Source organism: Eleginops maclovinus, chromosome 8 (assembly GCF_036324505.1).
Source record: "Eleginops maclovinus isolate JMC-PN-2008 ecotype Puerto Natales chromosome 8, JC_Emac_rtc_rv5, whole genome shotgun sequence".
Classification (NCBI taxonomy): domain Eukaryota; kingdom Metazoa; phylum Chordata; class Actinopteri; order Perciformes; family Eleginopidae; genus Eleginops; species Eleginops maclovinus.
In genome coordinates, this window is record NC_086356.1 from 16,490,762 (window position 1) to 16,557,635 (window position 66,874).

At 38.5% G+C, this 66,874-nt stretch overlaps 1 protein-coding gene and 1 pseudogene across 1 annotated transcript; both read left to right on the plus strand.

Moving 5' to 3' along the window:
* The first annotated feature begins 23,483 nt into the window (after positions 1-23,483).
* On the plus strand, positions 23,484-27,738 carry LOC134868071 (zinc finger protein 703-like). The gene is made up of 2 exons (XM_063888949.1): positions 23,484-24,048; positions 24,818-27,738. The coding sequence occupies exons 1-2, from the start codon at positions 23,818-23,820 to the stop codon at positions 26,315-26,317; spliced, it is 1,731 nt and encodes a 576-aa protein (XP_063745019.1). The 5' UTR covers positions 23,484-23,817; the 3' UTR covers positions 26,318-27,738.
* A 10,759-nt stretch (positions 27,739-38,497) lies between these two features.
* Positions 38,498-57,232, plus strand: LOC134868755 (uncharacterized; annotated as a pseudogene).
* The last annotated feature ends 9,642 nt before the right edge of the window (positions 57,233-66,874 follow it).

The following is a 66,874-nucleotide window of genomic DNA, read 5'->3' on the forward strand; positions in this document are numbered from 1 at the left end:
GACCAGTTTCCCTAACACAAACCATGGGCTTGCTTTGTTTCCCTCTGCCAGATGGGGCAGCTGCTCGGGCTGCAGCTGAGCTTCTCCTCTGGGTGAAAAGTTCATCCCCAGAACTGCATGTGGTAACCTGAAGTTCATTACTGAAATACACCCATCTTAGAGTTTAATCAAATCATCTTTACACTATTGTAATTTATAAGAGGGAATTAGTCAACTGGAATCTGAATTAATGAGCTCAGAACCCTTTATTTACCAAGTCAAATCAACTTAGCATGTAAATCCAGATGAGGGTGATTAATGATAAACAGTTACAAAGCTGTGTGTTACCAAAAGAGCAGCTGAAGTCTGTTTCAGATTGGATTTTAATCAAACAAATTGATGATCCTACAATTCAAAATAAATCTATATGTTGTTATGCTGAGCGTCAAAGGGGAAGACCGTTACTAATTAATGTCTGTACAGTTAATATGAAATAACTGCTGCTTAGCTTAGCATCAAAACTGAAATGGAAATATTAGAAAACAGTCAGCATAGCTCAGTCTGAGAAATAAGAAAAACACCAAAAGCCGTTGCGTTGTGTCTGAGCTACAATGATGATTAGTCCTTTGTATTACTCAAACAACAGAAAACAAATCTCTTTTGCTCATACAAGATTTGAGCTTTTCCACCTTGATTGGCATAGATTATGAATATTTTCTCCCCAAAAGGACATTTACAAAGAGATGAATTTATAAACACCCTCAATGGTTCTCCGTTCAAACCCCAATGAAACATTTTACTAGAGGACTCAAAGTTATACACTTACAGAAACGTGGAACATGTGGCAGGAAGTGGAGCAGCTCCGCGTTGGACCCCAGCTGTTGGCATCAACTTTAAAATTCAAATCAAACCATGAGTGGCGCTGACAGAACAGTGTTGACCCTCCATTTTTCTACCTACCTTTACAGCGTTTTTATGACATCATTTTCTTCTCTGACATTTCCGTAACACTTGGCATTGAAAGCGTGCATGAGTTGAACATGTTGTGAGCAGATAATGGAGGCTCATGGGGAGCAGTCAGTCAGCTCAGACAGCCATCACATTGTGTCTGAAGCACTTAATGTCATGTGAGGACTATTATTGTTCTGCAGTCATTCTGATGGCCGCTGCTGCTCAGCCTGTCGCCGATCATTCATCACCAGCATTAATACTTTGTAGGCTGCATTACTGTATCACAGGTTAGCTGTGTTTCTCATTTTTGTAATACTGGCCTACTGGAGGATAAACATGAATAACATGAGGATAGCTTTATCAATAGCTAAGTGTAATGTATTGTTATTTTCTTTTGTATATATATATACACCAGTTTTATAGTTATTTTTAGTATTTGCTCTAAAATCAACTACCATTTATTTTTATTTTGAATTGTCTATGACCATTTTTGTACACTTTTTCTTTTTTAAATATGAAATAAAAGTTGGTAACAAATAATGTAAAATTAAACACTTTGAGATATAAAAACTCAACCACATATACATACACTTATCCATCTATATGTCAATGTTTTTTCATATTTAAACTTTTATAATTATATATTTATATGTATTTATACTCTATTTTATACACTATACCTACATTTTCTTCCACAGTCTTGTTATAAAGAGTCATTCATCATAAGTTTGTTTGTATAAACAGAATGTTTTTGCTCCAGTTGTCAGTGAAATGTAAAGGATAGAAGTATATAGTACAATCAATTGGATCATCAAGCAACATTTAAAAAAATACTTCAACTTTAGTAAAAGTTACTTTTGTAGAGAAGTGTAAAGCAGAATAAAATTTCCATATTTACCCTTTTTATATATATGTATACACACACACACACACACACACACACACACACACACACACACACACACACACACACACACACACACACACACACACACACACACAGTACATACCTACACATAAAACATACATATTCTTTTCAGTCTCGTATTTAATCTGCCTTTACTTAATCAAACATATTGTTTTTAAAATCATAATTACGTAACTCCAGTTGTCAGGTAAAGGTATTAGAAGTAAAAAGGCCTCAAAATTGTTCTTCACTTTTGTAAAAGTTGCTTTCCAGAGAGTAGAGATGAAGTTTAATGTAGAATAAAACGAATATACTCTAGTAAAATAGAATAAAAATGCCTAAAATGTAACTTAACTTAAGTAAAGGTCGCTTTCCACAGAGTAGAGAAGAAGCATTAAATGGATCCACTGAAGTAAAATGGCTTTAAAATGTGTACTTCACGTTAGTACAAGTTTATTTCCACTACATTAGGCAGGTGTGCCTATAAATGTGTGTGGCTAGTTTGGGACTGTGTGTGTGTTCGCCTCTCCTGTGTGGGCAGTGATGCTTCGGCCTCCTGTCGCTGAACAACACTTCACAGAGCTGCTTCAAAGAGAAACCGAGGAGCAGAGAGGGAGAAGCGAGGGAGGGGAGGCATCAAAGGCCCATTCTTCCCACTGTTTCCACATGCTGCAACATCCCAGTGGTAACAGCTGACAAGCCCCTCCATAAACAATCTGCTCAGATCCTGCCAGCAGGATGCACCCATTCAAAAGCGTTTTACTCCCTGGGCTTTGTTTATTGAAGTGCTGCCTGGACAGCAGGGCAGCAGGACGGGGACACGGTCAAAATAGAGAGAGCACAGGAATTAGGAAGGTAATTGTTTAGCTGTACGGGCCACCACCTCACTGTTTTGATTGACTCTGAACGCTCTCATGGTGTTGTTTTCGGCTGTAGCAGGCAGCTATCAGAGAGAGAAAAGCACCCTCTGCTCAGCACCAAACAGCAAACAAAGTTGAGACAAAGCTATGCCTTTCAAAAAAAAAATCTAAATCACGATATATGTTCAGGGTTCTCAAATCAGACTCAGAGAGGATAAGTTCTCTTTCCCTTTGCTAGGAGACAAACATCTATTTTTCCCTCCGAAGTATCACGTTTTATGTCACGCCCAGCTCAAAAGTAGGGTTAAAAAACAGTTCAAATGTTGCTTTAGTTACTTTTTTCTCTTGCTGTTGCCTATTCAAACTCTCAAACCAGAGTTGGGAGTTGTTGGAACAGTTTGATGAGTTTTATTTTGTGTCTGTTGAGTTTGAATGAAGTTTGTTTTGCATCCCTCAGCGAGGTCAAATCACTGTTTCTGTGAATGTAGTCTGGTGACTTTGAGAAGAGCAACTTTATTTTATGTTTTGTTTGGTAATGTATTATAATAGTTGTCTATATCCACTTCAAAGTGCATCACATAGCGTCTTGCTAGAAAAAGGACAGCTGTGCAGAGTAATTTGCAGATTGTAACTTTTTTCAGTGAAAAGAAAATGTTAGTGGGTGTTTATGTTCTTTATCAGTGGGAACGGGGCTTTTGAGATTAGAGTTGTTGGACAAAGTAGAGCATTCAACAGCTGAAGGGACAGATTTTTCCTTTAGGAGTTGGTAGAGACAGATACACTGCTCCAAATGAAGTCAAATGTTGCATAGTGTGCAAATAAGCTTCTTTTGCCTAACACATTTGTTGTATTAAACTTTAAAGATGATAATATTTCACTTTTGTGTCCCTTAAGGGCCAGAAAAAATCTGTTAAATAAGATTTACATTTCAGATATGTGTGCTTCCTCATCCCTCACCACCATTTGTGTCCTCCTCCACTATCCAAACTAACTTACAAACACAGAGTCTTCCCTGTCGTTACCTCCTCTTTAATCTTTCCCCTTTGCAAGCAACACCGCTGAAAGACCTGAGAGATTTGGGGGTAAATATTTGCTGTCAGCCGCACCGATAATCTCCAGAGACACGTACAATGTTTTCTTGTCAAAAAGACCAAAGAGAGCGGGTAGACGTCATTCCAGATGTCTCTCCGATGAGTGTAAACAGCATGAACGCCTGCGCTTCATTTCACCCCATGAGTGAAAGGTGTGACTCGACTTCCTCTCTCGCATCAAAGGTGTTATTCAAAATGTGCTTTCCAGTTATGAGCAATACCTCTACTCTGTGTGTGTCAACAGGTTTTGTGTTATTAGGTTTATTTGCATTTCTTCACATCCTGCTATTCCCTTGTGTATCATCTTTTGTCAGGGCTTGCCTCGTGTCTTGGTTTGGTCTCAGAATGAGTGACGCAAGAGGACAGAGTCAGAAGTACATTTACTCTTACTGTGCTTCAGTACACATTCAAGGTACCTCTGCTTTACTTGAATATTTCCTTCATGCATTTATAAACTTGCACTTGACTACATTTCAGAGGCAGATATCTCTTTAGCATTAGTTACCTTCATGTTAAAATGAACCTCTCCTTTTATGTCTCGGAAGACGTATCTAAAATTAGTGTTTTTTAATTTGAATGTTTGTGATTAACTTATAAAGTGTTTTTTTTTTGTATTAGTTGCAAAAAATGTCCTCCTTAAGCTTGAAAATATTTGAAAACTCTTTTAGATCATCTGGAACCTGCAGTGTCACCATGCTGAAAATAGGGCTTTTATTTTGTAAAGTCTTCATTTACTCTGACTTTTGATCCTTAAAGGGGTTTATGCTATGTTTTCTCTTCAATGTTGATGAGGTTTTTTAAATGGTCTGCAGAGTCTAAAATGCCCCTCACCCTGCCAGAACAGCTTCCATTGGACTCCTTTCTTTACTCCTTGAACGAAGTGACATCACTTTGTAACGCTTATGCGTCTATTGGCTAGCGTTCTAACATATTGTACAAGACACACTAAGGGGTGGGACATATCTTAAGTGGTTGACCAATCACAACAGAGCCGGCCAGCTAACCAATCAGAGCACACTGGGCTCTGGTTTCAGACAGAGGGTGAAAAGAGGTGCTGCAGCACAGGCAGTATGAGAACAATAAAGAGCTTTTTGAACATTAAAGCATAGAGACATGTCCCAGGAGAGGGACTCAATACTAATATGAACCTGAGAATGAGCAGAATAGGGCCCCTTTAAGTAGATTCTATTGATACATACTGAACTTTTACCTAACTATGGTTTTGAATGCTGGACTTCTGCTTCTAATAGAGTGTCTTCAAAGTGTGGTTAGTATGGTTTGATTAGGAGTCAGCTCACAAACCGGGAAGAATAACATAAGAAACAAACTCATTCTTTCGCTCGTTAAATCCAAAATGGAGTCTTTAATCACTAGTCCGGCTCTGCTGATGCTTTGTGTTTGTGTCCCTGTCTCACTTCAAAGATCAAACGGCGAACATGACAGACTGCGCTGCATTCCTCTCAGGTGATGACAGCGATAATCCACAGGCAGTCTGGATTCAGCCGAGTGTGGATGATAAGGTTTGAGTGACACACTGACACACACGCTGGCACACATTACCTGAAACCCTCCCATCCGCCTCAGGCCCTCTGCTGGAAAAAATGTGGGTCATGGGTGAGTCACACACACACACACACACACACACACACACACACACACACACACACACACACACACACACACACACACACACACACACACACATACACACACACAGCTCTAATCCTCCTGTTAGACTTTGAGACAACATGATGGACGGATAGAGGGAGGATGGGGGGGAAGAAGCGTTCAATGTTAAGTGGCAGGGTGACAGCAAAATGACAGTCCTTAGGCAACACACACACACACACACACACACACACACACACACACACACACACACACACACACACACACACACACACACACACACACACACACACACACACACACACACAGCAATGGCAATACAATGATCACACAATCCTGACAGCACTTTACACTCTTACTGGCAGCAGATTCAGAGAAAATAAAAACACACCAGTGATTTTCAGTTGTTTCTTATATAAAATAAATAAATGGGTAGGGTTACACAGTACCTAAGAGTTTATTAAGTTAAAAGAAGTTATGTAACCTTATTTGTACTATACATGGTAAATAAAAGTTATAACATGTTAAGTCCATATTATGAGACAAAAAGTCAAGTTTTTGACATATGTCAAAACCATGTCATAATAAATCACAATAAAGAGACTGTAAGTAAAAGCTTACTGAATCAGAATTAAGAGATACTTAGAAATAGAGAATATGAAGATCTAGTAATTTAGACGTTTTGTTATCAGTTTGACTTTGTATCTCTTAATTTTGGCTTTAGCCTCCTTAATGTGATTTTCATTTTTTAAAATATTTTTATAATTACAGCTAAGTTACACATCATTTTAAATAAAAAAAATGTTTTCGAAATGATTTTACTTATAAGAAAAGGCATCTCTTTAACCTCATAACTTTTCTCCTATTGTTTTTTTCTCTTTACTGGCAGAAATGGGCTTCCATATACACCTCTAAATGCAAACAAAGCACTATTATGAATAGAACTGTCAACCTCACCCTAGGAACGATGAAAGCTTTCCAGTAAAGCACCAGTGCAGCTCCCATTACGCTGTGTTCTCTCCACATGGGCTGATGGTGCCAGTGGCAACACCCGTCCCTCATTTGTCACTCTGTCGGAAAGATGGCTGCTGTAGGACACTGGCACTGGTGGGGAAATATATAAAAAGGCTAGAAATATGGATGGAACAGTCTGGAACAATTGGTGCCTCTGTATGCGGGACAAACACAGAAGTGGCTTTCATTTCATCCACAGCTCATAAATCTAACAGGGTTTAGATTCCCAAGATTAAAGGTCAAATCAGGGATGCATGGTGGGTAGTTACATATTTTGAGGTCAACATTAAGTTTCCAACGTGTTTATAAAAGCCTTTTTGAACATGAAACAAGTAGGGGCATGTATTTCTCCTTCATGCTGACAGCTTAATGTTTCAATTTTCCGTAATAAAATTATTGTCAGGACAGAAAAAAATGTGGAACAGTTTGAATAGTCAAATAGAACACACACATACACACACACATAATACAGCGCTCTCTTATTGTATCCCTCCTCCCCCTCCTCCCATCATCGCTTTCCTTCCTGCCAAATCATTTCCACCAAATCCATTTTGATACGACATCACAGCGCCCCGCAAAGTGAAGATAATCCTTGACATTTTTATCATGCACCCCCCTTTTATTTAGTCTGCGCTCTCTCTGCTTGCCTGTCTTGTTTGCTGATAAAATCTGCCAGCCGATGCAAGCCTTGGCGGATCACACATCAAAAAGGGTCCGTTTTCCCCCCCGAGGGTGACGAAGTGTCAAAATAATATTCCTCTGTGTGTGCTCTGGGTGGCAGCCTAATTTAAAAACTTCATTTGATGATTGCAGTCATTTACATGTTGTTCTAGGCTGGCTGTATTATCTGGACCCCCTCCTGTTCTGTTTCACTACATGACAAAAACTATAATAAAAAGAAAAGAAAGATAATGAATAATAAAAGTTTGTGTCAACTTGCAGTAAGTGGTCAGAGTAGATATTCAGCACAAGAGTACTGCTTATTATGTGGTACGCGCCAGGGCTGTCCTCTTTCGCCGCTGTTGTTCAATATAGCCATTGAACCTCACGCTATCTGGCTCAGAAGCCATGATAGGTTTGAGGGCGTCACGCGTCACGGCATGGTTCATAAACTGTCTCTATAGGCTGATGACCTTCTTCTTATGATCTCGAACCCCTTATCCCCCCCCCCCATACTGTAGATTTTAGATCAATGTGGCCGTGTATCAGGTTACAAACTAAACATTCAAGGGAGCAAAGTATTTTTTGGAAATAAAATGGCAAAGGCACTTCCCCAATCCATGTTCCCCTTTAAAAGGGTTGTGGAGGGGTTCACATACCTGGGGGTGTTTGTTGTAAGCTCTTTTAAAGACCTGTTCCCTAAAAACTTTCATCCACTACTAGATAAATGCAAAGTTGTTATGTCTAGGTGGGCCTCCCTTCCCCTGTTTCCTGCGGGTCCCGTCAACCTTATAAAGATGGTCATCCTGCCAACGTTTCTTTACCTTTTCCAACACATCCCAGTGTGCATCAATAAATCTTTTTTCACTCATCTAGATAAGCAGTTCATCTGGAACAACAAGCCTGCGCGTATTAGAAGGTTGTGTCTCCAACTCCCTAAATCAGAAGGAGGCCTGGCGCTCCCCAACTTTCGCCACTATTTCTGGGCCTCTAACATTAACAAACTCCTCTATTGGACTAACTGTAAACTTTCAGGCCCCTGCCCACCTTGGGTACATATCGAGTTGTCAACTTCTGCTTCTTTACACTCTATAATCTGCTCTCAGCTCCCTGTAGCGATCCATAAAAATTTGAGTAACCCAATCGTTACTAGCACCATAAGCATTTGGCTTCAATTCAGGAAACAGCACGGGTTACATAGAGCTTCGGTTCATGCCCCAATTTCAAACAATCACCTATTCTCCCCATCGTGTACTGACCCGGCCTTCCGTGTTTGGTCGAACAGTGGTCTCGCGACGCTTGATGACCTTTACGAGGATGGAGTCTTTTCATCCTTTGAGTGCCTGTCAGTCAAATTCAACCTGCCCAACAGTCATCTCTTCCGTTTTTTACAAGTCAGGCACTTCGTCCAAAAGTAATCAATCCCCAGCTGATTTGTCCAGCTTTCCCGAAGCTGGACAAATTTTGGTCTGACATATTTGGAACCATTGAACAGGCCTTTAACACAAAGATAGACCCTAATCCTATAACTGCATTGTTCGGCCTCCCCGCATCTGAGAATATGCCCACCACTATATGCCTTGTCATTGCGTTCACCACTCTACTAGCTAGACGCTGTATTCTCTTCAAATGGATATATGCTTCCCCACCAACACATAATCAGTGGATACGGGATGTCTTACAATGCCTTCAGATGGAGAAGTTAAGATTCTCATTAAAAGGATCTCTGAAATCCTTCCGTACTACCTGGGATCCACTATTAGGCCTTATCAAAGAACTCCCTTTCACTCCCAACGCTGAGTCGCAGGTAGCTCTCTGAAAGGGAAAGAATAAAATAAAAGTGACATTCATACTAGTGCTCTTCCACCATGACCCTTTGTTTTTTGCCCCAGACTACTCCACTATATTTCCTTTTCCCTCTCACCAAAACCTTTTTTTTTTTTTTTCTCACCAGGACGACAATGTCTACTATTATTTTCTTCTGTTATACCGGATTCTTACAGACTGATTTTGCCTAACTTGACTTTATTCTTTTTATTTATTTATTTTTAATTTCTATTTTAATTTGTATTCTTTAGACTTATGATTTCATCTGACTTATTCGGTTATTTTATTATCTGTGGCCTAACCATACCTGGGGGTGGGGGGTTGGGGGGTTAAAAATTAAAAAAAGCATAACACCTTTTTATTTTATTTTTAAGGAGGTCCTTTGAAATGATGCACTCCTTTTTTAAATTATTTGTATTCCCCATTGTCTTAATTTCTAATTAGTATACACCTGTACTGTTTTGTATTGACTACTACTGTTCTTACTGCTTGTCATTGTCTGGATTATGACTTGTTTGCAATAAAAAGATTAGTTAAAAAAAAGAAGAAAAAAAAGAGTACAGCTTATTAACTAACTATAGAAGCCTATTACTGCAAGAAAAGAAAGCAAGAAATACAAATATTAAAGAATGGTAAAAGAAAGATAATGGTTATAAAGCATCTGTTAATTTATCAGTCAATAAACGACAGGAATTGATAAACCATTATACAAACAATTACTCATTTGTCAATGTCTACCCAATTTCTTAGGTACTAAATTAATTCATGTTTAAATGCACAAACGAAAGAAGGATTAAAAAAAGTTAGACATTAATAGAACAATGTCTATATGTTTATAAATAGATTGGGTTAAAAATGGGTGTAAAAGAACATAAATCTCCATGACTATCTGTCATTCTTAGGTTTTTCAGCATTAAATTACAAGTTATTTTTTTAATTTACATGACACACTAACTTCAACGGTATATTGTATTAAAAAATAAATAAAATGCAAATCATCAATTCTTTGACTAGCTAAAGATGTCAACATTTTAGTTTCCTTTTGCATAATTTTGACTTTGACCACATGGGTTTTATATTTTTAGCATGCATCAACTGTTTACTTATTTTCCCAGGTGGATATTGGCTTCCATAATTAACATACAAGACGTATTACGGGTGGACTCATTGATATACAATTCCTGCCTTGGCTCCATGTTGTCTTTATAATGTTGTTGAGCATGCTAATCTGTGAAGAACCTTGAACTAGGAAATATGCAAAAAGATTTATACAACAATACTTCTCGTTTGGCTTTAATAAAAAGATATGCAAGTGCCCAGATAGACTTTAACAGCCTGTGACAAGGAGTCCAGTGAAAGATGAACATAGAGAAGAAAGAAGTTGAAGATATGACGCCAAAAACCCACTCTCAGCCTCAGTTATGACTTGATTAATCTCATCTGTCCATGTTGATACAGAAAAAGGCCCTTTATCAGGGACTATGTTAGAGTTTTCGCCTGTTGAGCCACTGTTTTCCGACGTTCGGGGCTTTCCTGCAATAACGCAGAAATCTTTCCCAACTGGATTAGGTGGAATGAACAGCCCTGGCCAGGCATCGGTTTTGATTTTAACAGCAGCAAGCACAAACACTATAAATTTACACTCACAAGAGAGAGTTTTTTAATGGCCACTCGACTTTGCAAAGGCAATAACTCTCTCCGTCTTTCTCTCTCTCTGAAAATGCCTCCCACTGTTTGCTGAGGTAGCCAAGGCAGCTGGCAGTGCTCAGTGCTCGGCCTGACATGTTGCTTTGAAATACCAATCACTGAGTTTATACAACAGGGAGGGCTTGTAAATGTGTCGAGTGGGGAAATATACAATGCCATACTTTCTTACAAGAAGTAGAGTTATGGTCTCAGCAGTGTGTATACCTTACAGGTGATATAAAATATGCCGAGTCTTATCCTGAAACCCATTTATCATGAATGACAGCGGAGGAAAGTGCTTTTAGTTTTGTTATTCTCGTGACAATCTGCGGTAACCTCTCACCGACACTACACACATTTTTACACAAATGCACATGGATACATGAGACACGGAAAGCTGAGGCTGGATGTGGCCACGCTGTTAGTAATTTACAGCACCATTTGGCAGGGAAGGAGGTGAAAACTTTTTACCCACAAAATAACACCTTAGTTTAAGTGTTTTTACCACATGTGGCAGGCTTCTCATTTCTAAGAAGCAACCTTTGATTTTTTTTTTCAGCTAATATGGAGCTAAGAGTTTTTTCAGCTGTACCTAGCTATAAGGCTAGGGTTATTGCATCTCAGGCTGACAGTTTTAAAATGAGAACCCCATTAAAGACACTTAAAAATGCACTTAATGCTACCTGATAAATTGGGCTAACACTAGATGCTAATGTTCCTTTAAACTCTGATTTAGCATCACGGCTTCCACAAGGTGGATTTATCAGTCCAGTTTGTAATGTAACCTAACTTCAAAAAATAGTGTCATGTAAAGCTAGTGATGCTAAATGGCCAAACGGGATTGAAGATAGCCGTATGTTAATGTTCGTATGTCTATTGATGCAGTAAATTAATAGAAATAACAGGAAAAACTCACATTAATTTGATTCAGAAGTGTTAGCACCTACATGCTAGTCTTGTAGTGACATATTTTAAATGGTCGAATTCAGCTTTCTGTTACATATTTGGAATGAAACCAGTAAAAAAGTGTATTGCTGATTAAACTCTTTTACCCAGCTAGTGTATCTGCGTCCTCGGCTAACTCTACTATAACTATGAAAGAGGCTGCTGCAGGCTCAGTTTTAATGTCACACTGAAGATACTGGTATTATGAGAAATAAGAAAACGTAGGTGTTTATTGGTACCATGTCATGCTAGATTTTCAGTAAGGAGGCTAACTAAAGCTCATAAGTCAGAATACAATTTGGAGCAATTTCCAGAACAGAAGTGCTTACCATCCAAATGACAAAAAACATATTCCCTTGAAATAAATATAAATGTTTTTTAAATCAAATCCCAGCATCATTTTTTCTCTGGTGTTCCTCATTATTGTAGTGTAATTTTAATAAATGTTGGGGTGGTTGAACATGTTTAAGTCTTGCACCAAATCTGTATAGCAAAGTTATTAACCCAAAAACCTACAATACAAAATTGAGCATGGGAATGGATATCATATACTTCCATAATAACGATCTAACCTCTAAACACTTGACACTCCTTAACATACATTTAAATAGGCGCCCCACCAAAAGGCAATATTTATTACAGATTTATGACTAGAAAAATGTCAATCTTCCCAGCGTTCAGATGACACATAGTACTTCTATATTGCATAAATGGTTGACCTTTTATCTCTCCCTAAAGATCCCCTTTCCTTCCTTAAAGAAAGCTTAAATAGGTCTATTGCAGTGAGTGGTGTCATGGGGAGAGCTTTAAAGAAAGAGCTAAATTGATGTTATAGTGATAATATTAGATTTATTTATGTTATTTACTCGCTGAAAAACACATTAAAGTGTGATCTTTTTCCCAGATGTTTCTCTGCACAGCAGTTATCAATGCCTCTGAGTCAACATCCTATACGGATATGAGTTACAGAGAGCAAGTGGGAGTAAAATAGCAGGAGGTGACCAGTGGAAAAACAGTAATCTTTGCTTTAAGGATATAAGACGTAAATCTGTATTTATGATTCTGTGGAAAATCATGTCATTATCTCACTGCCTAAAGTTCGTTGTTCGTTTGGAGCTGGAGGGGAAACTGTCCTACTTCAGCAGAAATCTGAGGTCAGCACAGGAAATATTTCACGGCGTGTCAGACCACTCGGCACACGGTGAATAATGTTCAACATGACACCGTAATGCTTGTTCAGGTGAAAAACGGTTCCCTCTGCAACTTTCTGGGGCAGCGGTAATAATATTCCGTTGGAGGGCGGGAGTTGGAGGGCGGCGTGTGTGAAATATGGCGCTACTTCACATTCATGTATTCATCCTGGAGCGATAAATTAGACCCCAGACATTTCAATCTAACTTCCTAAATAGAGCACTTTGTCATCACAAACTAAAGGAGAGGCATGTTGGGTGATCAACAGAATAATTCATGACTTTCTGAGCATTAGACACAAGGTGATCTTCAGAAATAGCCGTAAAACATACAGTAAATAATCACCGTGTGCAACAATAAGAGAAAATACTGCTTTAATTTGAAATAATTCCTCATCTCCTCCAACTCTTTTAAACAATGCAGCTGAGCAGAAACTGCATCCTTTATCTTGATCTCTGCAGCCGAATATCATGCATTATATAAATTAGGCTGGTGCAGCCGGGTGACGATCGTTTGTTTGAAGTGACATGGCTGATGGGCGTTGATTTACGTTCACAATAATGGCCTTTTAATTGAGCTCTTCCGTCCTTTGTAACATCAAAGCCTGACAAGCGGTTTGACAACGGCCCTTTTTCCTTCCCCTTGTCTGACTGACAAGCACAAAATGGCTGCCCTCATCCCTGTCAGCTTCCTTCAACTGTCATGACTGCACAGGAGATTGGAACGGGACACCTTTGGCCTGAGGTACATATCCTATTTCTGACAGAATTAGAAATAGAAGTGGTTATCCCCTCAGAAAACCTACAGTTACTTCAGGGCAGTTGGATTTCATTCAGCGCAAAATGTGTTGCACTTGGTTTGATTTATCTGCACAGAAAGAAATACAAATAAAGAAAGCAATCTCATTTACCACCTTCCAGTGTTGCCATAGTCTGTTAAACCACGAGTCAAGTGTTTTGACAGACTTTGTCTGCTCTGCTGGCATGTCTTGAGGGAGAGCGAGGAGGCGTGTGGTGTGTGCTGAGCGATGACAGATGTGGGACGAACGTTGAAATGCATCTTCTCCTTGTGTAATGGTGTGTTTTTGGGTAGAAGTGGTTGCTGCTGACCGGTGATTATGCAGCTGTTTGGTGTTTTTCACATTTGGGTTTCTAAATGGTGCGTGGATTCATTCCTGACATTTACGAATGAGGGTTGTGCTCAGGGTTGAGTAAATAAAGCCATCAAAGTGGAAGAGAGTCGCCTTCACTGCCTCCCCTCTGTTGCTCTGTTTAAACAACCCACAGGGCTTTCTATCAATGTAGCGTATTGAACAGGGTGAATCAATGCATGACATAGTTCCTGCTCCATTGCTCTGATACAGCTAACTGCTTCTTCTTCGATCTTATAGACAGGTCCAGGATTAATGGGGATCCATTTTGAGAGCAATCGACTTCTTTGTCGCCCTTTTTTCTCATTATCAACACTTGTACCAAATACAAAACGGCTCTCAAAGGACACATTTAACACTTAACAGACTGTTTCTTTATCAGTGCTGTGAAAAAGGTAAGGTTGTGTTTATGATATACCATGTTGGTGCTTTTGCAGTATGAAAGCATGCAGTATATTTTCAGCTAAAAATGTGCAGTTTTAATATAATTTTCTCACATTCTCCATTGTTTTCTCTTATGAAAATGCTTTGATACACTTTGCCACATCCTAAATGCGGTGAAGTTCCCTCAAATAGTGTATTAAAACGACATTTCTGGTTTTAGGTTTTTGTTTTCCTCTTAACGGGTTTACTTTAACCAAAGACTCCGTAAACGTATCCCTTTTACATTTGTATTGTATGCAAAACTGAAGCTTAACAGCACTGCATTGGATCAATAACCATTTTCCAACAAACAAAAAGGTAATTTCCTCAAATTAAGGTCAGTCCTAGGGGTATCTTAATGAGCATATAGGCTAGGGAAACAATTCATATTATAGAAACCATATTAGGTTCAAGGTTCAAGGTTTTTATTTGTCATATGCACAGCAGATACAGCGTATATGTTGGCAATGAAAATCTTATGTCGTGTGCTCCTCCAACAACTCAACATACATGGTGCAAAAGATAAATAAAATAGTGAAAAAGAGAGAAGAATATTTACAATATCAACAATACAGATTTGAGGATGTGAAATATATACATATGTGGAATACATTGAGAGTATTTAAATACTTTACACTGTTGAATGAGGAGGTATGGACAGATGCATATATTATGTATAACAGATGTATATGGCAGATATGTATAATATATAGATATGTGTACTATAAACAGATATGTATAATATATAGATATGTGTACTATAAACAGATATGTATGGCAGATGTGTATAATATATATATATATATATATGTATGTGTGTACTATAAACAGATGTGAGTAGACATTCACACAGCTCAGGAGTTCAGTAGTCTTATAGCCTGTGGTATAAAACTGTCTCTGAGTCTGGTGGTCTTGGTCCGGATGCTGCGGTACCGTCTGCCAGACGGCAGCAGACAGAACAGATTGTTGCTGGGGTGATGGGGGTCCTTTAATATCCTACCGGCCTTCTTCCTACACCGCTGGGTGTAGAGGTCCTCCATGGATGGCAACTCCGTCCTGGTGATGTGCTGAGCAGTTTTCACCACCCTCTGTAGAGTCTTACGGTTGAGGGCGGTGCAACTGCCATACCAGGCGGTGATGCAGCCAGTCAGGATACTCTCGATGGTGCACCTGTAGAAGTTGCAGAGTATCCTGGAGTCCATGTTGAACTTCCGCAGCCTGCGGAGGAAGAAGAGCCGCTGTCGAGCCGTCTTGGATATGACCCTGGTGTGATGTGTCCATGTCAGGTCCTCACTGATGTTAACCCCGAGGAACCTGAAGCTGCTGACTCTCTCCACAGGAGTCCCGTCGATGGTGATGGGTGTGTGTGCTTCTCTCTGCCTCTTCCTGTAGTCCACAATCAGCTCCTTTGTTTTGCTGACGTTGAGATGGAGGTTGTTGTCCTGGCACCAAGATGTCAGGGCTCTATTACTTTGTTTGGTAACATTGACCTTTAGCCTCGAAACCTATTCTTAATCCCTACATTTACTTTTTATTACAGGCTTCTTTAAGTTTATAAATAAATAGATTTGATGGGCTTATGATCTAAAAAACGATGTATTGTTTAGTTTATTCTAACCCTTTCATAAACCCCCTTTGGTTCTCCTTTAACAGGTGAGTAAGATGGACATCAGATTTAGATAAATCCATGGCATAAGCCCTGACAAATGTGATAAGCCTGGCCTCCGCTTTGCATCTGTCGAAGTGTTTCAAACAGAGGAGAAATCAATGGTAAATGATTGCCGAGCTACTGTGTGGAGTGAAGGCCACAGGGAGCAATGGAAAGGTTTGTTTAGCGCCTCCAGGGCTGTGCAGTCACAATCAATTTCCCTGCAGCAGTCAAGCAAAGGTCCACTACATCTCTCACACACCCTGAAAACAAGTGAAAATAGTGAGTAGTGATGTGTGTAAAAAACAGTTTTTGGAATTTAATCAAAATGCCTTTCAAGCTTTTCATCGTAGCACGACACGTATGCAGTTTACATGATACACTGCACTTTAACTTCCAAAATAACACCGTGAAATGTTCACCACAACAGGCTTCTCCTTTCTCTGTATCAACAATTGTTTAGTTTTTCTGCTGAAGTGTCGCTTTCACTTAATGGGTACATACATTAGCTATACATCAGCATCCAGTTTGGATTCACAGAGATGCTAACGTTGCTCTAAACTCTGGTGAGTATTTTACCCCCAAGCAGTGTACAGTATGTAAGCCTAGGACATTAGTTGTTATCACCTCCGCCTTTGGGGAGATCATGTGTTCGGTCCTGTGTGGATCTGTCTCTGTCCTCAGCTAATCTCACTCATTTAAAAGAAGTTTGCTCAAGAAACTCTTGGTTGTTGTAATTCCAATAAAAAATGTAAAAAACGATTTTAATGCCCGTTTTATACCTTTATTGAATACTGACTCTTTATTCCGCTTAACCACCCAGTAGGGGCTGCTCAAATAGGAAAAGGGCATAACTAGATCAAAATCAAGCCTTACCTAGTCTGTTGCAGGCCACATTTCACATTTTATTGTGGCTCAAAATGGGACATCAATAGAATTTTGAATGCTCATTTAGAACCAGAGCATCCATAGATTAATTTTACTACCTATGTTTTATAATACACTTAAGTTATGACACAATAAAAGATGACTAAATGTCTTGTTTTGTTGTCTTTGCCACCATCTTGACCTTAAGGGAACCTAGAGGGACAAATGAGTGAGCGTCAACACTTCTTTGTTTGTTAGAAGAGAGGGAGACACACCTGAAGATCTGCATTATACTGTGCACTTTAAAATGTTCTAGTGTGATATAATGTAGCTGTATGTAGTGCTCGTTATGGTACTTGGCCTTTGTTGTAATGCTAGAGACTGCTAATAATCTTGTTAGCCGGATATGCTAACTTTTGAAGCTTATGTACACAAACGCAATCCCTATTATTCATTGTAATTTTGATTCTTTATAGGCTAAAAAGAGGACTCAGCCCTTTAAATGAAGAGTGTTGCTGTGAATAATAACATCTATTTGTATAAAAATGGGCATCAAAATCTTGGAAATGTCTAAAATACAAGAACCCTGTCTTTTTTTACCCGGTAGCCAGCAGGCAGCTCTGAGTTTTTGGAATAAGATCTTGTACAAAAAGCCAAAATCTAGTGGGGTGTGAAAAACTCTCTTTGATGTCAGATGAAATTTCAGTGAAAAGCACAGTACAATCTGATTGCAGGCTGGCGTCCTCTGGCAGTCTGATCTCCCCCGATCGTTCCTCCCACAGGACATGCAAAATGCATCTGTGCTACTGTGAAAGTGTGTGTGTGTGTGTGTGTGTGTGTGTGTGTGTGTGTGTGTGTGTGTGTGTGTGTGTGTGTGTGTGTGTGTGTGTGTGTGTGTGTGTGTGTGTGTGTGTGTGTGTGTGTGTGTGTGTGCTGGATGGGTAAGGATTTGAATGTTTGAGGTAAAGTTGATTGAACGTGGAGAAACTGAATCACTGAACAAATTCTAGGCATCAGACTTTAGACTCAGCCTTTATATATTCTGTTATAAACTCTGTATATATAAGCAATTATATGAAGTGTTTTTACATTTCTGTGTGCAGGATCATTACTGACTGCTAGTATTTGTGAAGAATGTCTTAAAGGGTCTGCTTAATACTCAGTGAGGTGGAAATGATGACATGTCCGTAAAGCAACCTTACATTTTAGAATAGTGACCTACTATTGCTTCCAAAAACGTCAATTTGGACTCAAGTATGAACTGATTGAGTTTTGGTTGTTAAAGGTGAAGGTCACTGTGTCTTCATTGAACACGTTTTGGACCATACCTCAATAATTCAAACGCTAATTATGACAATTTTACGCAAATGTCTAATAGGATAAAAGTATACATTTATGAGATTTTGGAGAGAAATGAATTCAAACTGTAGCTTTACTTTTCAACATACAATCCAAGTCCATAATTAATCTTATTTATTATTCTGTGCCATTCTAAGTCTAACCTGTAACTCATAAACAATGTTACACATTCTTTTAATTTGTTGTACATGCATCATGAACTAGTGACCGGTTGTCTTTAAGCATTCAAGTAAATATTTATGCTGCATTTATAGAATTCTTTTTGTGAAACAAATAAACTGGACATGTAAGTAAGCAGCTGTAGACTTTAGCATAATTAAAGATGTTAAAATATGCTAGCTACAGCCGTCTGTACAGCCACAAAATGTTAGATTGTCAGCTAGAAAAGAGAAGTTGCTTTTGTTCACTTCAGTTTGAAATCAAACCGATCCTTATTCAAATATTGTGCGACTGCAACTTTTGCCAAACTGCCAGTTTTTGTTGTAAACTGCATATTCATCATGCTATAATGGAAAGTCATTGCAGAAAAAGTCAATAAACTTATAATAGAAAGGAGTGTTTTGGGAGCTGCTTCCAGTCTTATTGAACTGTAAAAGAACATACAGTGTATTTAGGACTCATACGCTGTTTAGGGCTCTATTAATGTCTAACTATCCATTTCTCCTGCTGTATTATATTCCACCTCAAAGACAAAAAAGAACACACTATCAATCACTGTTTGTGTTTTAGCACAAACACTATTAACGTCCTAGTAAAGGACTCCTTAAGAAGTTTTAGTCCATGCATCAAACTTAGGTCCATTGTTTTCCATGTGTTGCCGCATTAATTATGTTTTTTCAGACAAGGCAACAAGAGGAAACCCGTCTCAAATTAGGCAACAACAGGAAATAGTAATTACTCACAGACACTGTGCAAATGCTGTTAATGACCAACTTCAAGGCAAGTCATGAGAAGTTAAAGAGAAGCGCTCTATTGTTTATTGTGGCAATGTTCTCAGTGTTTGACTTTCTTTTCATTTTCTCTTCCACAACAGACATTACTTTGGATAATTTCCCTCAACCCAAAAGAGATCCACACCTGTTTATAAAATAAAGCAGAATGCAAATCCTGGAAAGAGCTGTGTAATGTGAGATCTAACAGCTGATTTGATGTTTGCCACACATTTAAACCTTGGTATAAAAGCATGTCATTACAAAATGCAACCTCAAGATGTGACTTTTAACACTCCAAACCATGTTTTGCTTAGTGAAAGGGCTACGAGAGAGAACAGAAATGTATATTTAACCTGCATACGACACTAAAAGACAATGAGGATTGTTAAAGTTGGGGAAAAACTATGTAAAATGACAGACCTACAGATTATTATCCCCTCACTACAGTTGGATTTGACCCTGCATTGCATCTTTCAGCTAATTTTTGTTTCTTTGTTGGGGCATCTTTAAGGTTTTTATCCATAAAAATATCTTATCTCATTAAGATCTGAAGTTTCTTGTAAGGAAAGAAAACATGCTTTGACTTTACACATCTGAAAGTGAAGCAGAGGTATTTTTTGATCACTACAATGTGTTTTATTAAGTTGTTTTGTGCCCTTGTAGATCTTAGCTTGTATACTAACTACTCCTGTACTGTGCCAGCACTAAATAAGGCGAAACAGCACTCCTGCTGTTTCTGTTTCGCCCCTAAAGCCACACACGTTCTGTCTCCTCTATAGCGGTGCAGACTGTGACCTTGTTTCCTGATGAGATGGTGCTCCCACTCTCTGCTTCTTATCACAAATTGGACATTGATGGATGGCTGAGAGTGGCTGTTTCTGCGGTTTAGGTCATGAGGTCAAGGCGACAGTTACTTTAACCTTTTTTCTAACAGTCTAACAGAGTACTGATTTCCAAACGTTAACGAGGCCTGTAAGGATTGCACAAGGGGGATTTTCCAAATAAACTGCATGTCGTTTAACATAAGTATTACCCTTTCCTTATATTTACATGTGAACCACTGCTTTTGAAGATTAAGCAATACCCTGCAGCAGATGAACAAATATCCGTTAGCTAATTCACATTATGCAGCCGTTTGCCCACAGGTTATGAGGGATTAGGAATGATTTTGCACTCAATTGAGGCGGCAAAGGATTCAGAGAATCAAAGCCCCTCAGACTGGGACTATTTTTGGGCTGGTGCTAATAGTTCTTGTCAGCCGTAATTTTTAAGTACTTTAACCAATTCATTGTATAATTAGGTTAACAAAATTAGCTCATTGCAAAGTCAGTCAGCAGGCGGTAATGCAATAAAGTTATTAACATTCCAGATTTATAGAACCATTAATATAGAGGCCATCTGTCTTTTTCACATTTTTCTTCCCTGGTATAAATGCCATTAATTAATAAAAGACAAGTGACATGTTCAGTATACTTTATTGATTTTTTTTTGTTGTTTAATACTCAGCAAAAGCCAGAAAACAAATGATCGATCACTCCACTTGCCTTATCAGAACCTTTTTAACTAAAAAGAAAATGCATGACTTAAATGTAATTACATATCTCAATAAGTCCATCATCTCCGTGACAGATGCCAGTCATGATGTAAATAATAAATCAAAATGACACAATGCACATTGCAAACAGGTGTGTGAACTTTAATATAAATAATTTAGGGAATATTAAACCATCCTGCATGCATGTATTTTCATTTTTCATGTGACTTAGGCTACTTGCGCATTGTTAAAGATTGCATCATTTACCGTATGCCAGACATGATTGCGATATCTGATTCAAATGTTCTGACTCTTAACTCCATTCGTTCCACCGTAGCTGTACATCTCAATATGTTCACATGTAGATAATTATGCTCTACATTTTGGAGCTAAAATTCCCATAATGTAGGCGCTTGGGGACCTAGTGAGAAATGTGTTGCCATGGATGTAGTTGGATAGCCAATGTGGGCTACACAGTACATTATTTTCAGCCTTTATTTGTGCAAATGCAGGCCTCATTAAAAGTATGCAAAATTAGCTAGTAGTACTTCCTGCTTGTAAACTACTCATTTATGTCGGACAACTATCATTCCATTACTTTAATAATGCAGAAAAGTTAAAAATGTGCTGATATGGAGCAAGTTCTGAAATCCAAGAAACATGTTTCACTATGATTTTAAAGTGGATCTATTTATCCTTGTTCTATCAAATTGGTGATAATAATATCTTTGTGAAGTGTATATTCCACTGAATCTAAAAATATGTGAATCGTGTCACTGTGTTCAGAACGGACTTAGTTATGACTCTGTAAAGAATGACACATTTGGATACAAATTGCTCTTTGCTTTGATACACAACCTCTAAACTGGTAAACCCCTTTTGGGGTTTGCCCTGTACTCATGCTCTTGTTGACTACCAAGTGAAGGATGACTCATGGGACTATATGACTTATTTCCACTGCTCTCTGACTTTGTTCTCTGCCCCATTACTCTCACATAAGTGCATTTTTAGTTTTAATATGGGGTTTATTCACCACTTCCTAGTACACTCTTAGATCTATGTTTCATGAGCTGGAAATTATACCATCTACATTTTCAGCAAAGTTTAGTTTTCCATGTAGGCTGACCTCTGAGTTTAGATAGCCATCTATCAAATATTTTTGAGATACTCTGGGATTGAACCTCATGATTTAGCGCTCATGGTTTGTACTGAAACCTTGTGTGGGATCAGATCTTTTCTCTTAGTCATGGTTGACAACATTTTGTGCCACATTTATCCACCAATTTGTATTCTTTCTGTGTGCATTTCCTGATCAACCACAACATCTAGGACAAAGTTACAGACACATTTCAAACCGTTTAAGCGTCCACTTTATAAATACACAAAAGATGGTTGATGATTATTTTGCCCACTCTGGTCTTTGGATGAAATTTAATTAAATGGGTAAACTTTTCAGGGACAATTGATGCTTGTATGAAGATAAACAAGCGTCGCCTTGCTCAACCTAGACTAATTAACTACTGAAAGCAGGATGACAGATGATTCATGATGGAAATAAATACCACAAATAAAATATAATAAGTCAATGTATCATATTATTTTCCCGATAAATAAAGAAGTTCAAGACACATTGGTATACTAGCCATCTTTCAGAAAATGTAATACTAAATGAACCCTTCATTATGTGTGGAAAACAAACCCCAGTTAATTAAGATTGACCTTTTACAAGTCTAAAAAATCCAAACTCTTACTAAGGCTAAAGTAAATACAATGGTGCAATGTAACCAAATACATTACTCAAATTTTGAGGTACTTGTACCTCAATAAATTTCACCTCTTCACTTTGACGTTATAGTTAGACTCCACTATGTGTTTTAATCTTCGAATTTATGACATTTATTCAACAGCCATATGGTATGATTTTGTAGAATTCTGAACATAATAGTATGTAACAATGTGAAAGGAGCAGTTTTGCATGAGTACTTTTTCTTTTGGTACTTAACATACATACAGATAGATAGATAGATAGATAGATAGATAGATAGATAGATAGATAGATAGATAGATAGATAGATAGATAGATAGATAGATAGATAGATAGATAGATAGATAGATAGATAGATAGATAGATAGATAGATAGATAGATAGATAGATAGATAGATAGATAGATAGATAGATAGATAGATAGATAGATAGATAGATAGATAGATAGATAGATAGATAGATAGATAGATAGATAGATAGTTTCTTTCTCCCAAGTAAAGAAATTGTTTTGTTACAACAGCATTGTTGACAGTCATTTTACAATAATTAAGAATGTCTTAAATAACATTAAGAGCAAATATATGCATATCGTGTATCTCATAGTACACACTATAAGATATACAGAATATATTAGAATGATCTCTAATCGATCAAACTACTTTAGGGACAGAAACACATAAACAAAGTGTACTAGATACATTAGAGACATGTCATGTACAAAGCAGCTTTTTACTAGTAAACTATATCCCGTGAGGTAGTGTAAGTAGGCTGCTATATACTGTATGTAAGTACAGTTTGTGCAAATTGTTCTTGATTATAGAAAGGGACTACTTTTATGGAAGTAACCTTTTGCATTTGCGACTTTCAGTTGTAACAGGGAGTGTTTATACTGTTGTATTTCTAGTTTTACTTAGTAATGCTCTAAGTACTTCCAAGAAAGTACCCTCCACCGTGCACTGTATCAGAGGGATTGACGGTGAGCACGCCGTCGCCCCGCCTCCTGTGATGCGGCCACCCAGCGGACACTTTGAAGTCCTGCGGGGTGAGATCAGTGCGCCGCTGAAATCCGGACCGAAAACACGCAGTGGGACGTTTGCTCTCAAACTCTTGGAATATAAAACCTTAACTCTGCTCTTTTACGCTTTTACAGAAGCGATACTGTACATTCTGCGTACTGCAATTCCCACAGCGGACTTCTTTTTTGTTTTTTTGCTTTGAATTTGGAGTAAAGTCATCTCGGAGGATGCTTCAAACGAACTGAGAGGTTTCTCCGTCCTTCGGGACATTTAAGGACGACCAGCTGTCATTTTTATAATGGGACGTGATTGAATGGATTAATAACGTGTAAACAAGTTAAAAGTAACGCACATCCACTTCGAGCAGCAGCGCCCTCTTACCAATGAAATATCTGCCTCCAGGATCAGTAAGTAAGCGTTTCGAGCTCCGTGAGACCAGCGATAGTCCGAAGTCTCTCGCTGGTGCTGTGGGCTCTCTGTTGGCCCCTCTGGATCCTCTCCGGCAGGCTAGACGGCTTCCCATCCGAGTCCTCAAGATGTTGAGTGCGCACACCGGACACTTGCTACACCCGGAATATTTACAGCCTCTGACCCCTGCACCCGTGAGCATTGAGGTATTTATTTGTCTCTAAAAACACATTTATCGTATGTGAAGGGCTTATGTTGCACTCCGTGTTGGACATGTTTTGCGCTTTCATTCGGAATCACTGTCATTATAAAATCTTCGTTTACATTGATGGGTAAAATAATTTAAAAGAAACAAACAAATGCTGCCCCTTGCCATATTTTCTGCCTGAGTGTGTTATCATACAAATTACAAAGGCGACGTGATTTTTTATGAGGATTAAGTAACTGCCACTTAGTTTTATCTTTTAATTAGAGCTGAAGCGAGAAGGCGATTAATTGAATAGTCCAAAACAAGAAACTTTTGGGTAATCAGGACATTGTTTCTCTGGTGTTAGATGCTTTAATGTGAAGATTTCTTCCTGTTTGTCAAATATGATGATTTTTGTTTATGGTTTATCCTGTTAATCTGACAAAAAAAACTACTTTCTTTATTGATTAATTGTTTAGCATATGAACCAAATTTCCAAAATCTGATAATGTTTTTAGTCATTTTACAAAGAATATCCTTTATTTGAGAAACTCTAATCAAGAGTAACTAATTAAGGCAATCAATAGTTGCAGCCCCACTTCAAATTATGTAAATATCATCAGTTTACCGGCCTACAAACAACACAGAGGAGTTACTGTTTCGTTTATGTAGTTGCTCTCTTTTTTTGCATGAAAACCTGATTGTATCTGGGCAGAATACAGTAAAAAAAAAAAAAATACATATATATATCCCATAGCTAATCAGAAAACTGTGTTTTTTTGTTTTAGCTGGATGCCAAGAAGAGCCCACTGGCCCTGCTGGCACAGACCTGCTCTCAGATTGGTAAACCAGACCCTCCGTCTTCATCCAAACTCGGCTCCTCCTGCAGCCAGGGGGACAAGGAGCCCAGCAGTCGGTCATCCAGCTCCAGCCATAAGCATGGGGAGCACCGCCCCTCTCTGGAGGACAAGTGTAGCTTCAAGCCTTATAACAAAGGCAGTGGAGACTCTCGCAGGGACGGAGTTACCAGCAGCAGCTCCAGCAGCAGCAGCGATAAGGCCGGGTTTAGGGTACCCAGCAATAATGTCACCACTAATGGAAATTCAACAAACGGCCAGCAGTCGTATCCACCCCACGCTGCTTCACCCAGCTCCAGAGCAAGCAGCGGCACCCCACCAGGACACACCCAGCAGCTCAACAAACTGAGCCAGTCTCCTGGTTCTCAGTCCCGGACTCCTAGTGGAGAAACTGCCCGTGAGCAGGGCAGTCCCACAAGCACGAGCAGCAGCAATAACCCTAAAAAGGACGCAGACAAGACCAACCTGGACAGTCCTCACGATGCAAACTCTAGCCATGTTCGAGCCAGCACGAACTGCAGCAACAGCAGCTCTGACGGAGGTTCCCACCATGAGGGGGGGAAAGCGGAGTCTGCCCACCCTAACCTTGGCCCTGGACGCATTACACCCATTTCTCCTTATAAGACAAGCCAACCGCTCTTCCCCCTGCCTTCCTCTAATATTGGCTACCATGGATCTGTAGTGGGGGCTTACGCTGGCTACCCGTCCCAGTTTGTTCATGGGTTAGATCCAACAAAGTCCAGCCTCGGCATGGGAAAGCACCCAGGCTCCAGCCCTCTCACAGGGGCCTCCCCTCCGTCTTTCATGCAGAGTGTATGCAGGGACCCCTACTGTCTAAGCTATCCAAGTGTTTCCCATCTTGGTGGAAGCAACTGCAACTCCTGCGTCCACGACCCTTCCTCCACTCTCAAATCAAACTTCCCCTTGGTGTACCCCTCCCACCCGCTGCACTCCCTCCACCAAAACTCCATGTCGTCCAGCGTGTCCTCCTCCCTCACACATCCCCTCTATACGTACGGCTTCATGCTCCCCAATGACCCCCAGCCCCACGCCTGTAACTGGGTCTCAGCCGGTGGGCCGTGCGACAAACGTTTCGCCACGTCCGACGAGCTCCTGGCTCACCTCCGCACACACACAGCCATGCCCTTGGGGATGGACAGTAAGCTGCTCTCGGTTTCCTCCTCTGGACCTGCTAACTGCCACCTCCACCTCCCCCACCAGAGCAGTCCCGGCTCCATGCCCAGCTCCCTCTCCCTCAGGGCGCCCCACAGCCTGGGATTAGCTCGCTATCATCCCTACAGTAAGGTGCATCTGCCCCCTGGACCCTCCCCCATCGCCCTGCACTCTCTGCCCACCACAGGCCCGTACTACCCTCATTACGCTCTCTACAGTCAAAGACTCGGATCTGCATCCGCTCTCGGCTACCAGTGATACTCCATCCACTCACATGTTTAAAGGAGTACTTTACTTTATGGGAAATATGTTTAATCGCTTTCTGGTGATCAAATTAGATGGGAAAACTGATACCACTATCAAATATTTCTTATAAATATGAAACTAAAGCCATGTTAGCTTAGCACAAAGACTAAAAGCATAGGGAAACAGCTAGCCTCCCTGTAAAAAAGTACCAACTACCAGTACCAAATACTGTTTTTTTAATTCATATCTACAAAAGTGTAAGTGTAAATTAATAATTCAAGTTTTGGCTCCTAGCACAAAATACTTACAATTGACAGAGCCAGGCTAGCTGTTTCCCCCCAGTTCAAGTAATTGTGCTAAGCTAAGCTAACCAGCTGCTGCGCATAGCTACATGTTTAACAGACACTATAAGGATGAGATTATTATTCTCATCCCACATTGCTGCCAGAAAGACAAAAAGAAAGATATTTTCCAAAAAGGTTTAACTGCTACTTTGAGCTATTACTTTATTGCGGCAAGTTGCTGCTTCCTCTGATTTAAGAGTGTAACCAAGTGGAACTCGGATGTGGGACTGCAAGTTCTGGATTTTGACTTGAGTGCATTTTCACACTTTCTTTATACGTTATATAAGAGATTTGGTGTTTCAGATCAGGCTCCTTTCTTTAACATCAAAGGACACATGTGGCCCTTGCATGTCTGCACATTGCTCGGATGCTTTTGCAACAGAAATGACTGCCCTTGGATGACTTTTGCCGCCCCATGGGCTCGGCAAATTGATGGTTCGATGCGGTGTAATAACTCTTGGATGTTCAGGGTTCCTGCTGCAAATGATGATGATTTAGTGCGGAAAAATGTAGTGTGGCAGGGACGGCAATAAGCTGCCGCCGTGGGCTGATGCAAGTCTGGCCGCAGCCGCTTTCTGCCTGCAACAGATGCATGTGAGCTTGACAAAGCATACACGGTTTATTCAGCCTCATGGTTTGTGATGATTTGTTTTGGTTCCTTATGTTTGGTTTATTCCTACTGAGAAGTTGTATTTATTTTATATCGAGAATCTGCCTTTCATGTTTGCCATATAAATCTATTCTTGTTTTACAATCCTCTCTGCAGACATGTTGGAAGCCCAGATGACAGATGTTTAATATGTCTTAAAAACTTCTTAAAAAATGAATGTTGAAATCTCATCTCTCTCTCTCTCTCTCTCTCTCTCTCTCTCTCTCTCTCTCTCTCTCTCTCTCTCTCTCTCTCTCTCTCTCTCTCTTTTTCTCTCTCGCTCTGAACTCCTCAGCTTTTTGCTTTCTTTTTTTTAATTTCCACAGCAAGTCAATACAAATGAGATGTAATATTTTTTATGTACAAATTGGAACACCCTGTGGTGGTGTCCTGTTAAAGGGGTGGTCATATTTTGATAAATAAATCACACTGAAGATGTATGTTCTGTTCTGTCCTCATTTTAATGCTTCTGGCCTAAAGATGGTCATTTTGACATTTTCTCATTGAAGCCAGTGTACATAGGAGGTTCTGGTTCCCCGTTGCAGTTGCACAAAATGGAAATACTCAAGTAGAGTACACTTACCTTAAATCTGTACAGTAATAGTTACATCGCCACATCTCCCTAGTTCTCTCTTTGTTCTTCACACATGTATACCGCTGACCTCAGGGTTAAAAAGAGGTGAAGAAGTGAAAGGAAGCTGTGAACTTTTGTCAGTATACACGTCAGCCTGGCTTTGGGTGGATTTGTACCAGTTGCTATTTTTACCGTCAAAGTAATCACATGATTGATGACTTTAGGTGTTCTTTACATCCGTGTTGACAGTGTAGCTTATAAGCAGAGCACAGCTCACATTCTTGTGTTCTTCAGTAAATGCAGTGTCACCTTAAAGCGACAACATCCTTATTTAATGCTCATCAGTCTTACGGTGTGTTTTACAAAAGTGATGAAAAGTCAAACCTATCAGGATGTAATGTATACATTCTGTAGGATCCTGATAAGCATCAGAGCCCAGATGAAGTCCAGATAGTCGCTCAAGTTACCCCATGATTGGCAGCGGTAATATGCCATTTCCTAGCAACATGACACTGTGACACCCTTGGCGAAGTATAGATGACCCACTCTGGTCACTCACGACTCTGACAAGGGACCCACAGGGGTCAAAACAGCCGGGCCCCGCTGTAACAAGAGAAAGCGCTCCTGTTTCAGAGATGCTGTGGTGGGGTGTCTGAGTTAAGCAGGAGGGCATGAGATCCTCCTGTAGGCCCACTCTCGAGGTCTCACGTTGCCATATATCTCCCAGAAAACAGACACACTTAGGAAGAATTTGTTGGCTGCTCATACAGCTATTTCAGAAAGTCCTTGAGTTGAACTCGGAGGATATTTATGAGAGAAATGGTTTTGTTTATTAGCGGGATTTTCAAAAATATGCATTTACTGTACTAAAGGTATAGTGGGGAGTATAGTGTTGGACTGGGATGCCACCTATTGGCGACCAACAAAACCATCTGAGTTCAATCAAGAGGAAACATTGTTATGGTTTCTATTATCTATTACGTCAACATGCTAATGAAGATGAGCCTGTTGGATAATTATTAGATATTGATGTTAATCGTTTTGTCCCTGATAAAAAACATGTTAAGAAAATAAAACAGGTATATTTGTTTTCACATTTTTCTATAGGAGGTCGGTAAATGTTTTTTCTTTTGGAAATAATCTAATTAATTCAAGTTCAGAGTGGGCCTTTATCAAACCACGGGTCACACTGATGCCTTTGGAAGAGTTAAGTATTTGGCTTTCTCTTCCGTGACTCAAGCATTGTTTAGACTCTGATTAGCAACTTTGTAATGCAGGTATGTGGCAACCGACAAGGCTTTTATTGCTGAATAGTTGATTGATCAAGTGATTCAATAAATAACTCTCTTATCTCTGGGACTTCAACTTGATTTCACGTCCTAGATAAAGTTAGAAAATGGGCATGAATTAAGATTTTAATTTATAATTATAATAGTCATAATCTTCAGCCCAACTTCTTCTGTGCTTCACTTCATTCCAGTGATTGTACGTCATGCTCCGACAATCATGCACAAATATCCAAAGACAGGAAAAAAATCCCCAAACTCATGTACCATCTAATTTCTCGTTCCCATCCGCTGACATGACGTCACCTGAACCGCAGCTGCTTGCATTGTGATAAAAGCCAGTGAGGCTGTGAGACACTGAGACACTGTTTCATCATTCACAGTTACTAAATCACAGTCCTGAGGCTCAAGGCATCTGTTGAAAGCTGAATCCTTATCAACCTTCCAGCATAATTTTAGGGGAACATCTGGAGTTTCTGAAGACTCTGGCACAGTACGGGCTGGAAATCTCACAAAGACCGCTAATTTCTAGAACGTGTTGACAGTTTCACTGTAGGCCAGGTGATCTATTGCAGCATTAAATGTGTTTTTGTATGAATTTTGTGTTAATGTAGGAAACCAGGAGAATATGTCTTTGATTGATTTTCATACAAAACTGACATATTTCAAAAATGACTGGAAACATGTTTCATTATTACCTAAAATAAGCATGTAAGTTAAACTAACATGACCCACATTAGTTACCGATGTTACAGTGTCAATCAAAGCAAATATGCTCTCCCACATAATTATTATTGTTTAAAACAAAGGGTCAAGGATTTTAGATCAAGCTAACAAGGCTACATTGAGCAGCAAAAAAAGGGTCTTCCATATCACTTGATGTCTATGTATAAGCTAAAACGTTAGCCAAAGCTAACATCTTACAGGCAAAAGTTAGCTGACCAGTTTATGAAAAATACATGAAAATCAAATAAAAAAACATTCTATATCGTGTTCTGCTGTGTTTAGCTAGTATTTTAAGTAACTATTGTCCTTTATGTTAACATTACTTTGGCTGCTTCAGCGTTAGCTTGTATACAGAGGTTAGAGTCATGCTTCATTGTTCTTGTTTTTAAACAGTGTTTATGTGTACAAGACAGGAAGACTTTTAGATTTTAGATTAAACCTGCACAAATAAGACAAAAAATAAATAATCTAGAAGCCATTGCAAAGGATGAAATGCTTTCCCATCGTCTGGTTCAAAAAGAGTCAAATTGGCCCCGGCCGTGGCGCAACTGGCTGGGGCACCTGCACCCTACGCCAGCGACCCGGGTTCGATTCCCAACCCGTGGTCCTTTCCGGATCCCACCCCGACTCTCTCTCCCACTTTCCTGTCACTCTCCACTGTCCTATCCAAGGCAAAAAGCCCCCAAAACGCGATATACTTGTTCATATAAAATCCTGAATCTGTTTTCCATCACTTATTATTTCTTTGCCTAAGGTTTTGAGCAATGCCTCTGCACCTCTTCCGGCAGGAGTTGTATACTTGTGGTCTGAACTTTCTTTCTTTTCTCAATGCCAACGTCATGCCTACAGCTAAAGCCATCATTTATACTTTGCCACGTGGATAATTACAATCAGACACAAAAAAAGGGCAAATTGAACTCAGCCTTACAAGTTAACGCCATGTTTGCGCTGCAATATCTTTTGTGAATCAACTCTCGAGGCAGTTAAGTAATGCACAATTCACAGAGCTATCAGCAGCCGCAATACGGTTTTTGTGACTTTTGAGAAACTAAGCCCCCGTAAATGTAGTTTGTGTGTTTCTTGGACTCAGAGTATTGCTACTATAAGCTTATTAGCCAGATGTGCTAACAACTTCAGCTTGTGTTTTACATCTTTTGCATTTTAAGTTGGTTAGTTTGTTTATTTATCCTTTCAGAAACTCTGGTTGTGTCTGTGGTGACTGTCAGGACAATAAAACCTGAACAATAACACATACAAATTAAAGACAGTCATTTAACAAAAAAGTGATTCACAACAACATCACTCACAGTCATTCTTTACACTTTACACTTTGTTTTCTTGATTTTAGACTGGCTAAATAAACAGACAAGACACTTTAAAGCACCTACTCTTCCAGATTTTAGTGTTTCCGAGTGTTCTGTCACACATACTTCATTTCTTCCGCTTTCCTTTATAAATGTTCCTTTAAGCTTTCAAAATGTTTTATTCAACACACACACACACATACACACATACACACACACACACACACACACACACACACACACACACACACACACACACACACACACACACACACACACACACACACACACACACACACACACACACACACACACACTACGTTAGTGGCAGAGATCAGGTCTGCTGGTTAGACTAAACAACAGCATTTGAGTGGATTTTCTGTCCCTCATTAATCATCCTGACAGCCTGAAAAACAACATTTCCTCCTTAATGACTGTATTTGAGTAATCATGTCTGCTTATTTCCATACAAGCATCTCTTTTTCATTCTGGTTTGCATTTTCTTTCTGTTGCCGTCCATGTGTGGGTGTGTATTTTGGAGTCTTTTTCTTCTTCTGACCTCCCAAGTCTGTGGCGTGGCATCTGCTCTGGGTCACGCTGGCCAATTACATTCATGAAGAGGGTGAAAAACCAGAAGAAATGAGGGAATGTGACCGTGAGGATCCAGATGCGGAAGGCAGGGGATGGTGTCACCCCTCCTCCCCTTCGCATGTGGCTAACCCAGCAGCACCCGCTGGCCTCCAGGCCTCCACTGGTCTCTGCCAAAGCACGTTTTTCCGTTAAGCTCCGGGTCTGTGATGCATGAGAGCTGACAACTGAGCTAGGAACCTTTCAGAGCTCAGCCAGATCAAAACCAGCTGGGGACATGCACATTAGCAAAGAAACCATAATTGCGTGTGCCCTCTTGTACACCGCTAAACTCCCTCTGTCCACATTTTCTTTTTCAAAAAACAGACATGAGGAAGAGGAGGTGGAAGATGAACTCAGCAAATGTACAGTAATATTGGTATCAAAGCAAGCTAAAAAGTACTAAAAGTACACATAATGAACAATAGCCGCTTTCAGAATCATAAAGGCTATATTTTATTTGGAGATTATAATGAATGATTAATGTATATGTAAGCATTGGTTATCCAATAAATTAAGTGATGTAAAAAGTGCAATATATGTGGAGTTGAAGTGTAGCCAAAACTAGAATTACAGATGTATATCACATTACTTTAAATGTATTTAGTTACTTTCCATCACTATTTACGTATATACAAAAGGTGCAACAAAGCACACAATGAGTGTTTACAGTGTTGGAAATATTTCACGGTGTAGAAGAACTATGTAACAAGTAAAAGGCTTGCATTCCAAAGTTTACTTCAGTAAAATGTAAGGATTTGAATATATTTGAAAGTACCAAAAGTAAAAGTAGACTCTACTACTATTGTTAAATGTTGGACACTTTTTAACATATTGATTTACCGCCTTGTTGCTTAATCTATAATAAGACATTATAATACATGCGTTGAATAATGTAATATACTTATCTGGAAGCTAACTAAGTAACGGAAGCTGTGTATATTTATACAGTGGAGTTAATGTGAAATATTATTCTAGAGAAAAGTACACTGAATAAAACGTTAAAGTTGACTTTAATTAAATATATTATGTCACCAATGTCACATAACTATTAGGTTAGTTGAAAGCAATACTATTCATTTTAAATAGGTTCCACTTAATATTGTTGCTTTTAGGTAACCTCATACAGTTATATGAAATCTATTGACATAATACATTTAATCAAAGTCAACTTTAATGTTTTTTCAGTGTAGTGGAGTATGGAGGTATAAAGTGGCATAAAATAGAAATAGTGCAGTAAATGTATTGAGGTCCTTTCCAACACTGGGAGAGAGAAGTAGGATTCAACAAATACCTTTTCTGACTAGTTTGTTGGATATGGGTATATTATTAGACATACTGGATGAACGTGTTATGAAAGTCTAAAAGTGTTTTTCTGTAAGCGACAAAAGTGTATTTTCAACATTTTTCCAAGTCTGTGGGTGGATGTAAGTTATGGGTTTACGGTGTTTTTTTTTAGAAACATCAGTATAGCATTGGCTGACATCTGTGTCCTCTTTATTTTTGGACCACTTGAAAAAGCCCTCATCGTAGGATGATGGATGAAGTGATAAAGTTGGAGAGAAGCTAAAATGAAAGCGGAGGAGTTTATTTCTGGGAAGCAGCAGTCTGCTATCTGTAACTCACAGACAAAGTATAAAGGCAGATGTTTGTAATTTGTGGCTTAGTGAAATTGTTTCTTGCATTAAAACCATTATCTCTGAGATTCCTCTGTCTTTTCTTTTGGCTTTTTTTGGCGCCGGTTTAGGCTGATTGAGAGCTTAAAGGCTTGTCATGTGCAGAAGGAGCAGCTCCACAGTCTGTCGTCATTAATCACCTCCGCTGTCAGGCTTCACCCAGGACTCACTCAGACCCAGCCTCACCTCCAACAACAACACCCAGACACCTTTCAAATATATATTTCACTGCAAAATATATCCTCTACCCCCTAGATTTTAATTTAAGTGCTTAATAAAATAGGAGGCGGTATTTAGAGATTATAGTTATATATAACTTTATTTTGGGAAATTCATGTGACAGAGCAGCAACGGTAATACATGTAATACACAGAATAGGAAAAACAATGTTCAAACCACACAAGGATTATAAGAATAACAATGTATATAACGTAAGGATAACAGCAGGAATACTGAGTCAGGTCTTGGCTGCATGAATGATTAATGACTGAAGAGATTGTATGTAAAGTAATGGGGTTTTTAAACTGTATTCTTACTTATTCTTTATGTGTATTCATAACTTACTTTTTATTCTTTCTATGTAGCTAAAATGACAATTAGTGTATGCTTGTTTAGCAGGTAAAATGTTTACCATGTGTTGCTTGCGTTCGCAAATTAGCACTTAACACAAAGTGAAGTAGAGAGACTGATGGGAATGTATTAGTGTTCCAGATATTTGGTCATATACCAGACCTGAAGAGACTTTTAAAGGCTATTGCTATGTAGTTTCATTGGAAAAGAGTTGGCAACAATGTACAGGACACATGTTTTTAATCTTATAAATCAAGCCTTAATTTGCCAGCAAGAACGTAATCGATGGCAGACAGAACTTCATAGTGAAGGTGAGCCTTATAGGGAACTCATCTAAACGTCTATGGTGTCATTATGCCATTACATTATGCAATGAACATTTACTTCTTAAAAATAAGTGAAAGCGTAAAACGTGTCCATCACCACCTTAAACATATAGTTATTTAGATATCTCACGCAAAAAACAAAATGCTCAACCTCATAGTGGCACCAGAAGAAAGGTCATGAGGGTTAATCTTCTTGGGAACAGGAATGTATGTATCAAATGTAATGGCAACCCATAAGAAAGTTGTAATCTGTAATAAACTGGTGGTGCTATAAGCTAGTGAGGCTAAAAGTCTTTACCAACATCTGACTGGTATTCACTGACTCGAGCGAAAGTGAAAACCTACATGAGGAGCGTTGCGGTTGGTCAAGAGGAGGAAGTGGTGTCTGACAGCACAAATGACTGACACAAGCAGTGAGGGAGTTGGACAGATGAGAGCCACAGGCACAGGGAGAAGAAGGGGTGGGGGGGTACGAGGGTCAACACATCGCCTGTGCATTGAGTGTGGCCCAGCAGCTGTATGCATAGGGGAGCCTTGGCCTCCTGCTCTGCATGTCACAGGCCGTGATTAATGACCTGCAGGCTTACTCTTTAGACCCCCCCTTCCTTTTCCTCCTAAAAGTGACTGCAGCCATTGCTCCTTTAGCTAATGGACACAGCCATGCAGGGGTTTCATACCAGTGCACATACATGTGAAATGAAAGCAATTTCCTGCTTACAAAACGGCCCATTTTTGTCCAGGCTCTATGTCATTTCAGGGCGATAATTTCTTAGATTACAGTGTGCCTGTGCAGTGTCTGACAGGCTGGGGAGGGTGCCGTGCCTGTGTACTGGTTCCCAGCTTGTCAGGCAGCTGTCGAGGAGTGATTTATGACCACTAGACTCCAACCTGTCTTCACTGCCAGTTCAGTATTGTTACAACTGACAGCTAATGAGGCCAGACATGCTTTCAAGCAGAGCACTTAACAGGACTTCAATCTTCCCCCGTCACGAGTACCATTTTTGCACTCTCTCTCTCTCTTTGGGCACACAGCACCCTCCTTTCTCTATGCCGGCCTTGTTCTCTGTGTTTCTGTGCTGGAATATCTGACAGGCACTGAAAAGGGCTTCTGCCTTCCAAAAGGAGACATTTCTCAGAAGGCAGCAGAAAGACTGCCACCATCGTTCACATTTAATCTAATAACAAAGCCCTTTTCTATCAGGCTTTTGAGGAAAAGTTACACAAAATGTTAGTTTTCCTGCAGAGTTAGATTCAATTTAAAGCTGCAGCTAGGAGAGTGTTAGCTTTGCATAAAGACCTGATTAGAACCTCAATTTGTCCAAACAAACCAACAACAAAGTGCCTCTGCAGCACATCCTGAACTGATCTAGTATTTCAAATTCATGCTAATTTAAATTTCTAAAATAAACCACCACTACATTTTATTCCATGTCATTTCATTCAGAGGTAGAAAGTAAAAGTCAGTACATTTACTCATGTACTGTTCTTAAGTACAATGTTGAGGTGCTTGTACTTTACTTGAGTCAATTATCTGCTAGTTTTTAATTCTACTCCACTGAAATTTACAAATCCTGTAGGCTACTTTTTTTGTATTTATTTTATAGCTTTAGTTACTTCTCAGATTTTGATTAATAATAATATGAAATATAATCAACACTTAAATCAGACTTCAGTTCCACCTGGAGTAAATTCAGCACCCTGCAGTATACAAAGCCATTATAGTATTCCTATACTATGGTACTTTAACTTTTACTTAAGTACAAGATCTGAGTACTTCCCACCCCTGTTTTAGAGATCTGACACCTATAGTTACTTGACAGATGAAAATGTTTGGTAATGCCTTTATTTTTAAGTTGTATTTTCCTAACAAGTTCCTCGAATGATTCTTGTAATCCCTGGCTTTTACACTTTAGTGACTGTACTGATAAAACAAAGGATTGTGCCTAATTAGAAGATAAAGGTTATAAAGCATTTCAACTTTTATTTTGATCATGATCAAGTGGACAATCATATATAATTGAAACAATAATTGTAATATCTGTTTTGACTGTATATTTACTCTGTGAATTAAACTAATTATGAAACATGTTTATTTTCTTACTGTTAGTACATCCACCCTGCCACGTTTATTTGGAGAAGTGAACCAGTAAACACTGTCTGGGTTTCACAGCTCTCGTTTCCTGAATAAGCAGCCAGTTTATAACAGAGTCTCGGGCAGCTCTCCAACCTTTAACCCCTTGTTCCTTGTCAGCCATGATTAATGGCAGGCTAAATGCTAACTAGCTGCTAGCTCGCATTGCCGTCTGTGCTATCGTCCTCTCCCTCAAACTGATGTGTTCATTAAATGCTGCAACAGCGACACCTATAGGCCGATGGAAGAAAACAACAACACAAAGTTGTATATTTAAGTGTGTTATGACATCTAAATAACAAGATAGGGTTACATGGTTTAGACATTTAATAGTTATTTTGTTTCAGATGTATTGTGTAATAATATGTGTAAGAAAGCTTTTTAAAAGAGTCCTGATAATCCCTGATAAGCAGACACTGTTTCTTCTAAGAAGTGACATGCAACTGATGGGATGAATGAATGTAAACCACTGATTTAATCTCCAACAACACAGTTTATTTAAAATCTTAGGTATTTTTGAAAAGTGTATAAAGACGCAATGGAAATGTTCAAGTAAACTACAAATACTTCAATACCGTATTCAAGTCAATATAATAATAACAACACCAACTTTATTTGTAATGCACCTTTCATGCAAGGATGCAGCTAAAAGTCCTTAACAGAAAAAGACGAGATGCAGGAAAATATTAAAATAAGTCAAACGTTTCAAAAACAAGTCATATTAGTTTGTTCATAATATAATAAATCATGAAGTAGCAAAACCTCAGTGTAAGTAAAAGTCTTGCATTCAAAGGTAAGCATAGTGTTAGCCAGAGGTGGGAGAAGTACTCAGATCTTGTACTTGAGTAAAAGTAAAAAGAGGTTACAGAGCGTAGGAATACTCTGTTAAAAGTAAAAGTCCTGCATTCAAAATGTTATTCAAGTAAAAGTACAAAAGTATCAGCATCAAAATATACTTAAAGTATCAAAAGTAGTACAGTAGTCATTGTGCAGATTGCTCCATTTCAGAATAATATCTCTGATGTGTTTTATAATTATTGATCATTAAAGTGTTATCAAAGCTGGTAAAGGTGCAGCTAGTTTGAATTACTTAGTATACTGCAGGGTAGCTTGTGGATTTGATCCAGGTGTAACTAAAGTCCTTAAGTGTTGATTATATTTAATGTTTTATCTAAAGGTACTTAATGAAAGTAGTGGAGTAAAAGTTTACTTCTGATTTGTAGTGGAGCAGAAGTGCAAAGTTGCATAGAATGTAAATATTCAAGTACAAGTTTCTCAAAAAAGTACAGTACTTGAGTAAATGTACTTAGTTACTTTCCACCTCAGTTATTAGCATTAGTGAACATTAGGTATAATGGCCCTTTCAGAATAATATAGATGACATTATGGATTATCATTGTTGATGATGTGAAATGTGAACATAATTTCAATGTTGCACCTAGTAAAGGTTTAGTTAATTACATCATAACTTAGAAGAAGTAAATTGGAAGTTCAAATAACAGCAACAATTTAAAATATATGAAAAAAAACCTGATTCAAGTAAAGTAATTCAGCTGATGTTCACCCCTTTTTCAGGTTATACCTTGAATGCAGGCCTTTCTCTGAATACTGCTTCCACCTCTGTCTGCCAGGTCACCTGAGGGGAAACCTCACCTGAAGTACAGATATTATATCACCTAGACTCTGCTGCCCCCTGCTGGAGGTCCCTCTCTATACATTTTGTTACAAGATTAAAGTTTAGAACAGTTTAAACTTGCAGGAAGTTGACTCACAGAAAAAATGTTTGGAACCAGCTTCTTAAAATAAGTACGACTCTTTTACGCATCCTTGTGAGAAGTTATATTTCACTGTTATGTTATGGGCAAGTAATGTAGGCTACTTCTGCAGGATTTATCACATCATGGAATGTCCCCCAGCAGCAGGAGCCTCTTGTTCCCTCTTGTTCCTGATGTTGTTCCCTGCTGCTCCCTCCCCTTTCCCGGCTCCTCCTCTGCCGGCCAGGGCTTCTCGCTCCACCGAACAGATCCTCCAACAAAAAAAAAACTTTCTGTGCCGGCTTCCTGAAACTTCTGTACAACTAATGTTGGGGGACGCGTAAGAAATGACAAATAAAGAGCCATGGTTCTGATGACCGAGCAGTCGGACAGACCTCTGACCCCGTTATCCACACCGGAGACACTTCTCCACTCCCGCGGGAATCGGACGACGTAAGTCTGGATAAGATGGAGAGAAAGGGCCCGGGTTGCCTTGCAGGCCTAATGCATTGTGGTTATTTGCATTCATATCCTGTAGTTATTTGAATCACCGTGCTCACTTTCTTATGAATGCATGCAACGTACGTGGCACGGAATAAGCAGATAACTCGCATGTAAGCGACACAACTTTCCATATTATATTTTGAATTAGTTTTGAATTTAACAATGGTCTGCTCTGGCTTTACAATGGATTACTTACAAATGTACTGCATACGTAATGTGTTGGTACACGTTTGACAGTCTTGTGTAGGTGAGTTGAAGCAGAAAAAGAGAGTATAGTTTGCTGTGTCCAGGTCTGATGTGGATCATGTGGGTGAGAGGAGACAGAGGAAGCATGGAGGGTCCCCTGCAGACCCTCAGCTGTGTGGGGACGCCGAGGCAGACCCCTCAGACAGCAGAAAGAAAGCAGCAGGCATGAGGTGAAACAATACTGTTCTCTGACTAATATAGCTGAAAGAATCAGACTAATAATGGCTGTTTAATTCATTCTTATAACATATTCAAGCAGCTTTTGATGATTTTTCTCTGTTTGAATCAATAATTTACAGTTTTGAAATTGTTGTTGTTGTACCCTTTTCTCATGAAAAATCATTAATTAATTTGAATTGTTATCTAACGGTTAAATCCTTTATTTAAACAGGTATTCCCACTGTCAGCATGTGTACTAATTATACAAATCTAATAACAGAATCATAGTTTAACTCCCGTTATTTATAATTTATATTAATACTGTTAAAACATGTTTTTTCCTATTTTATCTTATTTTGTATTATTGTTATTCCCGGGTATATTCCATGTTTAACATCTGTGCTTCTTATTATGTTGCTGCCTTGACACGTGAATTTCCCTATTGTGATTATTAAAAAAAGAAAATGCTATTGTATATAAATTATCAGTGGTATATTAAGATATGTAATTATTTATTTGCAATGCGTTAAAGGAAAATAAATAACATCAATTATTTCTCTGCTTGAACTGGATTTATTCCACTAACGTTGTGAAAACATTAGTGTTATTCCACCAACTGCTGTATACCTGCATGACAAAAGTGGTGTTTACATTCTGCTGTTGCTGTGTAAGCAGACTTTATGTAACCACAGCTGACAGGAACGCAAATTGAAGGACATTTACCTTTGCTTAAAGAAACATCCTGTGAGTGTGAGAACATGCCATGTTTGTATCAGGAGTTATAACGCAGTTATATCAGCTTTCCTGCTGATGTGTCACTTTAACATTAACACTGACCTCTTATCTGTCAGATTGAAACCTGTGGAGCCGCTTTCCCCACTGCTGACTCCTAGTGACTGTGAAACAAAGTCTGAACGGAAAAAATCCCAGCCCAGCCACGTATGTATAATTCTTATCTAATCATCAAACTCCTGACAAAATGGACACCTTTTTGCAGTTTCTAATACAAAATAATATTCTGTTTCCTTTCAGATTTCCAAAACAAATCTACATTATCATAAGCTTTTCAAGGAGGTCAGCAAAGATGAGCTTGTCAAACAAAGTAAGTTTCAGATTCTCCTTTCAAATAAGGAAGCGAAGAAATGTTACTCAGTTCTGTTTGCTTTATACAGGCTACACTTGCGCCCTGCAGAAGGACATTTTGTATCAGGGCAAAATGTTTGTCTCTGATAACTGGATCTGCTTCCACTCCAAAGTCTTCGGCAGAGATACAAAGGTACTTTTACTGCAAGTGTTATGAAGTTCATGTTTAATGGCTAGAGTCCCTTGTATAACATGGCTGTGTTTTCTCCAGATTTCAATCCCTGCGGTCACTGTGACGTTTATAAAAAAAACTAAAACTGCCTTGTTAGTGCCAAACGCCCTCGTGATTGAAACGACATGTGATCAGGTAAGAGAAAGAAGACACAATCTGTTGTTTTTAGCCCCTTCTGTCATAACATGTAAGTGATTCTAAATTGATATAACGTCTTCCAGCATGTGTTTGTGTCCTTCCTCTCCCGAAACACCACCTACACACTTCTGAAGTCCATCTGCATTCATTTGGAGGTAAATAACAATTTCTAATAAACACATATTTGTGCTGATATAATGAAATGCTTTTTTTGAAACTGAAAGAACAGTTTTAGTATCTGGTAAGAGATCAATTAATAACACTACTTGGCAAATCGTTTACGCCAAAATATCAAACTTTTGCCGGTTCCAGCGTTTAACATTTCTGTGGTATACATAACAGTCAGTTTAATATTTGTTTATTTTGGCTTGTTGGCTTGACAGAAATACAGTTTATGACTTGAAAACTTTGACTAAACACAAATAAAAACCGATAAACTTTAACACTGAAGTGATTTTCTGAACTTGGGGAAATATGCTTATTTTCCTTGGTGGTGGAGACCAAAATGAGAGCTAGAATATAGTTAATACTAAACTTACATTTATCATTTTACACAAACCCCACTTCAAATATTTGCCAATTTTGCAACGTGTCTGCTGGATGTGTTAATGGATGTCTGTTACTAAGACAACTTTATAAGATGCTAATAATTAAGAGTTGATTTAAAGACATTTTTCACATACAGTATCTTTAAAAACAGGAATGTACTTTGTATGATTATATTAGAGAAAAATTAAATGGTTTGATTGATTGACTTGTTTTGATACTGCTAAAAAGTGGCTAAAATATCTTGAAACTAAACAATAATGTATGTAATACTCTGTCGTTGCAGGTGGAAAAGACGTGTAGCAGCCCTGTTATTTCCTCCTGTGAAACCAGCTTCAGAGTGCAATGCCCATCCTCGCTTCCTCTGGTCAGTCCGTTTCTCCAATTTCATGCAATGTTTTTTTACAGGATGTATTTATTTTCTACTAAGAAAAGATTAAAGATCTACAGAAATGCCTTGTTCTCATGTTATACAACACCCTCTCTGTATGTGGTACCCATTGTGTGTTAAAGTCCTGTATGTATGTGCACTGCAGGACTTTTCTGCAGACTTTTCTGCAGGCTTCTCCGACCTTGATGGTGTTGTGCAACAAAGGCGTCAAGAGATGATGGAGAGCAGCAGTTCCGGGTCTCAAACACCAGATTATGACAAAATAAATGGTGCGTTCTCCATCCTCCTCCCTGTATGTCTACATCTGCCCTTTACAAAGCTGCTGTACACTTACTTTAATCTGGTGCAAACACTGTTGTCGCTTTTTTCCCTCTCCTAATGTGCTTAGGGTGTTGGGTTTCACTGTGGCTCAGACAGCCTTTAGTTTGCAAATAACTGAAGGAAAGCCAAGTGAAATTTGAGCCATCGAGACTTTGCTTTGTGTTATAGCCAAGACAGTTGGCATGGTGATGATCCCATTGAGTGATAATAACATCTTTAGCTTTTATTGTTGACTTTTTTTTTCATCTGTCAAACATAGAGTGCTTGTAGATCTGAAAAGACATTGTCATGTCTATTAATAATATTTACCCAGGCAGCCAGACACAGGTTCTTTTGTGTTTATTTGAGCAGACTTCAACAGCCTCCCGGACCCATTTCTGAGTACAGTGAAGAGCGGGGAGGTTTCAGTCCACGCAGACATTCACCTCCAGACTCCAAGCCAAAAACACGGAGCTGCCCTGAAGAACGGTAGTTTAAAAATACATCTCTGTTCATTAAAGAAGCTTTAGGAGTTACTGTTTCCCAGAAGAAATTCAATTAAAGTAATTAATGTATGTTTCATTTTGGCTGAGAGATACACAAGAAAGAGCATTTCCACGTCATGTCGGCACAGTAGAAATGAAGCCACCACCATCTACTGCTTAGCTTAAACACTGGAAACAGGAGAATGCAGCGTGCTTGACTTTCTCAAAGATGTATAATCCCCCTGGGAAACGGCTAGCCGTTGTTTTTACAGTTACATAAAACACACATATAAGGTATTAAGTAGTGAGCTTAAGAGGTTCATTAAGGGGAATTGTATAACCTTTGGACACAGCCGGGCTAGCTGTTTCAACCTGTTTAAAATAATAATATTTGTGCTATTACATTTTATTTTATATTACTTTAGATATCGGCACAACAAGTTTTAAAAGTAGGGAAAATAAATAAAAAATAGAATAAAAAACAGGTAGGGAATGACATTAAAATAAGATGGGGAAAAAAATGTAATGATAATAAAAAATAAAATGAATGTATTATAGAATTCATAGCATGCAAAATCCAACCGGGAAAATAATAACGACTAAATCATAAAAATAACAATAAAGTTAAAAATAATAATATTACAGACATGGGAAATGTAAGAAGCATGAAAACAATTGAAATATTTAATAAATTGATGAAAATGTTTTATTTACTCTTTAATGGTTCTTGTTTAATATTTATGGTATAGATATGAGAGTGGTATCGTTTTATCATTTTAATAATATCAAAATGTATCTTTCTATTGCTCCTTATAGGTTGTACTAAGCTCAACGGCAAACCCTCACAGCCCATGTCTTTACACACCATCCTCCTCATCTACTTGTTTTTGTGAGTAACCTGTCATTATGTGGCACACGACACTCTGACAAGACAATTGATTTATTGATTAATATTCATTTTCTGGGCGTGTCTGGAATTGTTCTGTCTGTTTAATGCTTGATCTGTCACTGTGTGTGTGTCCCCTTACAGAGTTAGTGTCCTCGTCCTGTCCTCATGTTACATGGCTTTCAAGATTGTGGCTCTTGAGCATCGTTTGAACTCCTTGGTGTCCATGGGGGAACATATCCGTAATGAGTAAGAGATAGATTCACATGTTACTAAGGTGTTATTGGTGTCATAAAAATAAAACATTAACTCATACTGTTTTATTTATTTTGGTAGTTAACTTTGTTTATGATATTATTGCAAATGTTGTTTTAGAAATTCTGTGAGCCGTAGACCCCAGGATGAAGTGAATGCTGAGATTTTTGGAGAACTTTCTACTAACTTGTTCAAGCTGGAAAAGGTTTGTCATGTTTTTGTGAACACAGCAAAATATGGTCACTAAAGCGATATAAAAAAATAGGTTTAAAAGGTTCAGTAGTTCTATATATATATATATATATATATATCAAAATGTTATGAATTGATTTGCATACACAAAAACATTTCACACTGTCTTAAGTGGCGCTATTAACCACATTTTAAAGTGGTGAACCAAACAAACAGAATGCATTTTTTATCTGAACTCTTGTTGTGAGTTACTTTAGAAAATATATACATCTCTAAAGTCTTTAGGACAAAGCTATAGCCAGGAGACGGTTAGCATATCCTAGCATAAAGAGTGGAAACAGCCAGCTGGATCTGATCAATCGCAACAAAAATATCCACCAGCTCTAAAACTTCCTGGTTATCAAGTTAAATCTATTTTGTTATCTTGGAAAAGTCTACAGTGTATTTGTTTGAGTTATTCCTAACGGGGGAGGAGAAAGGACTGAAGAGATACATTTTTGGGACATTGCTGTCAGCCCTTTTTTTGTTGTCTTTCTTTTTTAGAAATGATAGTGTAGCAGAAGGTGTGTATTGTGTTAGAAACAGACGGATGTAATGCATGCAATAACCAGAGCTTCCTTTTTATCAGTGACTCTCTAAAGGGTTCGGCAGCTGGGAGATTGGAGGGGGCAGGAATTGATCTATCAGCTGGTTATCCTTTTGCTGACATTGAGGCTGTGATGTTTTGTCTCTGTGTTGCCGAGGCTGCTGTGTGTCCGACGGCAGGTTTTGCTGAGTCGTGTTTTCAGTGATAAGGGTTCTGCCGAATATGACCTGCTGTGAACTGTTGGCAGTGATCCACCAATAAAAAAAGTGGGCTTCCCATGCTTTACATGTAGTATAACTTAATTACTTTGGGAGTTTTTATTTATCAGTTAAGGAATGATCTCCTTAATGTTTTTGATAATGGTATCGCTCAACCAGAGTTAAAGAGTTAAATTTGCTTTTTCTGCAAATAAAAAGCCCATGACACACCAAGCGGATCAAAGCGGTCAATTTTTTCCTAGTTTTTGCAGTCACAACTCTTGTAGTCATCTTCACCCTTTATCCCGTGGACATTTATTTACAGTTCAAACCTGTTTTCAATTTGTAAAGTCTGGGATGACTGTTGTCTATGCTTATGCACACATTTCTCTATCAAAGCCAGGTGCTTTGGGTTCAAGATAGCTGATAACAACAAATACATTCTCTCCTCTATCTTTAGTTTTAGCACCCAGAATATCCCAGCAGGATTTAGGTGTGTAATATAGTCCAGGGTCGCATTAAAGGGTTAAACAAATAAGATACAACATGGTAAATATTAAGCTTTAGAGTTGTTAGTAGGCCGGTTTGGATAACTTTGGACAGAGCCAGGCTAGTTGTTTCCTTCTGTATTCATTGTTTATGCTAAGCTAAGCTAACCATGTGCTGGCGGAAGCTTCAAATTTAAAGGACAGATATAGTAATTGATCTTCTCGTCTAACTTTCCTAAAAAATGACATGAGCATATTTTCCAAAATGTCAAAGCTGTTTTTGAAAGATTCTATGGAGGTATCTGAAGTTATTAATACTCAATTGTGGTTTAATATTTTCTATCTGACAATATTGTACTTCATCTTTTCAATCCTAGATTCAGAGAAGCCTGCGGAAGCTACTGGAAGAGACTTAAAAGAAGTCTTTTTGTCTGTCCAGACAGAAGCTTTGCTTTCTCTGTTAAAAAAAGGTTGGTTTATCACTGAAAATCAGCAGTGATCACATTTGGTTATAGATTTGTTGCCAAAGCACAAACGGATCATACACAAAGCTTTCTCAAAATGGACTGAACTTCAACTTAAGTTGTGCAATAATAGCTTCTTTCCTCTTTGCACTCAGGTCTATTTTATTACTCTTTCTTTAGAAAATCTTGTGCTGTAGGGTAAATGGGAGCAGTGTGTTAGTGTTACTTAAGAGAACTTTTAGGCATTGATGCAGTATTTATCGGAGCTTTTATTTTGCATTTCACAACAGAATGGTATTTTTAAAGATCCAAAGGTCATATTTTAATGTCTTTTTAAACATTTCTTAAAAGGTCAACTTGTGCTATTTAGGTGTTTTATATTAGAATGAATTGCAGATGAATTGTATTTATGTCATGTATATAAATAACTTAGGGATGTTTGTACAATATATTTTAATGACATTTATAGGCTTCCTCTTATGGTGTGTAGTAGCAAAAGATAAGAATGTGTCTGTAAGGGCTTATTTGAATAGAGGTTTGCCAAGTGAAAAGTTTGATGTGAATTTTTATTGTAAATTACTCCCAATCTTTACTTTTTAACCATGTACATTGCAGGATTATGCTGGTTAAAGGATTGATAAATGCTCAGCTGATTAAAACAAACTGTCCATTTCCATAGAACCTTTCTTCATGGTTGCTGTTGAGTGTTTGTTTATTTATACTCCTGTCAATCATTTCAGGAGCAATATATAAGAGCACACTTGTGTTTTAATAAACTGTGGTGGTTTGTTTGCATTAAGATCACAGATTCTGCTTTAAACTATTGTGTCATGTATTAACTATTGAGTCCTGAAATAAATGTCTCTCATAGAGTTTCTGTTCAACTGAATTTGTAATTTTTTGGAGCAGCATTTTTCTCACAGGTCTGACCACAAAGTGACACACACGCCAAGCATAAGCAAATTAATACAAACTGTCATAAAACTATGATGTAACCTGATCACAAGTACTGATGCCAGTTGGCAGTGCTCTAAGAAGTATTCAGTTAACTCACCATGACATGTACAAGAGTAAACTTCACTGACATCTAGGTGTAGTCTGTTGGTTTTATACCTGTTAGGGCGGGATATTTTGCCTCAAATCTTCTCTTATTAGTACAGGTGACATCATATATTCCCAGCATTAACCTCGCCCAATTTAAACCTGATTAAGGAACATATCAGCCAGAGAGATTATTTAAACCTGAGAGGGTGACATTTATTTAAGTACTGTACGAATAAGAGTTACTTGTACTTTTTACACACCACTTGTACTACACTACATTTCAAAGGAAAATATTGTAGATTAAAGATACTCCATAACAAGTAAACATCTTCTATTGTAAATGTAAGTGTTATCAGGAAAATATCATTTAAATATCAAAATAAAGTACTCTATGCAAGGAAGTTGCCCCTTTGAGGGTATATCTAATGTACTTTATACATGTACTATTTTATACAGAGGTGCAAAGTAAGTACATTTACTCAAGTACTGTACTTAAGTACAATTTTTAGATACTTGTACTTTGCTTGAGTATTTCAATTGTCAGCTAATTTGTACTTCTACTTCCTTGAAATTCAGAGATTACTTGTGTACTTCAACTCCACTACATGTATTTAATCCCTTTAGTTACTTTGCAGATTTGGATTAATGATGGTAAATATAACCCACCCTTAAATCAGACTTTAGTTCACCTGGAGTAAATCCAGCAGCTACCCTGCAGTATACAAAGCCATTAAAACTAGCTGCACCTTTACCAGCTCTGAGAACACTTTAATGATCAATAATTATAAAACACATCAGAGATATTATTCTGAAACGGACCAATCAGACAATGAATACTTTTACTTTTGGTACTTCCAAGTATATTTTGATGCTAATACTTTTATACTTTTACTTGAGTAACAGTTTGAATGCAGGACTTTCAGAATATTCCTACTCTGGTACTTTTACTTCTACTGAGTACTTCTCCCACCTCTGATAGTATAGTAAAGTGTACTGAATACGTATTTTCCCACTATATTTATACACCTCACCCTACCCTACCGTTTGTATATCTGATTAACTTTTAATTTTATCATGAATAACATCATGAACTTTTATTCTGTAAGAAGATTATATTTTTACATGTTCTTATATGCTAGTGTTTATCTTATGTGTTTGTTTGTTTGTTTGTATAGTTTCTTAATATTTAGTTGTGGAGAGCTGAGCATAAGAATGTTATTGTACAGTGTGAATGCCTGTTATACTGTATCTATAATATCTTGAATCTTAAACATTTCCATATTGCAACCGTTAGATGTAAATATGTGATTATACTGAAATAAATGCCCTGTTGGCATGTATTCTGTTTAGATATATCAGCACATTTCATACAAGAAGCTGCTGAATAGAGAGAGAGGGCATAAAAAATCAGGAACACTCAAAACAAACCTATGCAATGTGCATTTACAAAATCTGCTTTATGGTGTTTATTTCACAACAAAGAGGACCCGCCTACTCGTGAATTTTGAACCAATGATACGTGCGCCTCCACCTCCTGTCTGCCTATCAACCCGCGTGCAGCCCACTGCATGACGTAACAACCAGTCTGAAAGTGCAATGGCGATATTGGACAATAACAGCCATCGCTTTCGGGGGACCACATCTTTATTATGTGGCTAACGCTGAAGAAAACTAGCTGCAAAACCATTGATAATATCGGCACGCTGCACGAGCGACTACCCGCGACCACGAGAGGAGATTTCACATCCTCTGCACGCGATGACAGTTTAGACTAAATAAAAAAAACGCTGGTAAGTGCAAAGTCTGGTGATTGCAAATAACAGGATTTGCAAATAAGCCATTTCCCGTTGCTTAATGGTCTCTTTCAGGCTTGTCATCCTCATATTACAAAGGGGCGTGGCGGCGTGCTGGGTACCACTTCTGACTAAAAGGATGCTGATAGCTTAGCAACAGCACAAGGAAGCAGAGCAGAGACAATGGATGTGCGATTTGTCAGCATCGTTACTGGGTAGGATGAGCAGAGCGTGTATTGTGTGAGTGTAAAGAGAGGCAGCAACATCAGTTTGTGCCAATTCAACCACAAGAAGCAGCCATGAATGCAGACTCGAAATGTAAACAAAGGGTGTGGGCCTTTCAGCTGGCCTGTGATGAGGAACCATATTGGTTGTTAAAGCAGGATAGGATTTCACACTCCTGGCTGATAAACAGGAAATTGTACACCTGAGCTCTTCTCCATAACTGTTGCCAGTCTTCTTCTTCTTCTTCTTCTTCTTCTTCTTCTTCTTCTTCTTCTTCTTCTTCTTCTTCTTCTTCTTCTTCTTCTTCTTCTTCTTCTTCTTCTCCCCCCTCCAGGTGTGACGTGTGAACAGACACCATGGCCACACAGGAGCCTTCCCCTCCCTCCTCCATGGAGAGCAATAAACCCGGCTTCCCCAAGAAGATACTGGGCAACAAGCTGGAGGACAAGCACCTGTGCAACTGCTGCCACAACATACTCCGACGACCCTTTCAAGCCCAGTGTGGACATCGCTTCTGTTCCTACTGCTTCAACAGGACTGTCAGGTGAGGACAGAGAAGCATAACTACAAGGCTGCAAGTAAAAGTCATGCATTTACATATTTACATAAATAAAAGTAAAGAAATATTACTTTAGAAAACACTTAAATAGCAGAAATATAAGTCGTGCATTTCCAAATTGACTTGAATACAGGCACAGATAATTAGCATGAGAGAAAACTGAAATATCCAAAAGTAAAAGTAACCTCCTGCAGAAAACCCCATTTTAGATTACATAATATTGATGATATATTTATTGAATTTTTGGTTATCCACAGGGTAAAAGTAGATTTCTAGTGTAGAAATACTACATATTTAAAAAAAACAACTAATTATTAGCTTAAAAATATGTTAAAATTACCAAAAGTTAAATTACGCTGACAGACCGATTTCAGAATCAGATATACATTTGATTTATAATTATACCTGTAGGAATTTTTTACAGGCTTAATGTTCCAGCAAGTAAACACAGTAATCATTTTATAGTTCTAAGTAACTTCATCTTTAATAATACATGATCAATTATTTGTTGATTTATATATATATTTGTTATGACATACTCAGAAAATAATCTAGTAGTATAAAAAGTAATACACTTTTCATCGCTGGCCGCAAATGTTTCAATATTTTAGGATTCCTACGTTATCTGAGTATAATGTATTTTGTATTGCAGTAATGGTCCCCAGAAATGCAGTGCCTGTATTAAAGAGGATATTTTTGAGGAGCCTACATCGCTTTTGAAACAAGGATGTGTAAGTATTAACATATCAGGAAAATGTACTTTTTGAGTTAGGATTTTTGTTGAATTGAAGTGATTTTTTAATATAATTTACAGTATGCTCCTAACTTGAACTATGAACTCAGGATTAGGTCCTCTTATCTCTATTATTGATTCATAATCGTATTTTAGAAGAAAGGTCAGATTATATATACCTGTCAGTTTCCCAAAGCCAAAGCTGATGTTCAAATGTCTTTCTATGTCAGACTAAAAGTGCAAATAAAAATCATTACCTTTACAGTTTGCATGTAAATACTGGAAACAGATCACTGACCTGCAACCACACAGGACAGTTTTGCAGCTCTGAGGGTTTTTTTCAGAATAGGAGCTGGAAGAAAGCTGCCTCATGCTTTATTTGTGAGCAGATATGCCAGACACATGTCTTTTCTCTTTTCGATGCACTCCTAGAAACACATGTTAACATCCATGGCTGAAGGACATTTGAATATACAGCTTTACCGAACATAAATAATCTATTAAGTGGAACAGGGATGGTCGAGAACATCGCAGTGTGACAGCATATGCTTTTTTTTTCAGGCTTTTCCTGACAACGCAGTTCGGAGGGAGGTCGAAAACCTTTCAGCTGTTTGTATCAATGAAAATTGCACTTGGAAAGGCAGCATTAAAGACTATGAGGTAAGGTGACCTTTGACCTACTTTCAGGATTTGTTACAAACAAAATGTGAGGTGTTTTTGAGCTGTGTGTAAAGACTTTACTTTTTACAGCTGAACCATGAGGGAAAGTGTGAGTTCATGATCATCCCCTGCCCCTCCTGTAAAGAACGAATCCGCTTCAATGAACAGGAGCGCCATAATGAGCGAGAGTGCCCGGAGAGAACACTCAACTGCAAGTACTGCAAGGAGCCATTTCACTTCAAAAACATCAAGGTAGGAAATAATTTATTTAGCTAAGATGCTGGGATCATCTGAGTTGGTGCAGCACATCACAGCGGCTCTTTGTGTTATTTAAAGGAAACATTGTCAGCTTTGGTTTTTTTTGTTCCAGGCACATGATGAGATCTGTCCCAAGTACCCGATGATCTGTGAAGGCTGTGCCAAGAAGAAAATACCCAGAGAGAAGGTGAAACAGTTAACACATGCAGAGCACATTGAAGCATTTTGTTGCAGGATAAAGGTCACAGTACTTATTACCAGTTTGTGCCTCTTGTGTGTTAGTCAGAGAGCTTAATATTATGTTTATCTAAAAGCTTGTACAGTATGTTATTTGGAAATCTTTGAAGGTATTTCCAGTATCCTCAGCACCAGCAGAGTCTCTTGAAGGCAACTGGAAATAAAAAAAGAATCAGTCAAGATATAAAGATAAAAAAAGGTTTTAAGAAAATGAAAAAATGTCTGGCTATTTAAAGGTTGGTATTTTGAATGAAAGAAAGTGCTTTGATAGGCTCCCGTCTTTGTAAAGATGATGAACATAAAATATATATTTGTTTTATTTAGCAAAGAACAATGAATCGACTTGTATTGTTTATCTTTCAGTACGTGGACCACATTAAGTTCTGCAGCAAATTCAGAACTCCGTGTCGATTTCATGTCGTGGGATGTGATATGTCTGTAAGTAGCATGCCTGTCTTCTCAATGATAAATATAAATATATATTTTTCGAACCCACAAATTCAGTTTTGGGACTGTATGAACATTATGAAGGGGGCAAAGGAAGTCAGGTTATAGAGTTGGTTGTCTGAATCTGTTTTGGAAGATTCTAATTGAACTTCTACTCATCTGAGATCAGGGCTGCCCTCAACTAAAGATTTTACTCGTTGACGTGAATAGTCGTCAGTTCAGGCGATTAGTCGACTACTCGTCTCACGTATATGATATATTATGATTTATTAAAAAAGAAAATCATAATCACATTTTTTTTCTTCCCAAAATGGTTTCAGTTTCGAAGGCTGATAAAGAACGTTATTATTACAGCATGGTACGTTGTGCTTCACATGAAATATAGAATAACACTAATAATTAACTGTTGGAATATTAATTCAATTGTACACGCAGACAGCACATGAGTCACAGCGCAGCCCTGACAGAGCAGTCCGCCCAGCAGCGGACAAACAGCAGGAGCTCCGGTCAGGATTCTTAATGTGTCTGAACAAGCTTTTTTAAATTTGTATTATTTTTTTAACTAATAGACCAATGAAAAATAACTCGACGAATATTTTCTTCGCCGACTAAAAATTAGTCAACTTATGGGGTGCAGCCCTATCTGAGATTATTATCCCTTCGGAGATAAAATAATATTAATATTTGCATCGCAAAGATGGCTTTAATTTAGTTTTAAGTTTAAGTAATCGTAAGTCACAGCCATCATTTGTGGAAATCTAGCTTTAAAGAGACTTAACACCCCGAGATTTTCACACAGTCCCTTATACATCTGATCAGACTCCATTTATTGTTTCCATTTGATTTTTCTCCTGTTTCCTCCTTTTTTTGCAGGTGGAAAAGGAAAAGATTCATGACCATGAGCGCACATATGCCTACGAGCACCTCAACCTGCTGCTGCACTACATTATGGGCATGAAAGTGAGCATGGAGGGCCTGCAGCCCCAGGGACTGGAAGTAGCCGGACACAAACTGCTGGAGCTCCAACAGTCCCTCAGGGAGCTTGAGGCCAGAGTCTCCCAGCTTAGCACCACCTCCTCTGGGCCTCCCGTGCAGGGAGCAGCCGCCGCCACTGCATCCACTTCATCCTCCAGCTCTGGCCCCCCTGGTCCACCCACTTCAGCTCCTCTCCCTCCACCTCCCACGCTCGCTCCCACTCTCTCTGTGTCTACCTCCTTCACCCCACTGCCTAGCTCTGTGGGTGCGGCGCTGGAGCTCCAGCTCCACAGCGAGAAGACCAAAGTGGTGGAGCTGGGTCGCAGGTGTACGGAGCTCGAGGTTAAATCTGGCACGTTTGAAAATGTGGTGTGTGTCCTGAACAGAGAGGTGGAGCGGTTTGCCACCACCATGGAGGCCAGCAACCGTCAGCACAAACTGGACCAGGACAAGATCGAGGCTCTGAGTAACAAGGTATGACTGGCCCTGCTCCTAGTTTCTGGTGTTCAAGTCAAAAGCTGGGAGTAATTCTGAACACACAGACATGATTCACTGATCCAATGTGACTTGACAGATAGACAGTATCTCTAATGTCCAATTTTTTCTGCATACTTTAAAGGTGCCAATTTACCAAAATGTACACAGAAACACGGGATTTACTTTGTAGCCCATATCATTATCCACTGAATCAGGATCATCAACATAGGTCTTTATTCTTTCCATTTATAAACAGAAATGTGTAATGTCTTGAAAACCTGTAAACATATTGACAAAAAAAATTAATATTGGAATTTATTCTCCATCAAGAGAATTATCTCCAAAATGATGGCCTTATTGAGTAACCCAAGGTATTCTTGAAATACCACCACGGTAAATGTTAAAGCACAGTGTGTATGTTTTCCAGGTGCGACAGCTGGAGAGGACGGTGGGGCTGAAGGACCTCACCGTGGCTGAGATGGAGGGCCGGCTGAGGGAAATGTCTGCCACAACCTTTGATGGCGTCTTCGTCTGGAGGATCTCTGATTTCGCCAAAAAGAGACAGGATGCCATCGCTGGTCGAGCCCCTGCTATGTTTTCACCAGGTAACATTGTCCATATAACAGATGACAAGACAACATTTTGACTTCTATTACACAAGTTTCATTCTCTACAAATGTGTAAAGATGAATTCCCTTTTCCTTCCTTCCTTCCAGCCTTTTACACCAGTAAATACGGATATAAGATGTGTCTGCGAATCTATCTGAATGGAGATGGGACGGGGCGTGGCAGCCACTTGTCCCTGTTTTTTGTGGTGATGAGGGGATTGAGTGACGCTCTGCTCAAATGGCCTTTCAACCAGAAGGTAAAAGTCCTACAGACAAAGGATCAATACTAAACATGCAACAACCTTCACATTTATACCTGTTTCCCATTTTTACTTCCCTTTTGAACATATGTTTTACACTCATATCCTGTTCAATCTGCAGCCACTAATTCTATTACTACTACCAGTCATCTCTACAGTCATTTGCAAAAGTCTTGGTGCTTAACTGTTGTTTATAGTACCTGTTATTCATTAAAAATGGTCCAAGAGGTTCGTCTGGAATAAAAGATGTGTGTTCAAAGTGTTAACAGACACCAAAACACTGCACAGTGACTTATAATAAACCCAAACAGGATTTTACTTCTCTAGAAAAACGTTATATTTCGTTGATTTTGAGGATATTTCTAGAAAAACACCTTTCCTGTGATTAAGTTATTTACCAGTAATGTGTGTTTCCATTAATTGTATTGGCCAATGAAGTGCTGTGCATTAGGTTGCAGCAAAAGTTAAAGGGGGTTCAACTTTTTTGTATTTTTTCTTTTTAAGTCAGAGCCATATTAGCTCTAAATATAGTCTTTATTTATATCCATCAATGTTTTAAATGGTAAGAAAAACACTCTTTGTAGCATGTAGAACTCTGTCTCATTCTTCTTATTTCCAGGTGACTCTGATGCTACTGGACCAAAGCAACAGGGAGCACATCATCGATGCCTTTCGACCTGATGTCACTTCATCTTCCTTCCAGCGACCGGTGAGCGAGATGAACATCGCCAGCGGCTGTCCGCTCTTCTGCCCGCTATCCAAGCTCGATGCCAAGAATTCCTACATCCGCGACGACACCATCTTCATCAAGGCAATCGTGGACCTCACTGGCCTCTAGGCGGCCCCGCAGGGTGGTACAGTTTGGCAACTAGGCAGCTCTTTGACCATAAAGGCTTTATTTTGGCTCAGTCGTGGTCCCTTTAGGGCTCTGTTCAGGCATCTTACTGTCCCCTGCAGCTTTAGGGAGACACATGCTTGCAACTGTATGCTGCATGCGGCTGCAGTTTGCTCCGTACAGCTGGCGCTGACATTGTCATATCCTTGTGATCTCTATGCGAGAACCACTGTCATTGCTGTACATTCCGGGTGCAAAATCTTTTTTCTTTTTACGTCACATCACCTGTGGATAAAATGTCACTTGTTGTGCACATACGTTTTCAGTTAAAGGAGACAAGAGCGAGCACCAGTGCAGGTTGGTCAGTGCAGTGCTGAGAAGTAGCGTAGATGTCGAAGTGAACAGTTTTCGCTGGAGTTAAAAACATCTTTTTTTTATCTCCTACATTTGAAGAGGTTTTAGAGAACATGCAGTGTTTGAACCTTTGAGGATTGTAGATTATAGACAGTTGATGTGATCATTCTGATGATTTATAATAGAGTTAGAGCATGGCTTGGTGCAGTTTTTGCTTTTTCTTGCAGATTGTGGATATTGTGAGCTTCTCAATTCCAGTGTCGAGTGAATTTGCATAGACAAACGTGGAGTTATGTTATGAATAAGATTACAGGCATTTTTTTGCCTTTTTTTTGCTCTAAAGTGCATGCCGCTGGCGTTTTAATTATAAAATAGCTCCTTATTTGGACTGAGCTTTATGAAAGGTTCCTCGTTTGTTGTTAAACTTGTTAGTGAATTAGCCATCCGTGATGGTGGACATTGCCTGCATGTCTTTGGAACCAGGCTATTTACATGTAAAGTTAGTGTTGCGTATTTGTTCCTATTAGGGGTTGGTGGTTCTGATTGGTGGTTTGGTACATCTGTGGAAGATACAGTGGAGTTACCAAGGAGTCAGGGCAGCTTGCCAGTCAAGCCTGAGGCATACAACTCTGACAAACATACATAGCTGGAGTTTTCCCGCAGGATATGTTCACTAGCTCACATCTCAACACATAGTACTGTGCCCCACCACAGACTGAGGTCAACACAGATTCCACGAAATGAAGGAATTGTTCGTTCCTTGTTTTCTGTCCATACAAGTATACAGTGCATATGTGTTTCTGCTGCTCTTAAGATAGAATACTGATGTGAATCTAATATATATGTTGGTGCAAATATACACGAGGTAAATGTATTTGAAGGCTGAAATAAGAAATGAAAGCCAGAGACTGTTAATATGTTGTTTGTCGGACATTATTGACATTATTTAATGCAGATTGATGTTCAGTGCAGCCCCGGATAACTAAGATTTTAAATGTGCTCTCACTGATTTCCAATAAGGCACCATAAAAGTCTACATTATATCCGTTTCAAAATGTAATTCTGCTACGTGTCCACCAGAGATTGCTGTTCTACTTACTTAGCATGCATGCTGAGGTTTTTAAGGTTCACGCTGGCCTGTTTGAAAACCAGTCTCGACCTGTATTGAACCTCTCTGTGCATGGGAGGCTTCAATTCATTTTCACTATGGAGTTTCACCTTGGTTTACTCTGTGAGCCACGTGTGAAAGCGTTTATTTGTACTTGTTTGAAAGAAAATAATCATAGAATAGATATTATGTTATACCTGGCGCGGCGTCTGTTCAACAGAAGCTGCCGCCTATATTCATAGCAATTTATAAATATGTATTGTTCATATCATAATCTTAAAATAATCTATATATCAATGTTAATATACACGAGATGTTATAATAAACATAGTATTACTGAATACCTTATTAATTCTATATCTATATACCAACTTTTTCTTTGTCAAGATGGTTTGAACAGGCCAGGACAGGAGCCCTTTGTGCAGTAAGGACCTAAGATTCCTTCTAGAGTGCAATATATGATTATGTCTGATAGATTTGATGACATCTCAGCTTTAAGGGTTTACAGAGGTCATACTCGACTTATTTGTTTACATTACTCACTATGGCGCTGAAGAACTGCAACCATTTTTGAATTTGCAGGAGAAAATGGTGCTTTCCTCATCATTTAGCATAATAATATCACTAACATGGGAATCTGTAGCCAGGAGCTATTCATGAAGCTGGCTACATGAGGGTTCAGAAAGACCATTTTAATGTTGAATATTTCATGCTATTAGTGGGTTTTTATTACTAACTTTGAAAATACTTTTTAATGAAGACTGAGCATGTGATAAGTAGGATGAACATGAAGTTTTTAAGAGTTCTAGTTATGTGCCAAAATCCAACATTACCTCCGTGTACTAACAATGTTGTATTTGCAAGTTATTTTTTATGTTCTATGCTAAAATATGGTGCCAAATATGTTTATTTTTCAGTTTGTACTGCGTTGGATGTGTGCCATTTTAAAATGATGCATGGGTCACTACTTCTGTATACACCAGAGGAGATATTAAGACTGTCCCATGATACAAACCCTCTCAAGGTTTTCTGAATGTAAGCTTTTGTTTGTTTTTTCTAAAAATCTAAATAGCAGTTCTGTAAATGTGATGCAGTTGACTTAAACCAACTTTATTTGTGCACTTTGTATTGGTTGTTTGTCTAAACAGGGTATTTCATTGAGTGATTTCTGTATCTTTAAAAATCAGAGCCATATATATATTCTGATGTTGATAATATTGATGTTTTATGCTACAAAGGACATGCAGTAAGAAATAAAGTTTGCTGGTTTCAGCTTGTTAATACTTTTTAAATCTTATTTTTGTTTAGTATTCACTACTTTCCTGAATTAAAAATAATAGCAGTTCAACAATCTAAAAAGATATCATCACAAGTCCTGTATTCAAAATCCAAGTCAGTGAAAAAGCTAAATATATCAAGTATCACAGGTAAATAAAGTCTTGGTAAGGGAAAAACATTCATATTTGCTGTTTTTATGAAATCCTGTCGAATTGTATTATTAGTAAGTACAAGTACTTCAAAATTGAAACAATAGCACTTGAGTAAATCACTTCTAACCTTAGATCACTAGAAGGCGCTATAATCTCTCAACGAATGGCCCTTCTCTGAATTTAGTTACACAGAAAACTGAAGACCAGGGAAACAGGGATAATTGTACTAATGTGCAATTTAGAGCAATTTGTATTTCCAGTAAACCAAAAAAATACCTTCCGTTACTGGTAGTGACCTTCTTTAAAACAATGAATTAAGAGCCGTGTTAGTCTCAAAACAATGCAGTGCATGGTATTGATCTCCGGCTGCTATTTTTAAAGCAGAGATTAATGTGTTTCCTTGAACGTATTGCAAGTACAAAGGAAATATTGTATGGCTGATGAACAGAACCTATTGGCTAAAAGAGAAAATGATGTTCCTTGTTTTATTATTGGATGTGACCTCGTTAGTCACAGATGTAAAGTGTAGAGCATTTAAGAGGAAGAAAACTGACAAAATGATGGGTACTTTCTAAAGGATGTGGTTGATGAGAACATGGTCACATCGATTCAGAATATATTTTCCTTCTGACCTCTTCCTTTTGACCAAAACGAAAAACAGTTTCTCTTTATGTTTCTGCAACTATACGTGCAATCAAAAACTATGTGCACTGTATATTCACATTTATAAAGTTTAACAAACTTTAATTCATTACAATCTGCCTTGAATGAAATGATAGAACCAGTAAAATGATAGTAAAAAAAAAAGTACGATAAGCATAATATTACAGTTCTGCTCCACCTGCACACAATGTCTAGATTCGTGTTCAGTAGGCCTCCTCATACGGAAGAAGTATAGCTTCCCTTTGAATGTGTTTATGGTTGTGTAAAACCCAGTGCAAAAATTATAATGCATTCCTCATTCAATGCGACATTATTGAAAATCCAATACTAATCATACCACTTATACTATAAGGTTTTAAAAAATAAATGTCATTTTGAAACCTTATGGTAGCTACATGTTGTAAGATATAATTATGTCTAACTCCAGTGCGGTGTTACACTCAGATGACTTCTTACTCCACAGACTAGAACTACAACAAATCTAACGCTTCATTTAATCATCGAGTCTCACCTGTTGCTGGACGTTATACTCACGTTAAGAGTGTGAAACTGCTGCTACCCTGAATATATCACCTAAAATGAGAGCTCCACTAGTTGCCAACCGTTCAATACCCCTGATTTACAGTTCCAAATATGATATAACCGCCTTTATTTATAGGCCTTTCTCTGTTTGTCGCAGTCGTTTGGTCGCTATTAGCATAACATAAAGTTAGTTAGCCTTGGCCTCAAAAACGCACTTTAAAGCGGAAAATGTTTCCTAGCTGCTGTCGTGACTTGGTTCGGATGGTGTATTATTCACAAAGATGGAGACCACTGCTTCACTTCACCAATATAAGCTTGTTAAATTGTATATTAATAGCATGTTTGAGCTGTTTATTTGGGTTTGTGTACTAGCATAACATGACAGGCTATTAGCTAGCATGATGACTTTACTTATGCTAAGTTGATAACGTTACTATACTTAAGCACTTATCTACGTTACCCGACTATTCCCATGTTAGGCTCCACTATACAGTATATCATCTGGCTCCACTGCTTCTCAGATTGCACAATTATTGTGTATTTTTTGCTTGGCTACTTTATCTGACAGCTGTAGTTACTTTCCATGGTTTATTTTTCAGCATTAACAAGCATTACTTTTATACTAATATTTAACACAAATTCATAAATGTTCTACTTTTTAAATGTTACTACATTTATTTGACAGCTTTAGTTGCTTTACAAATCTTTAAAGGAGTTTTAAAATAATTTGTCTTGTTCTAAATTGATCTACCCAACAGTGCACTAAAGTGCTCCACATTTCTTGAAGTAGGCTATTTCAAGTCATTTTTAGAACCATTGAGATTTGCCTTCTAGTTGAAAGGACAACACTAGCATTGTGAAGGTGCCACTTTTGGACGTTGGTCATTTTGAGTAACTGCGGTTTTTATAAGGTTATATTTCAACAGCTATTTCAGAGAGGTGTTTATTCAACTTTATGGTCATTTAGGCTGTAGTTAGGTCCTCTATTGTATTGTTGCAATATTGAATTGTTGCTATTTTCCAGTCGTGCCTTTTAACCGTAGCCATTTTGTTCAAGGTTTTAATATCAAAACTGTTTTGTAGTAAAACGCTGATGTGTTTCTTCTCTCCAACACACGGAAAAGCAAGCAAAGTATTTTGTTGTTTTATTTGGAGGATTGAAAATGTTTGTAGGCTCTCTCAGTAGAGCAGGCATGGAATAAACATTTGCATCCTCTTTCCAACACTCAAATATGGAGTAGTGCTGAGTGGAAGAGATGACACACTCCTGCTGCACACGTCTAAATGAATCTCCACAGAGATGTTCCAGTGCTGTCCTCTCTGTTTGAGGACACTTAACTGTTGTTTGAGGCTAATACTGTACTGTTTGGAACACTTAGTTCATTTATGTGGCTTATTTTTATAGCTCACACCTGCACTGATACATAGAATTTTTTGTGGAAAAAAGAAATAAAAGACAGGGTTCTGGCATCTTCTGGAGCTGGGCTGCTAACAACAAGTGGAAATTCCTCTTAGTACTCCTGAGAACCTATGATAAGTTGTCCTTGTGTGTTTCTCTGCGGGTGACTGCTGACAGGAAAGCAGATGGAGATTAAATGAACTTCTGACTGACGAATGCCACTTGTCCTTCTGTTTTCCTCTCTCAGCTAACACTTTGGAAATGGACACAGTAGTGTTTGGCCTCCTGTAATACACAGAAATGTTTTTTTGGACCTGATGCCGACTCACTCAATCTGATGTTTTTAAAATAACCAAAGATAGAATTTAAACTTGAAAGCAGACTATGAGACATACAGTGGCTGACAACTCACTAATTCTGCATCAAGCACTAATGGCAGCGTGTTCCTCAGACTAAACAACCGGAGTAATGAATGTGTTGTTTGGTTTTATTTAAACATACTGGGCTTTGTCCCCATGTGGAGTTACAGGAATTTTGATTCTGATTTTGTACATATGTATTTACCATCTATATTTATAGATATTTACTTCAGACTTGCATTGTGCATCTTTTTTCTCTGAAAAGGATAAAGGACAGCTATTACTTATGGTTTTTATTTGTCTATAAATGTTAAAATAGTAATTCTTCACAATATTTTCTTTCTTAAGTAACATGTTTGTTTATAAAGATAAGGCTAATTTGTTCTGTGTAAAACACTCTAATTTGAAATGAATGATGGTTTGCAACAAATTCTCATTTTAAATGTTCATATTGAAAACGTCCTTCAGGTTCTGAGATCCCAATGGGACAACTTGAAATGGATGTTTTGTTGGACCAACTTTCCAAACCCAAAGGTATATAGCTTACAATGATACGAAAAACTGAGAAACAGCTAATAATCACTTACCGAAATAAATGCATCATTTCAACTATGGAAAATTACCCAAAATAATAATATTTCATCATGAAATGTGTTGTTTATGCATAACATATTCCCTTAGGTCTCAATATCTTTCAATATGATTTTTATTTCATCCATTTCTGGTTTTCCAGACACTAAGCTCAGACAGGAGTTGCCCTGATAAATAATAAATCCATTAGCAACAGCTGATGTCTGATGTCACCGTTTAAAAGACTGTGTAATGCAACTTTACCCAGGCGAGAAGCTGAGACACTGGGCTCATTTCCTAGACATGTGGCTGTTTGAAAGATTGTGGTTGGAGAGTGGTTGTAAAGTTAATGAAGTGCATTCATTTAAAATGAGGTGGTCTGCAGGAAGGAAGAGGGTGGAGGACTGTGGATGATGAGTTGGGTGTTCGTCTTCCACTCTGGTCCAAACTGGATTATCTCAACAACTTCTGAATGGCCTGCCATGTTTTTGTACCAACATACAGAGGACAACATAAAAAGATGTATTGGCATCTCGATGGTGCTATCAGTGTTCTTTTCAAGTTTTGCCTTATTATATGCCGCTATATTTATCATGGCAAAGGTGGTATTGAATTAAAGACAAATTGCTTTAGCTATAAACTTGACAAAACTGCTGCCTGCAAACCGAAACACATAATACCCGTTTTCGCAGTTGCTGCGTTAGGATAGTTATGTTCTAGCCAACACTGATTGGTTTTTGATGATAAACAGGCCAGTTTGAAAGGTATTCAAAATGACTGATATACTAACCAAAATTATAGTAGAATAATACTGCTTACTTCAGCTTTAGGTGTCTTCTGTTCTCTAAATATTGACCTGTACTTTCATGGCTGACGTAAGCTGCACTCCTCACACTTGAGATCAAGACATATTTTCATAATGACGATAGTGATGGCATGCCTTGTCTCAAATGTTTTTTGGCAGTTAGTCAAAGCGGATTAGAAGGAACACCTGCAGTTCCTCTGTTTATTTAGTCTTCATACTTTTGAAAGTCATATTTCAAGTCCTTGTCTCTGAAGCACTGGAGAGTGTAGTTGCCAGGAAGCAATGCACTCAACTAATATGGCCTCACTACTCAATTATTGTACGACCCACTGGACATTAAGATATTTAGACAAACCCAACAACCACTGTAGATGACTCAACAAATACAACATATGCTGGGAGTTTGCGGTGGGAGATCAACCTGAAAACGATTCTAGATAGGCTTTACAGGAGCCACAGTTTCCTTTTCCATTTCCTGGATGCTTTTTATTGCTTGAGTTTTAGCCAAGTGAGTTGCGGTCAAAGTTTTGTAGCATGATTCAAGACAATGAAAACGACACAGCTGTTGTGCTATTTGTTTCTGTGAGGAAATCAAGCGCTATTCATGATTTATAGATATAAGAATCATGTCATATACACTTCAGCGTTTAATGGTATTATTGTGAATCAATACTCATGCATTGCAATGCTAGTCCTCTTGACCTGATGGTATAAAGGTTTTTAGCTAAAATAATTAAATGTATTTGTCTATGGTCAGAAAATGAATCAGTATCCATTCTATTCAGTTATTCAAAGTTATATATTTTAAAGACGTCCCTTAGATAAAAATAATGTATTTTTTATTTTTCTACTGACCTCAGAACCGGGGTTAAGAAGATAAAACTGTCCTCAGTAGGGCTGCCCTCGACTAAAGATTTTTCTAGTCGACTAATAGTCGTCAATTCAGGCGATTAGTTGGCTAATCGTCTCACGTATATGAAATATTATGATTTATGAAAAAAATAATGATTAGTCGACTAATCGGGGGTAGCCCTTAGCGATACAGATAAAACTGTCCTGTAAAAATAACAAGAGTATTCAGATTTTTTTTCTCGTTAAAAAAATCAGTCAACCACGGAAAATACTCAGTAAACGAGAACTCTGATTGGCTGATTAGTACTGGTTTGCATTGAAATCAGGTCACTCCCTGGGGTCTTGTCAATACTAATTAAAAAGAGAGGAAACTGTCACGCTAACTGTGCACAGAATGAGCCACTGTGGTGTCAGGGGGCTGTGCCACCATATAAGGTAGTTCATAAGTCCTATATGTTTAAAACATTCATTTATCTTTTAGGACACTTACATAAGAAGTGTCATTTCAAACGTAACCTCTTTTGCACCAACCTATTGGTAGAGAATGGCTTATCCGTTTAGATGAAGTCATGTCAATTACAATTTAAAGGGTTTTAGTTTTAGTTTTTTTTCTCACTTATAGAGTGTGAGCATCTAGAAAGTGGCGTTGGGGGATCCTTATCAAATCTGATTGGCCACCCCGTTATCTTAAACTACGAATGGCTTTCTCCCAAGAAGCAATCCAACTGTTGAGCAAATTGGACTCTTAAGGACTTGAAGGATAAAGTGAACTGTATTTGCCATTTGTATAGTGCCACTATTTATATTCATGAAATAAAAAACACAGGAATATAAAATGTTTAGATACTGTGAATTTCAACATAAAGTAGATATAATAAGTTGACAGAAATGGCCAACTATTACTATACTTTGAGTCAAGATTTCCATATAACATTACATTCCTGTTTCTTTTTTCCCCACATGACTCATCTTGCTGGGCTCCAGTGGACCTTTTGACACTATGTGCTTGTTTCTTCTTTCCACTTAGCAGTCAAATAATGTGCTAACTGCGACGCTAAATCAGATTGAGCCTCTAATCAATAATGTTGTTCAGGAATCAAATAACCAAGCAATTTGATTATCACTGAAGATAATCAATACTACTTAATAGTTGTTGTACAATTTAGCAGTATTATTATCTTAAACCCCATCATCTTCTGAAAAAAGTGACATTCTTGGACCAGATTGTTTTATTAGTGATCACTTGGATGAAGTACCATATTTTCCGGACTACAAGGCGCACCTGAATATTAGCCGCACAAGCTCAAATTAGGGGAAAATCCTGTTTTGTCCATACATTAGCCGCACCGGACTATAAGCCGCAGGGTTCAAAGCTTGTGCCAAAAGTAGCGGCTTATAGTCCGGAAATTACGGTAGTCTTGTTCAACAACTTCCTGACACAGTCTGAGATCTAGCAGAACCTGCTTTGGCTTCTTTGTTCCTTTTGGAAAGACTCTTGGAGACGAGAGGAAAATGTTTATAGTTTGAGCATTTATATCCATTACATAATTAATGAGGTTGCCACAGGACAGTCAGACAGAGAGATATATATTGATAGCCTGGTAAATGTCTACAAGAAAACCTTCTGTCCATGCCTTGCGGTAGACAAACCGTAAACAATAGTTCACATACCATTTAATAAAGTGGTTTTAATGTTATAAAAACAACTTTGTTAGAAGCTTTACAATATTAGTTAACTTTGTCACATCGACAGACGTTTGCAGTCTTTTAACTGCAGTTTATTCCTCAAGATGATTAGAATAAATAACTAAAAGTAGGGATTTTAGATAATTTCTTCCATCCTCTTAAATAAGGCACCAATTTATAAGGATTGTAAAAAATTAAAAAATAGCCCCTCTGATGCATGAATTATGAAATCCTGAGTCAATAACACAACACAACAGTGGACTACATGCACTTAAGCACTTTACATAAAACAATATAAACTTAATGGAAGAATTAATTAAACTGACTAATTAAACAAACAGCGCTCACAACTGTAAAGATCTAAGCTAAATTAACGTTTCAAAACAGCTCTAGAAAGAGCAAACATTCGAGTCTCCAGACTTCTTTAAGAATGCAAGACTGATATTACCATGTTGTTACACTATCACTATGTTTTCAGCTACAAGAACGGACAGTCACTGCATCCCTAAACATCTGCATCTCCTAAAAGTCTCTGCCTCTTTTTTTCAAATGAACCTCAGTATATGCTCAGTTTATCAATCCTAGGCTACATGAAAGTTGGCACAGTGCCACACAGCACTGCTTGCAGATGTATTTGGTCTTCCGTGTGCATGCAGCATCATGGCATCTGTTTGCATTTTTGACATGGGTGAGCTTGGGCCAGTGATTTCCTGTGCTGAACCTGACCTCACTGGGTACTTTGGTCACTGTTCTGCGCTTTGCTGGAGGTGAGGTCCCACTGGGTCTTCCTCTTCTGCTTTGCTGAAGGGAGCCAGCATTTATCAGTGCATGGGCAACAGAAGCTTTGAAGATGAGGAGATTTATCTTTTCCAATCCAGACATCAGGTAGAGGCACCAGGCATTAACAATGGTCACATCCAAAAAATGAAAAAACACTTGGATGTGCCACCGCTTGTTTCTATGTCTGTTGGGATACATTGCCACACACTGGTCAACAAGATCCACCCCACCCATGTGTTGATTGTAAAGGCCCACCGAGAAGGGTCTTTGGACACTGATCATAGTTTTTCTTTCTTGAACCATCTTTTGGCCACGTCTTCAGGGGACTGGCCAGCACAGGTCGATGCCATGTGGATGACTGAACTGTCAAGCCAACGTGTGACAGTGATGTTTCCGAGCAGGCCCCTCTACCTTCTTCTTTGAGTTGTTTTTCACTCTTGAGTTTCTGACTTGCTCCTTTCACTCTGTTTGCTCTCCATGTATGTACCTGTGCCATACATGCCTAGGTCTTTCAAGGCCTCAAGGAGTGGAATGCCGCAGAAGAAATTGTCAAAAAACTTGTGGTTTTTCTGCTTTATGTCAAAGGTGCATCACTACATCTCCAGCCATTCACAAACCACTGCTGTGACCCCTATTTTCTGAGCCCTAATAAACTTCAAATCTATACAAATAACCGGAGGATCCTGCCCTCTACCACACTTTCACTTTCAGGCTTTTTTGGTATATTGCTTGATTGACAGTTGGCCTTTTTAAGGGAATGATTTGCTCATCAATTGATTGGAATTCTTCAGGGTCTGCTGCCGCCAGGAATGTTTTCTGAAGTGTATTCAGCACTGGTCTTACTTTGAAGAGCCTATCCTTGTTTGCTGGCTGGTAAGTATAGTTATTCACAAAGTGCAGATAACTCAGAATTTGCTCATATCTGTTTACAGACATGGCATCTGCAATAATTCCAAGACGAAGGCCATCCTCACTGAACCAGTACATTCGTGCTCTCGGATATCGAATGTACCCCATGACCATGTTGATCCCTAGAAAAATGTGCATTTCTTCGCTTGTCACTGCCAGATTTTCTTTCCCTTTCTGCAGAGCATACATGTTGGTGTTGTGTACAATCTCATCAATAAGATCTATGGGAAACAGATGCCTAAAGAAATCGACTGGTTCTCTTCCCTCAACATTCACTCTCCAGTCTCCTAGGAAAGGGGGCAAGTCTCCATCAAAGTCGTTGTCGTGGAGTTTCCAGACATATTTGCGGGCTTGAGTGCAGGCAGGTGCCTTGCGAACATTTCTCTGGGCAGGTACCATGCGGACATTTTCCACTGCTCCCTCATCATGCTGACCTCCCTCTGCATCCTGTCCCTCATCATCCTGGCCCTCATCAGCTTGACTGTCAGCATCCTGACTCTCTGCATCCTGACTGTCTGCATCTCCTTCATCATCCTCATCTCCTATGTCTCTATTGTTCTCTGGCAGCCACTCATCATCACTGTTGTCACTATACTCATCGTCGCTGGAGTCGGAGGGAATTTCCTGAACTATTCTATATTCTTCCCTAATCTTTGCTGCACTTGTGGTCTAAAAATATGACTAAATAGTAATTTTACTAACACAAACTACAACTAATCTGCACAAAAATGTATATTTTTTAAAACAAACTTATAGGTATACCCAAAATGAACTGAATTGCAACTCTTAATAAAAGATGAATCAACTACATGACTTATGTTATGAAATATACTTAGAAATGCATGACGTCCACTTTGTTGGACACATGGTAATCACAATTTCCTACTTATTTGAAATAACAT

Coding starts and splice junctions, on each gene's coding strand:
- LOC134868071 (XM_063888949.1), top strand. CDS start 23,818: ATGAAATATCTGCCTCCAGGATCAGTAAGTAAGCGTTTCGAGCTCCGT. Junction 24,049..24,817: donor CTGCACCCGTGAGCATTGAG/GTATTTATTTGT, acceptor TTTTTGTTTTAG/CTGGATGCCAAGAAGAGCCC.